Raw genomic sequence first — 59,363 nt, 5'->3', positions numbered from 1 at the left:
TCGGGATGCTCCACTCGGGATGCTCGGTTCGGGATGCTCGGTTCGGGATGCTCGGGATGCTCACTCGGGATGCTCGGTTCGGGATGCTCCGCTCAGGATGCTCCGCTCGGGATGCTCGGGATGCTCGGGATGCTCCACTCGGGATGCTCGGTTCGGGATGCTCCACTCGGGATGCTCGGGATGCTCCACTCGGGATGCTCCACTCGGGATGCTCGGCTGGAGCTGCCACATGTGTTCCAGCTGCTGAGATTCACCCGCTTCAACCCGGACGCAGCCTCACACCCTCACCAGTCCCAGGGCTCCCCAGAGCCTTTTGTTCAGTCAGGTTTGATTATTGGGCAGAAAACAAGGATTTTGTCCCACAGCTCTGACCAGCCCTGTCCAGCACCCCTGAAACCTTCTGTTCAGGGAGTTTAAGAAGCCTCCCCTGAGCTTCCATCACTGCCTGGTTTCTCACTGGTTTGAGAACTCACTGGGGTCACTGTGGATTCCATGGGAGTTTCTGGGGCCTCTTCTACCAAGGAACAGGCAACAGGACAAGAAGAAATGGCCCAAGTTGTGCCAGGGAAGGTCTAGGTTGGATATTAGGCAAAATTTCTTCTTGGAAAGGGCTGTCTGGCGCTGGCACAGCTGCCCAGGGCAGTGGTGGAGTCCTTATCTCTGAAAGGATTAAAAAGCCACGCGGATGTGGCACCTGGGGACAGGGGTTAGTGCTTGGCAGTGCTGCAGGCACTCATCCCACGGCTCCACAGGAGCTGCAGAGCCCCCAGCACTGCTCCATCCCTGCTTCAGCCCCAGCAGGGCTCACAGACCCTGCTCACTCTGCTCAGCCATGAAAACAAGCCAGACTCTCAGTGCCTCAACGACACAGCCAGGACTGAAGTGCTGCCCTTTGCATGCACACTTGAATTTTACAAGTGAAATGCAGCCTGCAGAAGAGCCAGCACAGGTTCTGCTCCAAACAATTTGGAGAAAAACATTACTTCATTTGCAATTTCATCCTGCAGCTGCAATTTAATCCTTCAATCCCCACAGCAACAGTTTCCTTGTAAATTACCAGCGTGAAATATATTAGGAAATTAAAGTAGCTTCTTTGGCACTCATGTTTTTGTTCTTTCTTATCTTCCTGGTCTATTTTTAGGATACAAGATGTTATTGATCAAAATCTCATAAAAATGATTTATAATAGTTAATAATTACTGTATTAATGCACCAGACTGCAGCAGAATTAATGCAGGCTGTGTGTGCTGGGCTGGGTTCGGCACTGCGCACTCAGCAGCAGCAAAGCAGGCCCCGGGGCTGTGGGGGATGTCCCAGAGAATATCCTCATGCTGGGACACGCCAGGGGTGGCACTGGGGAGCCGTGGCCATGGTGCTCCATTCCCAGCCCAGGGTGCCCAGGGGTGCTGCAGGCACGGGGCTGGGGGCAGCAGGGCAGGCTGGGCAGGTGTGGGTCACTGGGACCAGGGCAAAGCACCCCCAGCAATGGCAGGGTTAGACAAAAGTTCTGTGAACCCCTGAGTGGTGCTGCAGCACAAAGGGCCTGACCCATCTGGCACCGTGAGGACGGGGCAAGGGACCCTGGCGCGGTGGAGCAGCAGCAGCGCCCGTTCCTGCACCCCTGGAACGTTCCCGGGCAGGGGCATCCCTGGGGCAGGGCAGGGCTGGGCTGGGCTGTGCCTCTGGCCCTGCCCCTGTCCAATTCTGTGTCACACAAGGTCACATTAACATCGCTGCCAAGCCCTGCCTGACACAGCTCTACTCCCAGGCTCACAGCAGGAGCAGATCCCTGGATCTGCTCCATGGATCCCAGTCCCCCTGCAGTGCAGGACGATCTGTCCTGTCTGTGCTGCTCCCCCATCCCTTCCCTCTGCACTGGGACCAAACCATCACTGTGGAACAGCTCTTTAACAAGTCCTTGCACTCCCCTCGCTGCTGAGGCCAGGCTGGTGTGGGCCTGAAATGCTTTTTGTGAGGAGCCACAGCTCTCCAGACAGCCCATTCCTGAGCACAGGGAGAGTTCCAGCCCACCAGCCTCTCCCAGGCTGGTTCTGGTGAACCACTGGAGCAGCAACCCAGACATTATGCGGTGCAACCCAGATCCAGCAGGAGGGACTTGCCAAGGAATCAAAGCTGGGATCGCAGAGACCACTGAAGGCTCGCTGTGAGATCCACAATGCATTGGTGGCAGCTTTGCACCTCTCCTCACTGGGCCTGGGGAGAGCAGGGCCAGGCAGGCTGTGCACAGCTGGCAGGGCTGTGCTGGCACCCAGAGCACTCTGGTTTGTGCCCTCAGCCCACACCAAAGCAAACATGAAGCTGAGCAGCCTCCTGTCGCTCCGGCATCAAGGAAGAGCCCAGCACGAACCCAGCACATCCCACCCAGCTCCCAGACAGGCTGGAAACCCTCCAGTGATCCAGCTGGAAGGAAAAACAGGATGTTTTCCTGCACCAGAAACCTCTGACTGACCCAAACGAGCTCTGGGAAGTGGTGACAGTGACAGAGCAGATGACAGGAGTGAAGGGGTTTGCCGTGTATCCCATGAGAAAGAGCCTTTCAGTATATTTAGCATTTCACTGCACCAGATTGGAGAGAGAGCACAATTTGATCCAGGCTTTAATCCCAAGGGCTGGCCTTCCTCCCCAGCCAAAGAGCACCATGAATTTAATGAGACAAGTTCTCCCTCTACAGATCTTTTTGGTAGTGATAAAAACCTGTAATAACCAGCCATGTGTCTTTGTCACAGTCCCTTGATTTCAGGCATCTGCAAAAGCTGAATACCCACAGAAAACGCAAGGAAGAGGCAGGTTCCTCATGATGCCATAAAAACGGGGTGCTTTCCTTGCACCCTTTGCAGAATCCACCAGTTAAAATACCAGCACTAAGCTACCAACAGCTGCTCTGAGATTTTGGGGTGTTTTGGTTTCTTTGTTTGTTTTCCTCCCTCCAGTGTGTCTCCATCCCATCCTGAGAGCTAAAACACCCCAAAAAGCAGCCCTATTCAGCGTCAGAACAGTGTCAGGTGCCTAAAACACTAATCTCTGCTTCAGGAAGGTGCCCCTGCAGTCCAGGGGATATTTTATCCATCAGTGGCCACTGTCAGCGTTTCACAGTGCAGCAGTCACCCCCGCTGAGGGGACAGAGGGCTCGGTGCTCAGAGGCAGGAGCTGAGAGGGGACACTGGCTGCCTCGGGTCACACACAGCTCCTGCTGGGACACGGCCAGGGCTCCGGATCCAGCACTTTCCAGCTCGTCAGCACATTCGGAATGTTCTCCGGCAGGAAGGAAATGCAGACAGCAGCACTGCAGGCACAGCGCTGCTGCAGCACGAGCCGTGTGCTGGGCAGGGAGTGCCGGCATGGCAGGGGCGTGGAGGAGCTGTCCCTGCCCCATGGCACAGCTCCATGGCACAGCTCCGTGGCACAGCCCCATCCCACTGCTCCATCCCACTGTTCCATCCCACCGCTGCATCCCACCCCATCCCATCCCATCCCATCCCATCCCATCCCACCCCATCCCATCCCCTCCCATCCCATCCCATCCCATCCCATCCCCTCCCATCCCATCCCATCCCATCCCATCCCATCCCAATCCATCCCATCCCATCCCATCCCATCCCAATCTATCCCATCCCATCCCATCCCATCCCATCCCATCCCATCCCATCCCATCCCATCCCATCCCATCCCATCCCCTCCCATCCCATCCCCTCCCATCCCATCCCATCCCATCCCATCCCATCCCATCCCATCCCATCCCATCCCATCCCACCCCATCCCATCCCATCCCATCCCATCCCATCCCATCCCATCCCAATCCATCCCATCCCATCCCATCCCATCCCACCCCATCCCATCCCATCCCATCCCATCCCATCCCATCCCATCCCATCCCATCCCATCCCACCCCATCCCATCCCATCCCACCCCATCCCATCCCATCCCATCCCATCCCATCCCATCCCATCCCCTCCCATCCCATCCCATCCCATCCCATCCCACCCCATCCCATCCCATCCCATCCCATCCCATCCCATCCCATCCCATCCCATCCCATCCCATCCCCGGGTACGTCCAGCCTGGGGACGGTCAGGGCGGTGCACGGGCAGTGACACGAGGGTGGCACCGTGCCCTGGCAGCTCTGTGCATCGCTGCCCTCTCCCTTGCCTTTGGCAGGGCAGCTCTGGGGCACCCAGGGCCCCCCAGCTGACGTGGGCTGGGGATGGGAGAGGGCTGGGGGGGCTGCACCTGGGGGGGTTTGGGGGCACTGGGGGATGGATGGAGGCTGCTGCTGCTGGCCTGCACGGCGCTCAGGGCCCTGCTCCTGCCTCGGTTTGCTCTGCAGCTGCGTTGCTGGAAGGATTGCTGTCATTTTCTCCATTGGCATGTGGTGACCGGCCTTCAGCAGCGTGGCAAGGAATTAACCCAGCCAGAGGGGAATCTCCCGTGGGAAACGCTGCCATTCTGACACTCAGCTTTATCCAAAATGAGGGTGGCAAGAGGAGACACGGAGCAGTTTCACAAGAATTCAGCTCAAAAACAGCTAAAAGAGCTGTCCCAGCAGTCGGAAATCTCAACATGAAAATGTGATTTAAAATCTTTCATTTCAAATTACCGTTTTAGAAGAACAATTTAGCCAAAGATTTACACTCCCACTGAAACTATTCCAGGGAGAAATGTTCCACTGACTTTAATGTGGAACATGAAGGAGCTTAATATGTAACAACCAATGTGACTGTGCTCGTGTGTGCTGTTCTGCACTGGGAGAGCAGCTATTTCTGATCTCTTTTCCATGAAGTCCTATGTGGAATAAAGTAAATGTAAAGGATATATGGATAGATGTTATCAGAGAAACCCAGTCTGAAACTCAGATGGACACTGACTTTGTTCCTTTAATCAACTCCCATTCCAACCTAATTTGCATTGATCGTGAATGTGGAGATGGATTTCAGACCCACTGCAAACAGTGCTGCTCCTGTTTGCAAACATCCACTTTGCACTTACAAACTGCTGGATTTTCAGGTCCTCAAGGGTAAAAAAAAAGTACCTGGGAATAAATTCTGATATATGGATGCTCCAGAGTACTCTGGAATAGAATACTGGAGCAAACAGGCTCCCTGCATCCCTCTTGGCTCGGTTTCTTAGTGAGCACCAAACCCACGTTTGCTAGTGATTTAAATTGCTGTTCTTTTAAAGCTGATCCAGCCTGGAGCCAATAATTCCTCACATCAGCTTCTCGACCATTTTGTAAAAGTTCTGGTGACAAAACTGTGCCTTGGGATCTCCTCCACGTCAGCCAGAGGGAGCCCAGCAGGTGACAGAACCTGGAGAGTGTTGGAAATGTCCGGAGAGTGTTGGCAATGTCCAGAGAGTGTTGGAAATTTCCAGAGAGCGTTGGAAATGTCCGGAGAGCGTTGGAAATGTCCGGAGAGTGTTGGCAATGTCCAGAGAGTGTTGGAAATTTCCAGAGAGCGTTGGAAATGTCCGGAGAGCGTTGGAAATGTCCGGAGAGTGTTGGCAATGCCTGGAGAGTGTTGGCAATGTCCGGAGAGTTTTGGAAATATCCGGAGAGTGTTGGAATTGTCCGGAGAGTGTTGGAATTGTCCGGAGAGTGTTGGAATTGTCCGGAGAGTGTTGGCAATGTCCGGAGAGTGTTGGCAATGTCCGGAGCATGCCGGGGTGAGCAGGGCAGTGTCACAGGCTGGGGCAGTGCACGGGCTGAGGGGCTGGGGGGCTGACCCAGACCCAGGCCATGGGGACAGACCCTGCCTTGGGGAGGCTGTCCCCAGGGCACTGTGCCCCCCTTGGGCAAGCTGGGGCCCGGCTCTCCCACCCAACCGGTTTGCAGCCAGCAGGGCAAGTGCTGGGAGCTCCTCTGGCATCCCCTGAACAAAGCACTGCCAGGGTTTGATGTTTGCTCCGCACATTCACACTCCTCTGACAGGGAGGGCGTCTCTGTGAGGAAAAGTGGGGCTGCCTGGGGATGCAGGGACACAATTGGGTCCCCAAAATGGGCCCACTCTTCTGGTGCGCCACCAAATCACTGTCCTTAAGGCACTTCTCTGGTAAGAGATGTTTCAATAATTCATTACCTGCCATAATTTAAAAACCTCACTCTGAATATGGGGCTGTCTTCCTCTTGTTCAGCTTTTCCACCAAAAGAGAAAAAAAAATCACTGTTCTTTTAATTTCAAACACAATCAATATCAGTCTATACAGTCCAAGGTTCATTGCTTTCAGGCAACCACTCATAAATATTCATTAGAGAATTAAAGAGCTATTAACAAGGGTAACTGTTGAGGAGCATTTTTTAACTGTCTCCCACAAGAAATGAAATTTGCATTTCTCGATGCAGAAACCCACAATGAGCAATGGCTCCTTGCATGACAATGACCTGCCAGGTAAAAGCCGGTGGGAAGGCAGGAGCCCCCCTGCTCCCCACACAAAGGATGGAGCAGATGAAGGAACCCTTGTGGTGACCCTGGCTCACTCCATCCTGCCCAGCCCTGACCCCAGCAGCCTGTGCCTCCGCTCCCTGCGCTGCAGCAGCACAAAACTCCTCTCTCCTGCTCTGATTCATCCTCATTTGCGCACCACGGTCACTGCCTCCACATTCCCTCTGACCCATTCCCCAGAGGACCCTTCACCCTGCCAGCTGCTGGGGATGAGTTCTGCTGGTATTTATCCCAGCCCAAGGCTGATGAGGGGACCAGCATCTCTCACCCCCGCACGGCTCTGCTCTGGGGCTCTGTGCTGCTCCCCCTTGCACACAGGGACCTTTACTGGCCACTCACACTCACCTGGCAGCTCCATCACCCTGGGTCCCTGGAGTATTTTAGCTAAGAACCCAGGCAGGGCTTTCTTAGCTCAAACCAGGGGTCTGGGTGGGAGCAGGAGGAGAATGATCATTGTGGGGGCAGTGAAGGTGGGTCAGCCGGTGGGCTGTGCTGGGGGGCTGCCACCAGCCCCACGAGTGAGGATTCCCCACGTGCTGACTCTGGGCTGTGCAGCACCACCGAGCCCGTGGAGCTGCTGGGTTTTTCTGCAGCTGCAGCAAATGGAAATGCATCAGTGAATCCCAGGGGAGGATCTGTTATGTGAAGCAATTACTTCTCAACCTGAAGGACAAGGCAGGAGTCACCTCCTTTTGCATCTCTTATAAAGCACAATTCCATAATTAATATCAGTTCTTGGCATTTGTAAAGTCAGGGTGTCTGGGAACAGGGAGCCCAGCTCAGCCTGAGGTTCCCTCAGCTGGGGTCACCGTGACACATGAGATTTTCCCCAACGGATGGGCAGTCTTGGGTTTTGCCCTGGGAGTCCCAGATCTGTGGGTCCAAGGCTCCCACAAAATGCAGGAGAGTCCTCAGCAGCCTGAATTCATTTGGCTCCAATGGAGAATTTCCAGGGCTCTGCAAGAGGAAAGAAATACTGACAAGCACCAACAGAAGAGGTGCCTTTGCTCCAGGGGTTGTTTGCTGCTGCAGCCCGTGGCCTTGGGAAGGACAGAGACACTGGGCTGGTGCCCAAGTTCCCACTGGTGATTTCTCCTTCCAGGTCTGAACCACCTCAGTGTGGATTGCAGGGGGAGGAACAGACCCACTGAGCCAATCCTGACTCCCAGAACTCCTGCAGGACACTGAATTCCCATTCTGCTCCCACCAAATTAGCCATAAGTTATTTCCTCCATCCCTGAACATGTTTTGAAATTGCAAAGTTACTGTGGCCAGGAGCTCTCCCATTTTTCTGTAAAACCACAGTGAGCTATATATACATGTAGATATGCATACACACGCACACAAACACAGCTGTGCCTATGTGTGTATATATATATATATGTACACACACAAAAATACATGTACAAGTAAGCTAAGCCCACGTCGGGCAGTGGGGACCATGCTGAGGTGTGGCAGTGCCCAGTGAGTACCTGCTGCTCCACACTGGTGCTGTGCCAGCCCCAGCACCACGTGCCAGGGCCCTGGGAAACAGGGGATGGAAATTCCTCCCTCTGCCAGACCAGTGACGGGCAAGCAGCAGCACACATGTACGCTCTGGAAAAAACCCTGTGTCCCTTAGAGAGCTTTTCAAAGCCAAGCTCTGTGCCTCCATTCTCATGGGGTGACTCTCCCCGTGGATCCTGAGTCACAGCCTGGAACAAAGGCCAGTGGCACACAGGATGCTGAGGGCTCTCTGAAGTCATACGAGTTAGGAAACATTTTCTGACTTTCAGGAATGATTCATGACTTCTACATTTCTGGGTTGGACGTTTTCCTTAGTCACCGGCAGGGTTTCAGTGACAGATGAGCCTCTCAGAGCCTTCAGCTCTCATTTTCACATCCAGACTTTGGAACTTCATCTCTGCATTATATGTTATGCAGCTCCTTTTTTCCCCCTCTCTCTGAAGATGTTGTTAATCTGTCTGTTTCTAGCTTGCAGAAAAATCTGAGACTTGCTGTGACTTTCTGCTCTGTCCCAGGAGGTGGCCAGTGGCAGGGGTGCAGTGTCAGGGCAGAGAGGTGGCTCCTGTGTTTTGCGGAGAAAAGAAGAAACCTCACAACTTTATGAAAGTTGTAAAGCTAGGTATGTTTATTACGGCGCCGGACACATGCGGAGAAAACTCTCCTCAAAAAGGGCATGCGTACCTCTGAGAACTTCACATCTCCTTTTATCCCCCTCTCCAATACATATGCATACAGTTTCACAATAGGTTCATACATATTCATTTTTATGGGTTTCGTGTGACTTTTACCACCAGTTCCTTTTTATCAGAAAGAATTCCGAGGTCAGGCTGACTTGCCCTTACAGCAATCCCTGTCTCTCTCTATCATCTTCTGTCTCCTCCCCTTTATCTCTGTCCTTCGCTGAAGTAACTTCACTGAGCTTAGGCCTTGCAGTCTGGCTAAATAACTACGATTTCTAACCACAGAGTCAACTCAAAAATGTACATTTCACCTAAATTAAAATGGATTTCTATCCTGGAAAATTTTCACTTTGCTTCAGCTGCTGCTGGATGCTGGGTGTTTCCTCCAGGCATTGTCCTCCTGCAGCCTTTCTCCTGCAAGTGAGGTAACTGCAAAACACAAAGCTAAAAGCAGGAATTAAACCCAAGGAAAGGTACCGCCCAGAGTTAGCTTGATGGAATTTAGATTTAAAGATACACGCATCCAAGAGGGTGAAACTAAAGACTAAGTATTTGCAAATACTTAGTCTTTAGTTTGAGGGAGTTTAATTTGAGGGAGTCACAACTCCCTCAGTCAGTGCAGGGACACCGGGAATTGGAATGGGATCAGGATGGGATTGGGATGGAATTGGAATGGGATTGGGATGGGATTGGGATGGGATTGGGATGGGATTGGGACGGGATTGGGATGGAATCAGTATGGGATTGGGACGGGATTGGGATGGGATTGGGATGGAATCAGTATGGAATTGGGATGGAATTGGAATGGAATCAGGATGGGATTGGGACGGGATTGGGATGGGATTGAGATGGGATTGGGATGGGATTGGGATGGGATTGGGATGGAATCAGTATTCAATTGGGATGGAATTGGAATGGAATCAGGATGGGATTGAGATGGGATTGGGATGGGATTGGGATGGAATCAGTATGGAATTGGGATGGAATTGGAATGGGATCAGGATGGGATTGGGACGGGATTGGGATGGGATTGAGATGGGATTGGGATGGGATCAGGATGGGATCAGGATGGAATTGGAATGGAATTGGGATAGGATCAGGATGGGATTGGGATGGGATTGGGATGGGATTGGGATGGGATTGGAATGGAATTGGGATGGGATCAGGACAGCCTGGTGCTCGCCAGCCCCCAGCAGCATTCGAGCAGGTGGCCCCAGGGCTCAGGAACTCTGGCTGCTGCCCCCTGCCCAGCAGTGCCTGCTGTGCTCGGAGGGTAAATTTCACATCATCACAAGTCACTAAAAACAACCATGGGCTAAAAACGTGGATTTTGCCACTGTGCTGTGTAGAAATGTGACAGAGCTGTGAGGAGTCAGTGCTATCAGGGTGCTCAGTGTGAGCTCCTCTGCTCTGTGGCTGCACAGGGAGCGGTGGCAGGGATAACTCACACTCTCAAGGGCAGGGCACCTGAGAAACCTGGGTTGGCTGGGCAAATCTGAAGGCAAATCAAATTAAATTATTAAAGAAAAACTCAAGGCGTCACCAGACGATGCAGGCACCAGACAGCCTGAGAGAGCTGTGGCTATTCAGCCCGGAGAGGAGAAGGCTCCAGGGAGACCTTAGAGCTCCTTGTAGTGCTTAAAAGGGCTCCAAGAGACCAGGAGAACAACTTAAAAATTCCCCCGGGAAGCACTTCCTCAGTTTTCCTAAGACTCACCACATTTAAAGTTTCCATTTCCCCAAGTGTCATATAGTGTCCCTCAAGGAACTCCTGGATGTTAGTAAATGCCAAAGCCTTTATTTGTGAAACATTTGTGCCAAGCTGTAGCCGAACTGATCACCTCTCTTCCTGTGAATAAATGTGAATGGAAAACTTTCCAGGGTGACTCACGGCAGGTGTGTTTGACACTGCATGCTCAGTGACAGCTGTAGGAATGAATACTGGGCCCCTTGCGGGGTTTTGTCCTCCCTCGTGCTGCTGGGATTTGCAGAAATGGTTTGTGAGTCACAGAGGCAGGGAGGTGGCAGGGCAATGGCAGGGGGTGGCAGGGCAATGGCAGGAGGTGGCAGGAGGTGGCAGGAGGTGGCAGGAGGTGGCAGGGGGTGGCAGGAGGTGGCAGGGCAATGGCAGGGCAATGGCAGGGGGTGGCAGGAGGTGGCAGGAGGTGGCAGGGCAATGGCAGGGGGTGGCAGGGGGTGGCAGGGGGTGGCAGGAGGTGGCAGGGCAATGGCAGGGAGGTGGCAGAAGGTGGCAGGAGGTGGCAGGAGGTGGCAGGAGGTGGCAGGGGGTGGCAGGAGGTGGCAGGGCAATGGCAGGAGGTGGCAGGAGGTGGCAGGAGGTGGCAGGAGGTGGCAGGAGGTGGCAGGGGGTGGCAGGAGGTGGCAGGGCAATGGCAGGGGGTGGCAGGAGGTGGCAGGAGGTGGCAGGGGGTGGCAGCCAGGTGCAGGTGCAGGTGAGGCGCAGTGGGGAAGCACAGGGCTGGCAGTGCCAGCACACACGTGGGTCTGTTTCAAGGAGGGAGCAGGCAGTGCAAACACATCAGTGGTGCTTACACACACACCCAGGAGGGAGGGGAATATCTCCATTATCAGCAGTCATTTCTGCAGACAAAGGAGTCTGTTCACAGAGCCCTAATCCGCCTCTGCCCGCCGCCCCGTCCATAAATGACACTTCCCAAGGATCCACCTCCAGCAGCCCAAGGTTATTTCTCGCCAAGCAGGTTTTGGAGCCAGTGTGCCCGCTCTCCACATTTTCCATGCCTCCACCCTTAGGTGTTCTAATCCCCGACGGGGAATTACCCACACGCTAATTCCGTGCCGGGCCTGTCCCAGCGGCTCCCCCGCCCGGCAGCGCCATCAGCCCAAATTCCTCTGCCCTCCTCAGGCACGGCCCTGCTGCGGGAATCGGCCTCGGCCTCCTCGGCTCTGGGATTTTCCATTTCCTGCTGGCACCTCCTGCCCAGTGACCCCACAGCGTGCCCGCCCTGCACTGTCCGAGCCCTCCTGGGGCGGGGGCCAGCAGGAAAGCTGGAGATGCAGACCCGCCAGAGCCACAGCGCCTGCTCTCACCGGAGCTGCAGCCCTGCCCAGGGTGGGCTGGAGCACCCGGTGCCTCCTGCATGGGCCGGAGGTCAGAGCAGGTTTGATTTGGGGCTGCAGAGCTGCCAGTGAGGAGTGTGTGTGCCCGGAGGGGCCAGCAGTGCCCTGGAGGGGCTGCCAGGGGCAGGGACCGTGCAGGTCCCATCTGCCACCGTGGCAATCACGGGACTGTCACCGTCACGGCCCTGCTCTGCCCCGTGCATTACTGCTGCCCTACGCAGCCCTAGGGTTATTTTTAGACGCATTTCTACATCTCTCTGTTTAATCTCCACGTATTTAATCTGGTTTTGCACTCCCTTCTGACACCAGCAATAGGCAAAAACCCCATCAGGTTTAAAACCCCATCCCCAAACCCCAACTTCGCCTGTCAGTGACCGCAGCGAGAGCAAATGCAGACACGGGAAAACTATTTATAGCTCAGATAAACAAGGCAGAGGCTTTGCTTAATGAGAGGGAATGGAAGATCAGTGCTCATACACAGACCTTGAATGTGCTGCCCTTGCCTGGCTCGGGAGGGCCGATGGGCTCCTGCTGCCCCTGCCAGCCCACGGCGAGGGGCACAGGGGTCAGTCCCAGCAGCGTGGCTGGAAACGGGGATGTGCTGCAGCCACCCCATGGCACTCAGTGAGGGCTTGGCTGGCAAGGACAGTCCTGGTTTCACACCAATCTGAGTGGGAGTTCTGTTTCTGCCCCAAAACACGGCCAGGAGTGGAGAGCAGTGCCCTGTGCCAGCCCACAGAGCGTGCATGCTGTAGCTGGGACAGGGGGCTCGGGCTGCCCTCGGCAGGGTCTGCAGGGTCGGCAGGGTGTGCAGGGTGTGCAGGGGGATGTGCAGGGTGTGCAGGGTGTGCAGGGTGTGCAGGGTGTGCAGGGTGTGCAGGGGGATGTGCAGGGGATGTGCAGGGTGTGCAGGGTGTGCAGGGTGTGCAGGGTGTGCAGGGGAATGTGCAGGGTGTGCAGGGTGTGCAGGGTGTGCAGGGGGATGTGCAGGGGGATGTGCAGGGTGTGCAGGGTGTGCAGGGTCTGCAGGGGATGTGCAGGGTGTACAGGGGTATGTGCAGGGTGTGCAGGGTGTGCAGGGTGTGCAGGGTGTGCCGGGAGATGTGCAGGGTCTGCAGGGGGATGTGCAGGGTGTGCAGGGTCTGCAGGGGATGTGCAGGGTGTACAGGGGTATGTGCAGGGTGTGCAGGGTGTGCAGGGTGTGCAGGGTGTGCCGGGAGATGTGCAGGGTCTGCAGGGGGATGTGCAGGGTGTGCAGGGTCTGCAGGGGGATGTGCAGGGTGTACAGGGGTATGTGCAGGGTGTGCAGGGTGTGCAGGGGGATGTGCAGGGTCTGCAGGGGATGTGCAGGGTGTGCAGGGTGTGCAGGGTGTGCAGGGTGTGCTGGGAGATGTGCAGGGTCTGCAGGGGATGTGCAGGGTGTGCAGGGTCTGCAGGGGATGTGCAGGGTGTACAGGGGTATGTGCAGGGTGTGCAGGGTGTGCAGGGGGATGTGCAGGGTCTGCAGGGGATGTGCAGGGTGTGCAGGGTCTGCAGGGGATGTGCAGGGTGTACAGGGGTATGTGCAGGGTGTGCAGGGTGTGCAGGGTGTGCAGGGTGTGCCGGGAGATGTGCAGGGTCTGCAGGGGATGTGCAGGGTGTGCAGGGTCTGCAGGGGATGTGCAGGGTGTACAGGGGTATGTGCAGGGTCTGCAGGGTGTGCAGGGTGTGCAGGGGATGTGCAGGGTGTGCAGGGGGATTCTCGGGCTGCCCTCCACAGAGTGTGCAGGGGGATGCTCGGGGCATGGCTTGGAGCAGTGGCGCATTCCTGACGGTGTTCTGGCCTTGGGGAGCTCTAAGCCAACTGCGCTCCTGTTTCCTTGGCCTGCTCGAAGCCAGCAGGAATCAGTCAGAGGGTTAATCCCTCGTTCCAGGCCCAGGGAATGGGGCCATGCTAATTCTTTCCTGTACATTTGCTAATTTGATTGTTGTTTTCCTGAGACATCAAAGCCAACCTCCAGAGGAGAGCTTCCTAATCAGCAAGGAGAGAAGGAAGTCGCTTATTTAGTGGGAAGGATGTAGATATACCAAAGGGAAACATTTCCATTTTCTTTTTATAGCTAGCAAAAACAACTTTACACAGCAAGTCCCCCAAATTCTATTTTTATTGCAAGGAACTGGAGTTTTGGGACCCTTCCATGCATCCGTCTTGTCTCTGTACTTGTAAACAACAACTTCACTGAGATGAGGTGAACTGGATCACCTTTTCCTTCTTCAGAACATTTTATGTTATGGATGGGAAGAGGAGGCAGGAGGCCAGGAGGAAATAAAGTGCTCCTGAAGAGTGCCAAGCCAACCCCTCAATCTGATCTGGGCTCTGGGTCCATCCTGCCCTTTCCACGTGGCCCGTCAGCAGTTTTTGGACTCCCTGATTGCACAGAAATCCCGGTTTAGGCCTTCAGCTGGGTGCTTATTGCAAACCCAAAGCACAGCTGTATCAATCACACACCATTAATGACTCATGAGACAAGCTGAGCGGCGAGGGGTGGCTGGGACAATAAATCCAGCAGGCTGGAGCAGCACCAGGCTCTCGGTGGGAGCTGAGGGCCCAACACAACCCCAGCACCCCAGAGCTCCTGCAGGGCTGGGTGGCACTGGCTGTGGGTCTGAGAAGCCCGTGGAAGCTTCCCAAGCTTTTCTTTTTATTTATTGAAATTTCTCAAAACTTGACGTGAGCTGGAGTCTCCTGTGTGCCTCGTGGGTCTGTCCCCCTCAGAACGGGGCTAAAGGAACCTGAGGGGCCAAGGAGCTGAGAGGGCTGTGGGGAGCCCTCGGAACACCCCACCCATCCTTTCCCAAAGGGGGTCTGATGTGTCACACAGCTCTGAACATGTTAAGCCATATTCTCCTATACACCAGTTGGATATTTTTATGGGATGGACTGTGGACAAAAGCAGAACAGCGGATTTATTCCTTTTTGTTGTAACAAAACCAGTGACTTCACTGAAAGTACAATCCTCCTTGGGGAAGGAGCAGACAGGCTCCCTCCTGCTCCACAGCACCCGGTGTGCCTGGCAGGAGCAGCTCATGGTGAGGAGGAGAAGGAGGAGGAGCAGCAGCAGCAGCAGCAGCAGCAGCCTCAGCAGCAGGAGCAGGAGCAGAAGTAGCAGCAGCAGCAGCAGCAGCAGCAGCAGGAGCAGGAGGAGCAGGAGGAGCAGGAGGAGCAGGAGCAGGAGGAGGAGCAGGAGGAGGAGGATGATGAGGAGGATGATGAGGATGAGGATGAGGATGAGGATGAGGATGAGGATGAGGATGAGGATGAGGATGAGGATGAGGATGATACTCCCTTGGGTGGGGCAGAGGCTGCTCTGGGATGTTCTTGGCTGTGCAGCTGTTCCCAGGCTGTAAATGCCACAGAGGTGAGCGACCAGAAATAACGCAGTTGGGTTTTTTCCTTTTCCTCCTTTCACCCTTACCAAAAAGCCATGACCCAGTGATTTCCCTGCTCTTTAACCCACACCTTGCCTGAGGACGGGCTGTATTTCCAAGTGAGCCTGTGGCCTGAGCTGCCTGAGCCAGATTTGGCTCCCTGCCCACCCTGCTCCTCTGCCCTGCCCATCCTGTTCGTCCCGGTGTGCACTCTTTGGTTATGCAGATACAACTGCCCAGAACCTGCACAGCCACAGATGCTATAAATGGACACACAGTGATCCTGCCAAAGATTTTATTTTCATTCTAGCCAAGTTATGTGCTTAAATCTTCTCCGTATGTGAATTCCAAAGGGATACAATACTCTATGAGAAGAACATTTCTTCTACAAGGTCTAAACATACTGACCCTTCCATTTGTATGTGGCCTTTCAATAAAAATGGCTGGGTATTATTACTATTATTATTATTATTATTATTATTATTATTATTATTATTATTATTACCACCACCAGCACAGAGGTGCAGCATGGGGATGCTGTGATGCTGTGCTGGCACAGGCTGCTTCTGCCCCAGCTCTGGGTCTCCTGCACTGGCTCCCTGCCCAGGCAGGAGGGTCTGCGCACAACTCTGCAGCACAGCCAGTGTCACACGTGGGTGAGCAGCCCCAGGGCTCATAAATACCAGCCTCCCATGCCTTTTGGGTTATTCTATAACTCCATGCACACTGGTGGCTTGGCATGAAGCAGATGCCAAGCCGAGTGTGCAGAGCACACGTGTGCTCAGCAGTGGGACGGTCACACGTGGCCCAGGTGCCTGGTGTGTCTGTTTACACATCCTACCAGCATGGAAAACTAATCCCAAGGAAAGCAAACACTCCAGTCTCACATTCCTGGTACTGTGGAGAGGGATGGTTACTCTGGTTGTTATTGCTAGAAGAATCTCTCTTTTGATGTCCTTTGAAAGTGTGTCCTTGGAACCCCAGCAGCCAAGTGACATCAGGACCAGTTGCAGGCTGCTCAGGAATTGCTGTGGCAGATCTCTGAGCCTCAAAGAGGAGACATGGATACTCGCTAGTGAAAGGCAGAGCTGCAGCTTTCCCCCAAACCACAGTGTTTCCAATACCCTCACACATCTCCAGGCCCTGTGCTGTTTAGAAGCAGTACTTGCCATGGCTGCAAGCAGTAGCCACAGTGTATTTGCCATCACATACGAGTGGCTGAATATAACACCTGATGGCAAATGGCAACACACTGGGTGGTTATGGCCTGGGATAAACCCAGGAGACAAATAAACCTCATGCATGAATAAACAAACAACTCCATAAAAGAGTTTCTGAGTGCCCACAGCCTATTTTGAAATAGACATTTCTGCGGGTAACTGATGGATTTGCAGAGAGGATGACTCAGACTTCAGGGCCCCTGTGAGCCATGGCTGAGCACCCCAGCCATGCTCCCTGGGCTCACTGCAGGGACAGAGATGGGCAAAGAGCAGAGCAGGGCAGGGGCTTGGCCCGAACCCCAGGAGCTGTGCCAGGCACCAGGAGGATCCCGTGGATCCCTCCAGCAGCCATCTCTCCATGGGAAACAAAGCACAGCCTGTGCAGTGGGCTGTGCACTCGTGTGATAAGCACAACACTTATCCCCACCAGGCCAAACGAGAGATGTCACAGCCTGCTCCTGACCTCTGCACGCTGGAATACGAGTACTGGGAATGGTGGCCTGTTCCCCACCGTTCACAAGTGGAGAAGGAGCGAGCTCGAGTGTCAGTGTGTGGTTTCTCCCTGGGCTGCACCCCTGGAGCTGCACAGAATGCAGCTCCTCCTGGATGGCTTTACAGCACTGCAATACAGGCAGTGCTCACAAGCAGCCAAGGGTTTAACCATAAATCTCCTCTGATTTCACTTGCTCAGCTTTCAGACTCTGTCACAGCTATTTATAGTTTCCATACTAAGTTCCTGGACAGATGAAACCTCAAATCTCCTGAAAAAAACCAAGCAGGGGCAAAAGAAAAGGACACAGAATTATTAAAAAAATCCTTGAATTCTCGAGCTGCCTCATCCAGATGCAGAACAAGCACAGGCTCATTCCTATCACCCTGGCACTCACCCTGCCTGGTCAGCAAACTCTCCTTTCCTCTCCCCATTCACACATGGGTTGCCACCTCCTGTTTGTCCTTTTAATTCCCTTTGTCTGTTGCAGCGCAGCCATGAGTCACCCAAAGCACACAGGGTGCTGTGAGACAGCCCCAGATAAGAACACCACCAAATAAATAATGGGCTCCCTATTCCAGCAGCCCACGGGAGCGTGCTCCACGTGTGAGGGTCAATCCTGGGGACCCCAGCTGGAAGCAGCAGCGTGGCCACTGAGGGAGAGCTGCTGAGATGGCCCGAGACCCCCAGCCAGCCCAGCCAGAGCGCTGCCCTCAGGGTGGGAGTGGGAGCCTGGGATCCACTGCTTGAGGAGGGAAAGTGGGATCCGCTGCTTGGATTCTTTCAAAGGAAAATTTTGCATTATTGATGCATAGAAATGTCTCTTTTTTTCTTCTCCAATTCCTTTTCTTAAGCCTAAGACCTGTGCTTCCCACGGATGACAGGGAACATAACACAGCCAGCAATGCACTAGTGGCCAGGAACATATTGCCCATCAGATTCAGATCCAGCAGAGATCAGCTCTCAAATGTGCTCCTCACCTTCATGAAACTTCTCCTCTATTGACTCAAAGAGCTAAAGAGAGTAACACTTTCCCCCTTGGAAACTTCCTGGCCAAGATTCCCAGGGCTGAGTCCCAAGCAGGAGCAGGGACCCTGGCAGATAATGTGTTCTTGGCTAGAGCTTTATGGAGCATTTAGCTCAGGTGCCTCATCCCTGACCTTCCTGTCACACACACAGAGCTGATGCGTTTCTGTTTGCCATGAACACCCTGTTTGTGAACACCGTTTCCCTTTCCAGATGGGCTGTGTCTCTGCTGAGCTGCGTTTGCTCTGTGGTGCCATTGCCTGTTTGGACACAAACTCCCAGGGTTCCTCCCCATGCATGTTCAACAGCCCCATGGCATCCCCAGGCCACCTGCCCCACAGCTGGGGGCTCTGCTGCAGACCCTGGGGTGCAGCTCCCACCCAGCCTGAGGCACCCCAATCCCTGCTCCACGGGCACCACTCCGCTGCCTCCAGCCACCCAGCCCCTCCTCTGCCCTTCTCATTGCCAGTCAGGGCAGCAGGGCTTGTCTGTGCAATGCATGAAGAGGCTAAAACTGCCAGGAGAAGAACTCTGCTCCCTCTGGGTGAGGCTTGATTGCTCTGGGAGGGGTCAGGGCCCAGATCCCAGAGCTGCACCTGGTGTGACTCAGCGGCGACTCCGTGGCTGCGCAGACTGGCTGGCGTAGCCCCACATGCGGGGTTTAAAGCCTGGAGATGTCCTGAGGGGCCACCAACCAGTGCTCAGAGGGGCTCAGACTGACATGAATATGTGCAGGCTGGCATGAGTGCAGCCACTCCATCCTCCTGCGTAGCCCCACACGTCACCAGTGGGGTTTAAAGGCTGGAGATGTCCTGGGGTGCCACCAACCAGTGCTCAGAGGGGCTCAGACTGACAGAACACAAGAAGAGTCCCTGGGAACCAGCTACCCAGGTGTTGGTGGCCATGTGATGGATGGGCAGCCACAGCTGCTAAAACCCCACTCACTCCACTTCTCCAGGCTGAAAACCAAGGCCACTATCAGGAAACCCATCCCTGCTGGCAAAGCCAGATTACACTGGAGCAAGTGGATTTCCAGTCACGGCACATCAGGAAGGATGTGCTGCTAGCAGCTTATGCACCTCTCATCAGCCTGGCTGTCAGCACGTCCCACCTCATTACTGCTGGAGCAGTGCTCAGGTGGGCAGGACTGAGAGAGGAGATTTTCTTTTCCCTTTCTAAAGACTCCTGTGCCTGCAGCACCTGCCATCACTGACACCATCACAGACCGTGTTCATGTGGGGATTGTGGGGCATTCCTGCTGGAGCTGCCCAAGTTGGTCCAGGACAGCTGCACTGCATCCCTGCACTGCTGGGTGTGGCACAACCCTCCTGGCCAGAAAACTCCCTAGGAAACACGACCAGGTCACAAAACAGATCCTGTGTGTGCTTCAGCTCAAACACTGCTTGATTCACAGCCCCCAAACCCCAGCCAGCTGCAATCAGCCTGTCCAGCAAGTGGCAAACAGGGCAAAAGAAACAGAAGCACAAGAAAGGCAGGGAATCATTTGCTCAAGGTTAGGAGGTTTCCTGGTTAGGACCTCAGAAAGTTTTGGGCCCAAGGTCGAGCTCCCAGCTGGCCTGGAGCGCAGCCAGCTGGCAGCCTCGTTTGTTAATTGCTGATATACCCAGGTATGTACTGCCTGTGTTCCCGGCCAGCGAGTCACCAGCCCAGTCCCTGTGCTGGCCCTGGCTGGCTGCTGCCTGTGGAGCCCACGGGTCACCGAGAGAGAGCCTGGTACCGGCACGGGCACTGGCACAGGCATGGGCACCGGCATGGGCACGGGCACTGGCATGGGCACACCGGCACAGGCACTGGCACCAGGATGGGCACTGGCATGGGCACTGGCATGGGCACCGACACCGGCATGGACACAGGCACTGGCACCGGCATGGGCACAGGCATGGGCATGGGCATGGGCACAGGCACACTGGCACCAGCACAGGCATGGGCACCAACATTGGCACTGGCATGGGTACGGGCAGGGTCCAGCAGCTCCCTGCATGCCCAGAAGCCGCTGGCAGCTCCTTCCTGCTCGCCATTTACCGAAGGGCCTGCTCTCCGTAGGCCCCTGCTCGCCATTTACCGAAGGGCCTGCTCTCCGTAGGGCCCTGCTCGCCATTTACCGAAGGGCCTGCTCTCCGTAGGGCCCTGCTCGCCATTTACCGAAGGGCCTGCTCTCCCTAGGCCCCTGCTCGCCATTTACCGAAGGGCCTGCTCTCCGTAGGGCCCTGCTCGCCATTTACCGAAGGGCCTGCTCTCCGTAGGGCCCTGCTCGCCATTTACCGAAGGGCCTGCTCTCCCTAGGCCCCTGCTCGCCATTTACCGAAGGGCCTGCTCTCCGTAGGCCCGTGATTCATGGCGCTCCATCTGGCTGCTGCCCGTGATTTATGGTGCTCCATCCCGGCTGCTGCCCGTGTCTCCCCGCCGGTTCAGTGGGATTCCCGCTGGCTGCCCGCCGCAGAGCTGCCCCGGAGGAGCCCGGCACGGGCTGCACGTGGAGCAGCAGCTCGCTGCTGTCATTTACCGTGCTCCCCGAGCAACAGCATCTAAATTTAGTTCTGCGCCGCATTCCCTCTCTGAGGGAGTGTCAGGTTTCCATGGCCGGGCACTGGTTGCCGGTGGCTGCAGCTCGCTCGCAGCCTGCTCGCGGTGCCCTGACGCCCTGCAGCAGTGCCCTGTGCTCGGGCATGTCCCACCAGGACCATGTTCCCCAGGAAGGGGCTCCTGGCCACATCCGTCAGACCTCACTAAAAGGTTTGAGCATCGAGGGGAGCCCAGCTCAGCACCCCGCGGGACCCCTTGCCCTCCCTGCACTCAGAGGAGCTCCTGCAAATGCAGGCAAGGATTTCTGCTGCACAGCTCCTTTCTGGGCTGCCCGAGTCCCCTCTGAACGCGTCATGAGGGAACCAGCACTGCCACTGCTCAAAATTCCAATATCTCACTGCATTCTTCCCCTCAGCCCTGGCGCCCACAACTACCCAGCTAAAACCTGTGTCTCAAAGAGACATTCACTTCCCATCTCCATGTCTGAGAAGGGAGAGAGACCAGTTCATCAAAGGGAAACTCAAAGGGCATATAAAACCCATCATTTGGTCTCCTCCCTGGAGAAGCACACACTCTTTCCCCTGCTGCCCTCCAGCCTCTCCAGCTCCCTTTTTCTCTCCCTCCACCTATCAGGATCTTCTCTGGGGTGAGATCCAACCCAGTGCTGCTGGGCTTCACCAGGACAGGGGGCTGTGCTGCCTCTGCAGCTGGACCTGGCCAGAGCACTCTGATAGAGACAACTGCAAACATTGCAACAAATTATTGCCAGTACATGGATTTAGTTAACCAGGCCTAATAACTGAGATTGAAAGGCCAAAACAAAGTGTCTGAAATGCCCAATTTCTACAGCATAACTAGATTTCTAGTTAATTTATTGCCTTTCAGTCAGAGACCCAAGTCACTGGAACAACAGGCTCCCTGTGTTTGTCTGGCTTTTCAGTTCTGCTGCAAACAAATGTTTATTGACCTAAGTGGCACTTCCTCTCCAAGACATCAGGAATGTGATGGCTTGCTGTTGTATTTTGAAGCAGTTCAGAGCAAGGAGGGTATGTTACCAGCGTAGACATTAATATTTGCAATACTGCAGAGTTGCTTTCAATGTCTGAGGCACAAGGGAGTTTCTAAGAGATCCCGTCTGATCCCTCCTGGCAGTGTGTTTGTGCGGAAGATGTGATGTGACACGGCCCCTGTGAGATGTGACACGGCCCCTGTGAGATGTGACACGGCCCCGAATCAGCTGTGGGCTCTCGGAAAGAGCTGAGGCCCTGAGCTGAGCTCTCCCTGAATGCTGTGCCAGCACTGGCACAGGGGGATGGCTGGGACCTGTGCTGGCAGTGGGGACAGCAACGCTCCTGCCAGCCCCAGCAGCGGATGGGAGCAGTAAGAACACATTTTCTAGACAGGAAAACAGCACAATTGGTCAGGGATGTGTCACGCATGACCTCACTTCTCTTTGTGGCCGGATTCTGCAGCCCGGGCTGCACCTTCAGTTCCGTCAGCCCCAGCCCTTCCCCCTCTGCTGGCACCGGGGCTGCTGCAGCTCCCGGCCCTGTCCCTGTCCCTGTCCCTGATCCTGTCCCCTGTCCCTGTCCCTGTCCCTGTCCCTGTCCCTGCTCCTGTCCCTGCTCCTGTCCCTGCTCCTGTCCCTGATCCTCTCCCCTGTCCCTGTCCCTGTCCCTGTCCCTGCCCCTGTCCCTGTCCCTGCCCCTGTCCCTGTCCCTGATCCTGACCCTGATCCTGTCCCTGTCCCTGCCCCTGTCCTTGCCCCTGTCCCTGTCCCTGCCCCTGATCCTGACCCTGATCCTGTCCCTGTCCCTGCCCCTGTCCCTGTCCCTGCCCCTGCCCCTGTCCCTGCCCCTGCTCCTGTCCCTGCCCCTGTCCCTGTCCCTGTCCCCTGTCCCTGTCCCTGCCCCTGTCCCTGTCCCTGCTCCTGTCCCCTGTCCCTGTCCCTGCTCCTGTCCCTGTCCCTGCCCCTGTCCCTGTCCCCTGTCCCTGTCCCTGCCCCTGTCCCTGTCCCTGCCCCTGTCCCTGTCCCTGTCCCTGCCCTGCCCCTGTCCTGCCCCTGCCCCTGTCCCTGCCCCTGTCCTGTCCCTGTCCCTGCCCCTGTCCCTGTCCCTGTCCCTGCTCCTGTCCCTGTCCCTGTCCCCTGTCCCTGTCCCCTGCCCCTGCCCCTGCCCCTGCCCCTGTCCCTGTCCCTGTCCCTGTCCCTGTCCCTGCCCCTGTCCCTGCCCCTGTCCCTGTCCTGTCCCTGTCCCTCCCGCCTGGGCTGGCTGCAGCCACCAGCCCTGCCACTCCCTGGGCAGGGACAGGGACAGAGTCAGGGACAGGGACAGGGGACAGGGAGGGCCAGCTGAGCTGGGCACAGGGCTCGGGCTGTGTGTCCCCTGCCCAGCTGGGCTGTGTGTCCCCTGCCCAGAGCCCTACACATTCCACACTCAGCTTCACCAAACCCAGCAGGAACGGCAGTCTGTCCAACCTATTTTGGTGTGAAATGTGTCTGGGTTTTGTTCCGCAGCAGATGCAAAGTACTTCCAGAAGGAATGGTTACTGCACCCGTAAATTCCCAAAGGATGGAGGCCCTGACATCTGGCCACAGCCACTGAAACCCCCACGCAGAGGGCTGCAGGTCCTGTTGTGCAAGGGCAGCACTGGTAAACAGCAGTTCTGTTTGCTGACTTGTAGCAAAGGGAAAAGCCCAAAGCCCTGCACAAAAAATGCTTTTCAAACAGAATGCTGCTCCACACTTCCCAGAGAGACATTGGTGGTTCCTAATAAAGGAAACACTGGTGGGACCCCCAAGAAAGAGCATCCATCACCACCGTGCAGGAGCTGCTCTGAACTGCTGGTCATAATTCAGCAGTATCTGTAGTGGAGGGGGTTGGGAACCCATTAATTACAGCTGATAATTAACATCTGCACAGGAAGAATAGTTTAACCTTGGAACAAGGATGCATTAAATCGGGGTGCAAAGCTGCCGTGGTGAGAGCAGCAGCAGGCCCCTGGCACAGGCAGTGAGGCTGGGACCAGGCACAGCAGGGTACAAGGTTACAGAACATGTTTAATTCAGCAAGCACCAGCTTCCTCCAGGCCCTTCTGCAGCCTGCTCAAGGAGGGGACACCAGTTTGTGTCCAGGAGCTGCTGGTTTCTCCCCACATCGGGCTGAGGGGCAGGAGCAGCCCCTGCACTGGCACGGGGCTGGGGCAGGGGGGTCCCTGTGCCTCACTGCCCTCCCCACTGCACCACGCAGCCAAATCCGGCTCCTCTGTGCCAGCTCTGCCTGCCACGGGAGCCTGACCAGAGCCAGCCGTGCCCACTGCACCACGCAGCCAAATCCGGCTCCTCTGTGCCAGCTCTGCCTGCCACGGGAGCCTGACCAGAGCCAGCCGTGCCCACTGCACCACGCAGCCAAATCCGGCTCCTCTGTGCCGGCTCTGCCTGCCACGGGAGCCTGACCAGAGCCAGCCGTGCCCACTGCACCACGCAGCCAAATCTGGCTCCTCTGTGCCGGCTCTGCCTGCCACGGGAGCCTGACCAGAGCCAGCTGGGCCTGCAGAGCAGAGATGGAGCTGGGCCCTGTCCATGCAGCATGCCTTCCCTTGGGAATGCCATGGATTTCAGGTCTCAAACACAACAAACCTGGGGCAGCTACAGCTCCATCAAACTCAGAACCTGGCGTTACCAGGATGCGAGCAGAGGGTGGCAGACACAGGCTGGGGAGTTCTCCTAGAATCCCAGGATCCCTGGGGCTGGAAAAGAGCTCCAACACACCTGTGACCAATGCCCTCGTTGGCACTCAGCCCAGAGCCCTGAGAGCCATGCCCAGTTACTCCTTGGACACCTCCAGGGATGGGGGCTCCTGCCAAAGCCTGATCCTCTTCCCACCATTTGCACAGGACAAGTTGCACTCGTGTAGCTCTCACAGCCATTTCTGAGTCACTCCAAGAATGGGTTATACTGAACAAGCTTTTTTTTTAAATTGAAAAGATGCTTTCAGAAAGAGGTCATAGACAGAAAGGTGAAACAGATGTTCCCAAAGGCAATTCCTGCCCAGACCCCTACTCCTGTTTCTTGAAATTGCTGCAATTATCATACCAGGAGCTGTTTCGTGTGTCAGGGACCATCCCCTGAGGCCGAGCTGGCAGCACAAATCAGCAGCTGACAGCGTCTGGCACCAGGGAGAAAAATTACCTGTAATAAACTTTGTTAGTTCAAGCCATGGTGGGAACAACCACTTGGGAAAATGTTGATGAAATTTTTGGTGCACACACACATAAGCCATAATAAAAAGAAAGATAAAAATCATTACAGTAGCAGGAAGAATTCCCTGCTGCTCCCCCAGGAAATGCCTCCCACCACCCCAAAGGGTCCTGAAAGGTCCTGCAGTTTGACAGCTGCCCACGGGCATTGCCCTGTGGCTGTGCCAGAGCCTGGCAGGTGCTGCCCACAGGGACATGTGCCTGGCCAGGGAGCACTCCGGGATTTCAGGTTCATGATCCCATCGTGTTTTCCAGGGGGAACATTTCACAGAGAGCATATGTGGTCTTGCTTCCTCAGACACACACCTTTTGGGGAGACTTTGAAAGAAAACATCAACTCCAGAGAAAATGTGAAAACTACAGAATTCATAGAATCATAGAATCTCCTGCAGTGGATGGGAGCCACAAGGATCATCGAGTCCATCTCCAGGCCCTGCATGGGACACCCCCAAGAATCCCACCCCAAACTCACTTTTGTGCTCCCCCATTACCAACTTCAACATTTAATGTTCCCAGAATAAACCCTGTCCTCCCCAGACCTCTCTCACTAGGGCCATTTCCCCAACTACCTGACACCATAGACTCACAGTGAGTTATTTCCAAATTTAAAACATCCTCACACACTGAAATTCACCCATGGATCTGACTAGAGAAAGCAGCCCAGGCTCTGAGTTTTTGGTGTGTTAGGATCCCCTTGGGAGACCAGCATGCACCCACATAATGGCTTTGAACCCCCTCACACTCACACCCTCTCCTGCCAGGAAAGAGACCCAAATTCCAAAATTATCCACTCCAAAGGAGCATTTCTCAGCCTACTCCGTATCAGCATCCAGTGAGTAATTCACAGTGCCTCTAAATTAGCTAACGAAGCGCTGTGACTCATCAGCCAAGCCTCCGCGCCGCTGGGAAAATTCAATTTTTCTTTCGCAACAGAGGTTCAACTGTGGAAATTATAAATAATTAGGGTTTGGAGAGGCTGCAGTAACATGAGGATTCCTATTTAAACCCCGCCAATACAGATGTTGGTGCCTGCATGCCCTTCGTGCCCCCTCACTGCGCCCATGGGTCGCTGCCCCAGCAGGGCTCGGTGGCACAGCCGGGCGCTGCCCCGCGGTGCCAGCGCTGGGACCGGCAGAGCCTGATCCCCAGCTGCTCATTAGCTCACACCCAGCAGCAAACCCACACCACGCAGAGCCAGTGCAGCTCCTGCAGCCACGCCGCGCACAAAACGATGGCGTGGGGGAAGAGTCACCAGCAGAATCAAAGCAGGGAGGGTCCCACGCAGCCAGCCGGGAGCCCAGGGGCAGAGCGAGCTCCCCTCTGCAGGGAACCCGTGCTCTGGGGCCTGGTGCCCTGTGCCATGTGTGGGGCTGCAGGGCTGGCACCCCTCACTGTGCCCTGTGGGGCTGCAGGGCTGGCACCTCTCATGGGACCCTGATCCCTGTGTCTGTGTGGGGCTGCTGGGCTGGCACCCCTCACTGTGCCCTGTGCCATGTGGGGTGCAAGGCTGGCACCCCTCATTCCAGGTCCCACCGGCCCAGGGCTGCCCTGCCCGTCCCCTCTGCTCTCCTCCCCACCAGCCCTGGTGCCCAGCCCAAGCCTGTCCAGCAGGAGACAGGCTGTCCACCTCCACCTTCAGCAGCCACCACACGTGGCCCGAGTGACCTGGTGTCACCACGGCCATGCCGGCTCTGCCAGCAGCAGCAGCACAGCCCCATTCCAGCCCAGGGTGTGCCAGTGTCTCCCCTGCCTCGCCTGGCAAACGAGGGACACTCCTTCACTGAACGGGGGCAAAGGCACACAGGAAGATGCTGCGTTTCAGGGGGTTTGGCCCCAAAGGTTTCCCTGCTCCAGGCTGGACGCTGGTCAATCCCACACAGAGGGATGGGCTCTGCTGGCTGAGCCCTGGCACGGCCGTGCCCCCTCCTCCCCAGCCCGGACCCCTCACCCCTCAGGACCGAGGCTTTGTCCCCGTGCCACCTCCACCCACTGCAGGTGGCACCGCAGCGGCACCAAGGACTCGCCAAGGAAAAGCAGCCCCTCCCTGCCCGGAGCCAGCTCAGCTGCCCTCAGCATTCCTGCTGCAGCCACCTTCTGCTTCCAGCCACGGCGGGCCTCGCTTATCAAAGCCAAATGCTCCACGTTTTGGTGTCTAATGCAAACCAGTTCGCAGTTTGTGTGCTTTCCCTCAGAAATCTGCTTTAAAAACAACTTGCCCAACTTTGTGTTTTATGAGATGCACTTTAGAAAGGAAGGGTTTAGGAGAAAGGAAATATTTTCCATACACGACAGACGTTTGAGTGGATTAAAGCAAGCTGCCCTTTAATGGTGCCTGCCTGAGCCGCCCTGGAGAGGGGGACAGCCATGCCCAATTCCCTGCGATGCTCAGGGACGCATTCCCTGTGTGCAGGCTGTCCCTGCTGTGCAGCCAGAGCCCAGGTTCAGCTCAGAGCCATGGACCAGCTGCAGGCAGAGCAGGGCTCCCTGGCAGCACCGGGCAGGGACGGACAGGCTGGCATGAGGGAGCCAGGGCAGCCACAGGCACGGTCAAGCCATGGCCAGCACCTGGCTCAGAGAAAGGTGTGGGGCAGGGCTCCCACCTGGCTGCTGCTGCTTGAGGTCGATCCCTGGCCTGACAGCAGAGCCATAAATCCTGAGACACAGAGAAAAACACACCGAGGCTGCTTGGAAGTCCTCTGCTACAGGCAGGAATAAAAAACCAGACAGTATATAATTTGAAGACCTAGTAAAATAAGAAAATTCCCACATTCCAGAAGAGCAGGTTTCTCGTTTGCCAGGAAAACGCTATTTTCACATTTAAAGCACCATTTCCTCATGAAGTTACACTTCAGCCTCAGGAAGGATTACTGCAGTGAGGCTTCAGCCAGGTGAGCAGGACAGATCAATGCAAAACTGCTTCCCAGGATCCCTGGGAAGTGCCCAAAGAGGGAACAGAGAACAGAAATCCTGAAGCTGGAAGAGAGGCAAGAGAAGATTTAGGGAAACATCACAGGTTAAGACAAGCAGGTGCTACGATGGTTTGCCCACCACAACTCCAAAATTTAATCTATGGATTTAGAATCTTAGCAAAAAGCCTCATTATGAAAAATCTTGCTAGGTTTGAATAATGGCGAGGGACTTTGGACAAGGGCCTGGAGGGACAGACAAGGGGGAATGGCTTCATACTGACAGAGGGCAGGGCCAGGGGGACACTGGAAATTCTGCCCTGGCAGGGAGGTGAGGCCCTGGCACAGGCTGCCCAGGGAAACTGTGGCTGCTCCATCCCTGGACGTGTTCCAGGCCAAGCTGGATGGGACTTGCAGCAGCCTGCTCTAGACAAGTGTCCCTGCCCGTGGCAGAGCGTGGCACTGGATGGGAAGCACAGAGAATGCTACAGACCACTCACTATTCCTCAATGTTACACTCAGGTTTTTAACCCAATCCAGCTTTTACTCTGACACAGTCAAAGACTGAATGAAGCCATTCCAACCTCACATTATTGAAAGTGATATTTAGAATCTTCCACACTAGGTTTTTTAAACCAGTTAAGAAATGAACCATCACTGTACTCTTGGCTTATGTATTTGCACTTGCTGAGAAATTATTTTCATTTATCTGCACAATGGCCAAGGCAAAGAAGCAATTTGCTACGAGATTCATCCTTTCAGCCTTGCTAAAACCTGAGTCATGTTTCCACCGAGGAGCAGTGGGGCAGCTCTGGCAGCCCCCACACAGCCCCACAGCTGGGCTGTGGTTTGGTGCTGTGTAAGGCTGGGGTTTAACCACCTGTGGCACTGAGCTGCCGAGTCCCAGCAGGATCAGTGTCCCTGCACTCTCCTGCCTCCCAAGCACCATTTTCTGTTACCATGTTTGTACTGGAACTGTCTGCGGCAGATCTTAGTAAAGCGTCAAAAATCCAGTGACTCACCTGCAGCACTGAAATGTCACTCCTCTTTTTTATTCTTTAAGCTGGTGTTAGGACAGACAGACAGACAGCTGTCAGACCAATGGGCATCACAAGGGACACAGAAAACAAGGAGACCTGGCACACACATTTTCAGGGCTCTCTGGAGAAGGGTCCCTGCCCAGCCCTGGCACAAAGGGCAGCAAAGCAGCTCTGGAAGCCCCTGCCTGCTGGCACTGGCATTGCCCTCAGCTCTCAGCAGCAGGGCCCAGGGCAGGAACAGCCCATTGTTTGCTCTCCACAGGGCACAGCAATGTCAGGAATGTCACACACCCAGGTGCAGGGACAGCAGGAGCCCTGCCTGGCCACAGCAGCCTGCAGGGGAGGGCAGGGGAGGTTTCTGGCAGGGACACAGGCACTCAGTCCCCCTCAGCCCGCAGGAGCAGAGCCCTGCCGGAGGGCATGAGCTGGCAGTGCCAATCTGTGCCCACGCACGGGGCGGGGGGCAAGGCCAGCAGCTCCCAGCAGTGCCAATCTGTGCCCATCCACAGGGCATGGGGCAAGGCCAGCAGCTCCCAGCAGTGCCAATCTGTGCCCATCCACAGGGCATGGGGCAAGGCCAGCAGCTCCCAGCAGTGCCAATCTGTGCCCACGCACGGGGCAGGGGGCAAGGCCAGCAGCTCTCACCGTGCTGTGACACAGCTGGCAGGGCTGATCTGCACCAGGGGCTTTACTGCAGACACAGTGGGGAAAAGCTGGACATCCCCTAGACAACTCCACCCTGGGGACCACTCCAGATTACAGGACGGACACTGGCCCTGAGCAAACCCTCCCAAGCCATCCCATGAGCCAAGCCCAGAGAAAATCCGTGGCCCCACGTGTGAGGTATCACCCAGCTCCCGCACACCCAGCACAGACTGAACAGCTGCTCTGAAGAATGCTCCTGCCTGCTCATGGCACCCAAGAGCCATGGGCTGCCTGCTCAGGAACGTGGCCAGCACTCACCTACTGTCCTTGGCATCTCCTTCAGCTTTGGAGCAGCCTTTCCACACATGTGATGGAGCAGCCCTTCCACACATGTGATGGAGCAGCCCTTCAATGGAGATGGGAGCAGACAAGTGCTTTTCCTGGGAGCAGTGAGGAGTAGGGTCCTGGTTATTCTTGTTTGCCTTTTAAAATTATTTTTTAAGTGAACAGAAGGCTGCTTGTACCTCCCTGCAGCTCAGTGCTGTAATGCTACAGCCAAACGCTTGGCAGCACTTTGGGGCAGGGATTTTGTACAGTGCACAACTGTGTGAGCAGAAAACACAAAAACCACCTCACAGCCATCAGGCCAGCCCCAGCTCAAGAAGATGCTAGAAAAAACCTCACAAAGAGCCCCTGAGGCCAGACAGGCAGGAGCTAAGAAAGGCAAGGCTGTTCCTCCTGGAGCAGGAGCACTCCCAGCACAGGAGCACCTCTGCCAGCCTGGGTAAACACCACTGCACAAAGGCTTCACACAAGGTGCAGGAACACACCTCCTGATACATACTGCTGTCCTTCTTGCACTTATTTTTGGAAGCCAGGAAGGCTCATTGATTTGTTTGCAGAGGTGACTGAAATGGGCCTTGGGAAAGAGCTGTCCTGGTTCAACATCTCCTGTTGTACACCACAGCCTCCCTGCTGCTCTGATGCAGATTTCTGAGGCTCAGCAGAAGGGGTTTGGTGCTGAGCTCTCCTTGTGACACTGCTGCTGAAACGGGAAGCTCTGAGCTCTCTTGCTGACATTCAGAGACCACAGTGTGAAGCAGCACAAACCAGGAAAACACGAGCCTGTGTGATTTCCGACCTGCTCGCCCCAACTCAGCGAGAGCTCATCCCGTGTTTGCTGCAGCAGGTCCAGCTGACAGGAACAGGAGCAGTGCAGGGATCCTGCAGCTCCCACAGCCAGACAGCACTGTCCTGAGCAGGGACACTCTCAACTGCTTTCTCCAGCACCAGAAGCAACAGACCTCCTCAAATTAATGTCTCTGGACTGAGGGAATCCAAGGAAAGGGCAGACTAACACAAACCCAAAAAATTAACTGTTACAGTTCCAAAATCCTGTCCATGTCATTTCAGTTTGTAAAACATTTGAATTTGGCAAAAAAAGCTGTTTGGTTGCTGGTTCAGAATCATGCATCACCTCTTGGTTGTGGGTAAGGAGAGGACCCTTCTGTTCAACATGTTCAGAGGGCCTTCGATTCCACTCGCAGAGTGTGATCATACAACTTCATGCTCATATGCACGTTCATGTTCAGCTCAGAACATGGATTCCCTCCCTGGCCAGAGCACAAACCCTGTGCATGCAGCAAGGGCAGGCCCAGGCTGTGCTGTGCTGCTCCTCCAGGGGAGTTGGGAAAGCACAGGGGTAGGACCCAAGGACATCCAAGTCCCCAGCACTGCTTGTTTGTGTACCTGGAACCACTGATTCCCCTGCTCTGCAGTAAACGACACGAGAAAGCTTTAACATGCAATGATAGCCACACTGTTGTGCGTTGCACATCTTCCAAGGTTTAATAGACACAAAGTGAGTCCATTGTACTTAAGACACTACAATGATTTCATTCTATTGCATGTCCTGACCCAATTACATTTCTCAGGGTACAGTATTGAATAAAAGTTCGGAAGCTTTAAAATTAACGAGTGTGTGAAATCTGTAAGTAAAATAAGCAGCAGCAATAATCTGGGGAATTTTATCAAGAATAGCTAACTTTTAAGTAATAAATACATTCCGAGTTGTGGTTTTTGCTGTTCTCCTAGTTCATTGCCGTCCGACTGGTCCAATTCTCATTCTAGGGTAAGATATGCTTAGGCCTTCCCTGCCTCACGCCAGAAGAGGCTCCCAGCTCCGCGTCCCTGTCACCTGTGCCGTGGCACGCGGAGCGCCGTGCCCGGAGCTCATCCCGCTGCCGTCCCGGGAGCGCGTCCGGGCGCACGGCCCCGGTGACCCGCTAGGAGAACAGCTGTGCTCGTCTTCTGTTACCTTGGAGAGAGCAGAGAGGGAGAGGTTACTGTGGCAGAGCGGCAAGGCACACGCTGCGGCTTCCCTCTAAATATAGCCAGGAATTCCGCTGCTCCCAGCTGGCCCGGCAGGCACAGCCAGCAGCGGCTGCAGCCTGGGAGAAAGCTGTCAGGCTAACAAACCCAGAGTAAGAGTGGCGTTTTCCCCAAGACCCACACGATATGAATTTCAGTGATGATAATAAATCTCTGGTCTGGCTAAAGACTCTGGAGTCCCTGTTCGGGTGGGTTACTGTAGGTTAATCCGCCACAAGTCCCCACGGAGCGTGCCACGTGAAGAACATCTGCCTCCACTTTGCGAACACAATCTACCAAATAGGATTATTCTCCCCTTGAGAGCAGCCGTACAGAAGCTTTTCTAAGTACCTGCAAGTGCTCAAGCTGCTGACTGTGGCTGCAGTGACTGGCTGCAGTAACCCAGCTGCAGTGCCCGGCTGCAGTGCCCGGCTGCAGTGCACCAGCTGCAGTGCCCGGCTGCAGTGCCCGGCTGCAGTGCACCAGCTGCAGTGCCAGGCTGCAGTGCCCAGCTGCAGTGCCCGGCTGCAGTGCACCAGCTGCAGTGCCAGGCTGCAGTGCCCAGCTGCAGTGCCCGGCTGCAGTGCACCAGCTGCAGTGCCAGGCTGCAGTGTCTGGCTGTGGCGCCCGTTGCAGTGCCAGGCTGCAGTGCCCGTTGCAGTGCCAGGCTACAGTGCCAGGCTGTGGTGCCCAGCTGCAGTGCCCAGTTGCAGTGCCAGGCTGTGGTGCCTGTTGCAGTGCCAGGCTGCAGTGCCCAGCTGCAGTGCCAGGCTGTGGTGCCCAGTTGCAGTGCCAGGCTGCGGTGCTCGTTGCAGTGCTCCAGCCAGGCTGCAGTGTGGAAGCGTTGCAAGAGTTCAAGGGGAAAATCCACTTGCCTTCACAGAAGACACATGGAACAACTTGGTGATGCAGAACCAAGGGACAGAATGGCACGGACACCTCCACGCACTCTGACCAGCTGCAGAAGCATCACTGCACCTTGTTCCCAGTGCAATGCAGTTCCAGCAGCACAAGAATATGACCAGCCCTAAGTCTGTGCCATGCCAGCTGAGTTGGAAGTGCAGGAGACACCAGCTTGGATCTGTGCTCCTGACGTACAACATTAACACCACAGAAGAGCAGATCAGAAACCTTCAAACCACCCCCAGCTGAGGTTTGTGACTTACAGAGCACAACGAACCAAGAACACCAAACACAGGAAGAGGATCACATCTCCAAAGCTGCTGACATGGCAGCAGCACTGCTTCTGCAGGCAGGGGACCCAAAGTGACACTGATTCACTCAGACTCAGCATCCAGAATGATCCTCAGCATTGCCCACACAATGCAGAATGCAAAGAGCTGATTCAATACCCAGGAACATCTGTCCCAAAAGCTGTATTCCAGAGAAGGGCTGCAATCAGGTTTCACACACTCTTTCAGTATTTGGCAGAAACTGGGAGGTCTCACCCCAGGGTTCTATTACCTGCAGCCAACAGAGTATAAGTTCATACCTAATCTTGCAGGAGAAACTATTTGTCTTCTGATGAACAGACAGACTTTCAAGAACACACAACAATCTCACTTGCAGGTTTATCACCTTACACCTAGGGAAACCTTCCTGAGGCCCAGGGACCTGGAACAATATCCCTCAAGTGGCTTTGAAAGCACTGACACTTTAGAGACATTACAGAGTGAAAAGATCTTGTCTAAACAGGAAAAAATGGATTTCCTGGCTGAGGAGGTAACAGCAGGCCCTCGGGTGGCTGGATTCTTTGGGATTCCTCACTGGGAGGAAGAAAGAATCACATCACAACTATGATGCCAAACAGGTCCCAGGGAAGGGTCCTGGCACTGCCAGGGCAGATGGGGCTCCTCCATGGGGACAGGGGCCAAACAGCTGCTCCTGAGGGCAAGTATCAGGGATTCTGTCCTGTGGGAGCAGAAAGCTGGGGCTACCAGCAACAGAGCAAGCAGCTTTAAAACAGCTGGATGCTCCTTGGCTTGGAGTGCTGGAACCTCGGCATGCAGCTCGGTCCCTGTGCCTGGCTGGGCACCTGTGCCCGCACAGCCCTGCAGCCTGGCTGGGCACCTGTACAGCCCTGCAGCCTGGCTGGGCACCCGCACAGCTCTGCAGCCTGGATGGGCACCTGCACAGCCCTGCAGCCTGGCTGGGCACCTGTGCCTGCACAGCCCTGCAGCCTGGCTGGGCACCTGTGCCTGCACAGCTCTGAAACCAGGATGGGCACCTGTACCCGCACAGCCCTGCAGCCTGGATGGGCACCTGTGCCCGCACAGCCCTGCAGCCTGGATGGGCACCTGTGCCTGCACAGCCCTGCAGCCTGGCTGGGCACCTGTGCCTGCACAGCCCTGCAGCCTGGCTGGGCACCTGCGCCTGCACAGCTCTGAAACCAGGATGGGCACCTGTACCCGCACAGCCCTGCAGCCTGGATGGGCACCTGTGCCTGCACAGCCCTGCAGCCAGGCTCGAGGGGCATGGCCAGCCCATGACAGAGCCCTGGTGCCTGTGCACACACAGGAGTTCTCATGTGTCCAAGAGGAGCCACAGTGACTGCCCTTTGTATGCTCTCACTTCATCCCTGGAAAGCTTCAGGCATTTATGTTTAAAAACCCACTTCCAGCATGGAGCAGCAGGTGATGCTGCTGCCTTGGCCCATGTGTAACTAACACAACACCTGTGGGCTGACTCAGGACAGCCTGGGTGCTAAGCTGGGTGTCCAAAGGAGAGCCAAGGCAGCTCCCCTGAAGCCAAGTGCTTGTTCATAATTAAAAAAATGAAGTTTTGGATCAAATAAAGCCATTCATAAATCCAGATTGAGCAGCAGCAGTAGAGTGCAGAAGACAATTTATCTTTGGAGGCTGCAGCACCCCAAGTGAGCCCAAGCAGCTGATTCTGAGGATTATTTTCTAATCATAAAGCAATTAACAGCAGGCTGTAATCGAGCATCACCAAATCAGTGTTTCTCCAGCCATCTCTCCTTGGGGGAAATGCAGAGAGGCTGCTGCTAGCAGCCAGCTGGTGAAGTCCTTCCTTCCCACGCCTTCCTCTGCAGGAGGAAGGAAAGGGTGGCTGCTGGGATCCCCATCTCTGGCCCACTGCATGAGGTTTTGGAACTGTCTCCAGCTCTCAAGGCAGCACAATCCAGCTGACTTGAGCAGGCTGGCAGCTGTGTTCTCCAACACTGGAGCTCTCAGATTCTATAATCCAAGCATCCCTATGACAAATCCTGCACTGAGGGTTTCTGCCTTTGGAAAGGACTGTTTTCCACGTGAGTAAATGGCTCAGGTTATTGGCGTGCATCATAACAGAGCACGTCATCGCTCACAAGGGAAGTCAAACTAGTAATTTGCTATTCATTTCTTCGGGTGCAGAAAGCACACAGGAAATGTACTTCATAAAGAAACTCAGGCTGGCTGATCCTGTACTAGCAGAGACTATTGCAGGTGAAACAGGAACTGGTACATCAGTGAAGGCATCCACCCACTCCTTTAGAAATCCATCAGCTTAGTGGGAAGAGCTTCATTACCACCTGCCCAGCTCCTCCCTGCCAGAGCACCCGGGCAGCGACAGGCCAGGAGGACACGGCTAACGAAGGGCACAACAGGTTCCTGCGGAACAGCTCTGGCACCAGGGAGCCTCCCGCTCGGCTGAGGGCACCTTCACCTGCAGGGGCACCCATCTGCTGCCCACGGGCACCCTGGGCCGGGCAGGAGCCACAGCCCTCACACACCGAGGGACACTGTCACCCGTGCCCGTGGCAGGGTCCTGCTGCTCCTGCTCAGGCAGAGACAGCCCCGGGAGAAGCAAGAGAGCACTCATGGCTGACTGCAGAGCTGCAGCCCTGGGGCACAGGCTGTAGATATGACGAGCATGAGCTCTCCAGGAGCTGAGGTATTAAGCCCCATCTGTGCCCTTGCTGCCGGACACCAGAAGCCTATTTCAGCTGCACGTAATCTCAGGATGTGCAGAGTTCATTATCTGGCTAATGCAGAGCCCATGTGTTCTGTACAGGTAGAGAGAGCACACAGAACAGCTGCAGCAAGCAGATTTAAATAAAATAAAGCAGGCCCCACTGGTGGTACAGCCCCACCCAGCAGCCAAGACCCCCGCAGCCGCCTGCTCCCTCCCCAGCAGCGGGATCGGGGACAGAACCAGAAGCACAAACGCTGGAGAACTCATGAGCTGAGACAGACAACTTCACAGGGAAGGCAAAAGCTGCACACACAAACAAAGCAAAACAAGAAATGAAATCCCTGCTTCCATGGGCAGGCAGGTGTTCAGCCACCTCCAGGAGAACAGGGCCCTACCACATTTAACTGTGACTTGGGAAAACAAATGTCATCACCCCAAATGTCCCCCCTTCCTCCTTCTTCCCCCCACTTTATATACTAAGTATGATATCATACGGACTGGAATAGCCCTGGGCCAGCTGGGGTCACCTGTCCTGGCCGTGTCCCTTCCCAACCTCCCAGACACCCTCAGCCCCCTCCCCAGCATGGCTGTACGAGGGGCAGGAACAGCCTCGGCTCTGTGCAAGTCCTGTTCACCAGTAACAAAAACATCTCTATTTTATCAACCCTGTGTTAGCACAAATCCAAAACGCAGCCCCAAATCCATCACTGTGAAAAAAGCTAACTATAGCCTGGCCAAAACCAGCACATCCCAGCTCGTGCTCACCTCATCTCGCAGGTGAGCAGCTCTGTAAGCCTTTCACAGCAGGAGCAGAGCTTGTCACTCAGCCCACACACTCCTGCTCACCTTGGTGCCAGCACCACTGATGGCAACTCATGGATAAAACTGAACACATCAAGGCTGAAAAACAACAGCCTTCGCATCAATTTTTGGGATCAAAGTCCCACTTTTCATACCTGAACGTGAAAATGAGAAATATTCAATTGTTCAACAGCAGGCTGGATGTGGCTTGCAGCAACCTGGGATAGTGGAAGGTGTCCCTGGCCATGGCAGGGGTGGAACAAAATGATCTTTAAGGTATCTCCAGCCCAAACCCATCTGTGGTTGTACAGTTTGTGTCACCCACTGTGTCAGGCAGCCCCACGAGCCAAGCAGCTGCATGTGCCATTAGCAGGGCACGGCTGCTCTGTGAGGATTCTGTTCGTTCCTCACCTGCAGAGCACAGGCACCCTTCCCTACACAGAGCTACCACCAAGTTTCCCAAAATCCCCTATTCCTTTCTGGCCAAAGCACCTTAGAGGCGCTCAATACTGTACAGACACCTGTTTAAGCACCACAGGGGCAGGATGAGCTCCGAGTCTGCCTGGGAGACCAGAGAACTCCCCTGGGTGCCCCTTGGCTCCCACCCTGCTGCTCCCCAAGCTTGCTGGGACAAGGGGAATTGTAGCTGCAATTCCAACACCTCCACTTGAGTTCAAACACCAAACAAGTAAATAAACATAATTCAGGAAAACATACAGAAATTCTGGTTTTACTTTATTTGCAAGCTTTCAGAGAAACCGGTTTCCAGGTTCTTTGCCCACGCATCTCTCCCATTCCCTGCCCTGAGCCCCTGGCACAGCCCTTGATCCTGTGTGAATCTAGAGGCACTGGGAGCTGGGGACACTGCTGGGGACACCCAGCTGCCCTGCCCTGCCCACTGCAGGGCCTGAAGCTCCAGCTGGAGCTGCGAGCCCCATCCTCAGCCCCGGGAGCAGCCCCGTGTGCTCCCCAGGGAGCTGCTAAGCCCTTGGGGACAGAGTCTCCTGCAGCAGCTGAAGCTGCAGCTCTGAAAGCCGATCCCATTCTGGGCACTGGCGCAGGTGCAGGTAGAAATAGCACAATGTATGGCCCGGTGGCATTTCCAAAGGAAGTGCCTGGAGCAGAGGGGATGGAGAGGGGCCACGCTGCCAGGTCAGGGCAGCACAGACCGGGCTGTCTCCAAGGGCAGCCCCTGGGCACAATGGGCAAGTGCTTTTGGAACGGGCAGATCAGCAGGACAGCACCCAACGTGCAGCTCCAACCACCAGCGCTGGGCACACAAAAATGCAGCACAGCCTATCCTGACCTTGCTCTCCCACCTTGTATTAGCATGCAGAGACGCTGACTTCCAAGCAGGAAGACTGTGAAACAGCAATTAAGTTGGATGCCTGGTTTGAGTGGACTGAAGCATCTGGAAAGCAGGGCAAGAAAAATCTCAAGCATTCATCTTCAGCACCGAAATATTCCATGTGACCAGGAAGGTGTGTTAGAAAATACAGCTGTGGAGCGATTTATGCTGTTTCACAAGCTGCTGGCTGGACACACAGAGCCCTGAACACCTCTGAAGGTGAAGTCACAATGTGATATTCCAGGTTTTACTTTAGTGGTTTCTACAGACAGTGAGCATGCAGCCAGCTCTGAGTTTGCTGCACACAGGAGCAGTGTGATGGGTGGCTTGATGTACTGACACTGAGGGTCTATTAAGCTCATAGCAGTTAAAATGAAAGCCTTCAGCATCTGCAAGTTTAATGGTGCCACAGTCACAGCCTGGGGACAGGGGAGAGAAGGGAAGAATAAAGGATTCTCCAGACTGAAAAAGCAAAGGAATATACATCTTGTAAACTTGTTTCATGCAGAGATGTGGGTGAAAACCTACCAGAAGTTTTTACTAGAGGTTTACTGCCTGTCTGCGTGCAGGGAGGGGGCATCTGCCACGAGGAGCTGCTCAGGAGGATCCCAGAGCAGCAGAGCCAGCCCTGCCAAGGGCCTGTCCCTGCAGGGACACCCTTCCCACGCAGCAGGGCTGGAGCAACACGTGCTCCTTGTAAAGCCCCTGATCCCCCACGGGAGGGATTCCTGCTGCAGGGAAGGGGGGCCTTTGGGAACATGGGTCTCCCTCCCTCCCTGCCCCAGCCCAAGGCACGGCTGGAGCAGCAGCCACAGCCACGGCTCATTCCCAATAAACGTGTGTGACACCAGCCCAAGGGTCCTGGCTGCCCCTTCCCTCCCTCAGGTGGGCTCTCCTCAAGGGAGAGGCAAGCATCTGTCACTCCAAGGCAGGAGCACTGCCTTCCTTGTGCCCTGAGCTGGCTCCTTGGTGCCACACACCAGGGAAGCTACAGAGCAGCTGAGAAGATGCTGAGCTGACATGACTCGCCTGGCACTGCTCTAAACCAAGTCGTACGAGTTTGAGTTCTACAGGCTGCTATTCTGCCTGTTGTTTTTCCAGAAACTCGTTTTACTTAATTAAAACCCTGTCATTACCTGACTAGTACTTTCCTTGCAAAGAAACCCCAAGAACAAAGCAGTAACAGAAGTGATCCTACCAGCTTTTCCAACTCAAACCAAGTTAAAAGAAAAAAAAAAACAATCAAAATTTTCCAGTTTTGTGCATCCACAAATGACCTGCAGTGCTTGTACATTTTTCCTACAGTAGCTACCTTCTGCAGAACACATCACATGCCAGAAGACAGAAAGTTTCACCCTAGAAAGTGTCACCAGTGAAAAACTTGTGCTGTGGCCAGGATTAGCAGGAGTGGTGTCAGGGTTGAAGCCACTTCACGGACTCCTGACGACAAAAACCTTTGTGCCACTGCTGGTGAAGGGCCAGCATGATGGATTTTACAGTGTTCCCATGCAATGTTACCAGGTTACCCAGAGCAGCTGTGGCTGCCCCTGCATCCCTGGCAGTGCCCAAGGCCAGGCTGGAGGGGGCTTGGAGCCACCTGGGACAGTGGGAGGTGTCCCTGCCCATGGCAGGGGGTGGAATGGGATGGACTTTAAGGTCCCTTCCAGCCCAAACCCTTTCATGCCATCCTTCAGGAAAGGGCAGTGGATGAGCAGCTGAAGGAAACATTTCAGTTCTACCTTGTGCAAAATCAAGGAAAGGAACAAAATTCAATGCTCCTGCAAGGAGAGAACTAGGTACAGACAATTCTCTGAAATAATAAGCAATTTTATAAGTGATGCACCAAAACTCCAGACAGGCTGGTCTAATAGGGAAGCTAGGTAAATGTGACATGTGGAACACAGGCAGTTGTGCAGTTCTGCTTTTTTAGTTTTGCAGTTCTTGATCCAACAGTCATGTTCTCTTCAGCCTGGCAGCCTGTGCTGGCAGCTCAGCTCAGACATGTAAGGCAGGAAATCCCCTGTGGAAAGCCAGCTGAAGGAGGCCAACAAAACAGTGGTATCTGCTAAATGTATATAGCCACACACACATGCAGAGGTTTGGCTGAAGAGCACAGAGGGAAGGAAAGTTTTGGTCTAATCCAGGCCATCCCATTATTTTGTTATCCACGTGTTCTCCAGATGTTCTTCTTTCCCCCGTTTACAGACCTGCTGTGTACCTGTAGCTCAGATCCCACGGTGTCTGGAGCAAGGGCTGTTCTCCTCCTGGAGGCCCTGCCCTGCAGCCTGTGCCCCGTCCTGGCCAGGTCCTGCTGGGGCCACAGCCGTGTTCCCTGCGGGCTGACACGTGGGGGCAAGCACGCTCCCACTCTGACTTCCAGCTCTGGGCTCGGGACTCCTCTTGGCCACAGCTTTCCCACGCCCCATGGACTGACAGGCACAGCCAGTCTGTCTGATCTGAGCATCAGGTGCTTCTCAAGTTGTCCCTTCTCCTGCAGCTGGGCCAGGCCAGCCCGCCCGGACCACAAGGGCAAGGACAGATGTCAGGGACGATGGTGACACTCGTCACCTTTGTCCCAGACTGCTCACACACACAGTGAAGACAGCTCAGAGGATGAAGTTTGCTGCTCCTTTAACCAGAGCACTGTCCAGACAGGAGCCATGGATTGGCCAGGACTCTTCCACTGGCAAGGACAGTACATTCTGGGCAGCAGGTTTATTTATACCCCTGATCTAGCTAATAGGAATTTGGGTCCAATCCAAACACTCCTGATATAATAAAGTCCTTAGCCAGAGTTAAGCAGCAGTTCTATGGGCAAGATCAAGAAGGAAGCTGAAATGTTGCTGCTGCAGTTGTCCAGACACCCTGAGCACACAGCATGAATATGTCATGCTCTGGTTATTTACTCCAGCCAGGCTTGCTGAGATGGAGTCATTACCCAAGCAAAGCAAGTCCTTCATCACACTCAAGCAAGGGGTCAAGTCCCATGACAGAGGGTATGAAAAACTCCCCTTTTCCCATCAGGATTACACGAGCACTGACCGTCCCAGTCCCACTGCATTATGACAGTTCAGATAATGAAGAGTACAGAGGAGCAGCCCTGGCTTGCTCACAGAGTCCTTCAAGCATGAAACAGAGCAGAGCATTCAGGGGACAACATCACGATCCACACTGCATAAAGCATGGCCTTTGACTCGAGGCTCTTCCCAGTGATACCTCTGGTTTTCAACAAAAGTTAATCCCCCCTTGTCTAATACCATCACAGCTGAGCTCTTGTTGGGACACTGATGACAGAAAGGTTGCGAAATGATTCCAGGTTTCATCCAAGTCACTGGATTTTCCCATGAACTTGTATTTCCCAGTCATGCCACAGCCTGCATTTTTAGGCAACAAATTTTCATGCCAGGCAGGCTGTTTGATGAGAAAGGGAAACCCATCCATTACAAAGAATCAGCTCTCACATTTCCACTCCCACCTAATGTCCTCACACAGATGTGAAGCCCAAAGGAATTTCATTTGATCCAGGCCGTTCCCAGAGAAACACTGAAAATTTAGGTACAAACCAAACCCCAAGTACTGTGAGAGATACTGAAATACAAAAACAGTTTTTGGTACAATCATTCTGAGGAGCCATAAAGGGCTTTCATAAGAAATCCAAACCAGAGGGATCAGAAGGACGGGAGCAAAGGGGTCCTAAACTGTTACAGGTAACTGCTGGGCACCAGCACATACATATGAAAAATGTCAAATTAATTCCAGTGGAAGTTTTAGTTCTTTGACCCAAGGAAACTGAAAGCCCGTTAGTCTTCCAGGCACACAGCTACAGATTTATTAATTCTTTGAACAGGCTGTTTCCTCACAGTGTCCTGCCTCGCCAGCATTTCCCTCTGGGAAGAGGGGCTCCAATTCCCATGGCCCCAAAAAGAGTTTGGAATTAAGCTTCTCACCACCTCTGAAATTACCCCCACCAACTAACAACCAAGCATGTAAATTGCTAATCTCAGATTTAATGGAAAAACAAATGCAAACAAATAGTGGAATACAGATTAAAAAAGCACTAGGAGGCTTTTCATGGCAAGCGTTAGTGTAGCAATCACTCACCTGATACTGGAGGCAAAGTTATGTCTCAAACTGCGTTAAGAGATCTCGTATTTCTGGAGTCAGGTGCTTGACTGCCTTTGCAGCCTCTGTGATGGCTTTCCGGTACATGCCCTTCTTCTTGCGATTAAACCTCAGTTTGAAAAATTCTGAGAAAGGAGAGAGTTTTGAGACAGACAAGAACGAGGTGGTCGGAGAACCAAACCATGACACTTTAGCTTCTCGCCACGAAGGTTCCCCGTTTTCCTTCTGGCTGAGGTTTATGTCAAGGACACGTGCTGGCCACCACGGAAACCCGTGAATTTTACCCCAGACAATATCCCCCACTGAAACAGTCCTTCCATCTTCTGTAACACATTTAGACACACTCTGGGTGTGCAGTCTGACTGTCAGTGGGGGCACAATTTTACGCTCATCTTTTGAAGATGAAGAGACAGAGGCATCATCACCAGGCAAAAAGTCACACAGTTCTGGTGATGTCACTTCCGAACTAGAAGACTTGGATTCATCTAGACTGTCATTGCTACACACCGATAAACTAGAAGAATCTGCTTTTCTTTTACGGTAATTCATGAGGAAAGCCAAGTTATCATGTCCATCTTTACCCTGGGGAAACCTTTTGAAGTCATCATCTTCACCTGAACTGCCTGAAGACATCTCAGCTAAACTTCTGTCGGCGGACTCATCATTGTAAAACGCTCCGGGATCGGACTCCCCGCTGTTCTGGAGGACATTGATTTCATCAATCAGTTCTGCCTTATAGATTGAAACACTCTCACCATCGTTGATGCGATGGGGCTTCAGCCGTATCTTTGGGGGTGGGACATCCACGCTGGAATGCACTGGCCGTGTGAGCTTCAGTTTTGGAATGGAAGCAAGCTGGCTGCCTGCTGACTTGTCCATTAAACATTTGGTTTGTCGACACCGTTCAGAGTCCCCGCTCTCCTCTTGGTCCCCGGCTCCGTTCTGCAGCACTGGCTCCGGACAGAACGGTTTGACTGAGCCATGAACCCGGGAAGGGATTTTTACCACTTCACCTTTCCCTTGCGGAGTACTGTAGGATATTTTTATAACTGGCGTTCGATGCACCAGTTCCCCAGAAAACTTGTCATCCTCCCTCTTCTCTCTTTTGTTTCTTTTCTCCATGTAGTCAGAGTCGCCGTGCTTCTTCTGCTCCTTGTCCTGGATGCTCAGCTTCCTCCTGGTCTTGGCGTTCTGCCGCGGCGCGCTGGCATCCTCGGGGTTCAGCGTGTTCTTGCACTTCTCGCAGAGCACCTGCCGGGGCCGCAGCCTGATGGTGCTCATGATGAGCCTGCCCGGGTCCCTGTTGCGCGACAAGCGCCTCCTCGTCCTCTTTATAGTCCGTGGCGGCGGCTGCGGGACCCACTGGTTGTAGGTGTGCCGCAGCCACAGGGGCCGGGGGAACGGGGCTCCCTCGAAGTAGGGCGGGAAGGGCGGCAGGCTGCCCGGGGCGGGCAGCAGCGGCGGCAGCGGCTCCTCGGCGGGCAGGGGGCCGGCGGGCGGTGGCTCTGGATCGCCCTCGGTGGCACCTCTACCCTCAGTGGCACCTCTGCCCTCGGTGGCACCCCTGCCCTCGGCGGCTCCCCTGCCCTCGGCGGCTCCGGTAGCGCAGGCACCGGCGGGAGGCTCCTCGTGCTTCGGGAAGGACGATGGCAGGCAGAACAATCCAGACCTAAATTGGGGTGAGAAGGACGGGGAGGGAAAGAAACACAGTCAGGAGCTTTGAAAGGTGCTTCTCTGGGAACCCAAAAGATCCCGCCATCCCACAGCTTCAGTACTGAGAACCCAACACTTTCTCTTGACTTTTACAATCAAGCAGCCAATTCTGCCACTGAAAAAAATAACTGCAGTGCAGAAATCTGGCAAGGTGTCCTACTCTTCTCGCAGAAAAGGCACAGGGATCAAAACCTCTATTTCTATGAATTCTTTGCACAAAGTTTTGCTCTAAGAAGTTGTAAGTTTTATCCCACAAAGCAGTTTACTGCATCAGCAGGCTGGCAAGGCCAGAGGAAGGATGTGATCTGGATTAGCCTAGGGAGCTATGAAACTGCCCTTCTTCTCAGTGCAGATGCATGGCTGATTTTCCAGTTTTTTCATTCTGAACCTGAATACCCTGCCCTGGGTGGATAACTTGCACAGGTTCACCAAGACACAGCTCTGCTCCTCTTCCTCTCCACATTCAGCTGTATTTGGTAACACAAGGCACCCACAGCTCCTCCAGAACAGCAGGCTTGTTCACAATGGTGATACTCTGTCCTTCAATGCCAAGTCTCATTACAGGCCACCAAGGCCCGGACACAATATCCTGCCTGGATATTGGCAAAAGCAAATCCTCTGAAATGCTGAAACTCATAACTGCAATTCATGTCTCCAAAATGTATGAATTTATGCCCTTGGCCTGGCATTAGAAATATTACGCTAACACAGCACTGGGACAGATTCTGCCCTGAAACACTGACTCTGACTGGGCAAGCTCCCTGCCTTGGCTTTCCAGAGACACTTCTGCAGAGACCACAGCATCAGTGAAGCACGTGTTAATAATAACAAAATGTTGTATAGGAGAGTCACAAAGAAGAGACAAAGGAATGGAGAACAGGTACAGACCAAATACCAGTGGGTTTTGGATACTACATTCCCATTCCCCTCCTTGCCAGCCACTGCTTTCTTTCCAACCACCAGAAGGAAGGACCCTTCCTGAGGCAAGGGAGGAGTGTCTTGGGGGTGTCACAGAGGGGGACACTTTGGTAAGCGTTACAGAGAGCACTGAAGAGGAGCTGAAGGCATCCACTCTGCCACACCTCTCATCAAGAGCAGCACAGAGCCACTGCCATGGGTTTCCTGATGGAGAGGAGCCTCCAAAGTCCTTCCCCATTACTGAAAAAGTGCAACAACCTGCTAAATGACACTTTAACTGGGAAAGGATTAAGCTGTTGAAATCACGTAATTTGGAACAAAATATTTTTGTTCCAAGAGGCTTTTTTTAAACAGAGACAACCAAGAATGTAGGTGTCTTTAAATGACAACCCAGAAAGCCAGTACAGTCTGTACAGCCAGACAGACATGTCAGCACCATTCATACCCCAAAGTGAGGCCATTTCTGAATGAAATGATGGCTGTAAGTTATGGTTATTTTATGCAGTGAGATTGCATGACTTGGTCACAACAGAAAACTGCTCCTTGTGTAGACACAAGCCCACTCCCCCTGTTCAGGTGACTGCACCCTCCAGAGCAGCATGGAGCTCCTTGCCTGGCAGCAGTGGAGCACCCAAAGGTTCACTCACAGGATGGTTTGTGCCTGTAGTGTTGATGTACGAGCAGCCTGTAACTCCAGTGGGCTGGACACAGCCTCTGTGCCACAGAACGTGCCCACAGACCCAGGCCACTGTCCTCCCCAGCTGTCAGCCTGTGCCAGGCACCGCTTCAGCGGGGAGGCCTGTCAGAAAGATGGGGACAAACTTCTCAGCAGGGGCTGTCGGGATAGGACAAGGGGGAAAGGCTTCCCAGGGCCAGAGGGCAGGGATGGATGGGACACTGGGCAGGAACTGTTCCCTGGGAGGATGGGCAGGCCCTGGCACAGGCTGCCCCTGGATCCCTGGCAGGGCCCAAGGCCAGGCTGGACACTGGGGCTGGAGCACCTGGGACAGTGGGAGGTGTCCCTGCCATGGCTGGGGTGGAACAGGATGAGCTTTAATGTCCCTTGCAATCCAAGCCATTCTGGGATTCTGTGATTAAAGCAGCAGGAAATACTGCTGATGGGATTTCACCCTGCTTGTAATCCCTCTTTCTGGGGCAGCTGCAGCCAACTGGACTTGGTCATCTCAATCCAGTCTCTGCTTGATACAGGAGATGCCATCCTCCTTTATTTATATCCCTGCATAACTAAAACCAAACTTTTAAAGTAAGTTCAATTGCAGCAAAGCTATCAAATCTTGTTATCAGAAACACGGTGGCAGCATTTAAATCTCCACATGAGCATACACACTATGGAGCTTGCTCTGAGCAGAGCCAGTTTATTGGAAGCAAATAACTGCCAGTCACTGGGCAGGCCCTGGTGCTGCTGCATCATCCAGGCTGGGGCAGGAAGGGACACGAGCACTTTTTCTGCAAATAATTCCCCAGCAGCTGGAAGGTCAGGCATGACTGCTCCCTACATCCCCCCATTCCTAAGGGCACAGGGGGCAGAAAGGGCACGGGCAGGGCACAGGCAGGGCACAGGCAGGCAGTTCTGCTGCCCATGGGCTGAGCCCCTGCACACCCAGGCAGGCAGTTTGGGGTTCAAACCTGCACCTGCCTTTGTGGCAAAACACCAGAGGTGTCCAGCCAGGACCTGGATGGCCAGGGGTGCCCTGGGTGCTGAGGGTGGCAGGCCTTCCTCCTGCTCCGCTCCCCACAGCATGCACGACAGCTCAGGAGAATTAAACAAGGCATTAGAGATTGTCTGTGTTAGAAGGGACCTTAAAAAACATCCAAGAGTTCCAATTCTCCTGCCCTGAGCTGGGATGTCATTCATTAGACAAGCTGCTCCAAGCCCTGTCCAAGCTGACCTTGAACACTTTCAGAGATGGAGCAGCCACAACTAAGTAAAACAGATTCATCTACTGTGTGATGCTGAAAGCACTTTAAACCACAAAAGAAAGCTGAACAATCACCATGCAGGCCTTCCTTCCTTTTTGGGGTAATCTCCTCTTTCTATGCAGGTCCAACAACCTGCCTGGGGGCTCCTCTCCTGCCAGTCCCATCTCCCAGGGGGTGCAGGCAGAGCATGGCTGACCCGTGCACAGGGACAGGCTGGTGGGACACAGCTCCACCAGCCAGGCAGCAGCAGCAGGAGAAACAGCTCTGCCACACACCCACTGCAGGCACTCCAAGCTCAGCACCAAGTGGATAAATTCCTGCTGCCTTTGGGACACATCCTGACCTTCACCTTCCAGCCACTGCCAGGCCGACTCCTGCGCTGTGCTGTAGGATGAACGAGATCTCTCCTCCCCTCCACAGCCCAAGCCTGGCATGACTGCAGTGCTGGCACCAAGTCCCTAGGGTCTGCCTCACTCACAGAGTCCCCAGAGAGAGCCACGAGCAGAGGAGCAGAGGCTGCGGCTGTCCCCTTGTGCTGGCCACCACCCCTCCCTGCCCGCCATGCTCAGCACCGGCCAGCCAGCGCTCAGCACCAGGAGATGGGCACAGAACGGGCACTGACCCTCGGGGACAGCCACAGAACCAGCACTGACCCTCGGGACAGCCCCCGGGCTCAGAGGGCATCCACTGCCTCCCACCCAGTGTCACCACCCACAGGGCTGCGGCAGCACTGGGCTGCAGAGCTGCCTCAAAGCCTGGGAAAAACACCCGTCTGGTTGTTTCCTGGACCCACTCGGAGCAAAGGGAAGAAACAAGATGAAGAAAAATAATGAAGAAAGGTTAGGGTGAAAAAAAACAGGTGAAAGAAGTGTCACTGCAGAGGAAAACATCTGAAATGTGAGAAGGCAGAAAGGGATGGTTTAGGGTGCTCGAGGGACACCAACTGCTCAGGCTGGGACCAGACTCCAGGGTGGGTTTACGGACTCTGCACAGCAGTAGGTGCCTGAAAGCGTTTGAAAATCTGATTTAAATTTTCTGGGATAGCCACGTGAAACTAAATAAATGACAAAAATGAAGCTCAGAACTCCTGCTCTCCTGCTCTGCTCATCTCGTAGGCTGGATCACAGAGGTGAGGCTGCCGTGCTCCCACGCAGCACGGATCTGTCCCTTCCCCAGCACACAGCACCAAATCGGCTCCTCACAGGAGCGCGGCCCGGCACCGCGCACAGCCCCGGAGAGCCGGCCGCGCCCGGGACAGCCCCCCGGCCCCGCCGCGGGCACAAACCCCGCCAGAGCCGGGCAGGTGCGGGTGAGCACGAGGCGCCCGCGGGGCAGAGCCCAGCCGCGGCCCCGCTCCGAGACGCCCCGCTCGGCTCCGCAGAACTCGGGCAGCGCCGGAACCGCCGCGGGACCCCCCGGAACCGCCGCCCGGCCCCGGGGGGCTCGGCAGGGGGAGCTCGGGGAGCTCCGCGCGGGGAGAGAGGCCGGCGAGGGCAGCGACCGGCGCGGGGGCTGCGGCCGCAAGGGCCGGGGGTCCGGCCCCGGGGCCACGTGCGGGGCGGCGGCCGGTCCGGCCGGTCCGGGGGCCCCGCTCCGCCCCCGCCGCGTGCCCCGGGCCGGTCCCGACCCCGCCGCTTTGTCCCGCCCGGCCGAACAAAGAGCGCGGAAGCGGCGCGGCCCCGCCGCCCCGGCCCCGCTCCCCGCCGCGGTCCCGGCGCCCCATCCCCGGCCGCACCTCTTGGAGCAGTCCAGCAGCACGCCGGTGAAGCGCCGCTCCCCGCAGCTCAGCGTCACCACCAGCGTGTCGTTCACCATCTGCTCCACCAGCACCGGCACCCACGCGCCCACCCGCGGCGGCGGCGCCCCCGCCGCGTCCCCCGCCGCCGCCCCGGGCTCGGCCATGCTCCCGCCGCTCCCCGCCGGCGGGGCCGCTGGGCCGGGCCGCTGGGCCGTGACCTCACGGAGCGCCCGCCGCCGCCGCGCCTGACGTCACGGCCCCGCCCCGCCGCCGGCCGTGGCGTCACGGCCCCGCCCCGCTACCGGGCACGTGCGTGGGACGGGGCGGGGGCGAGCCCAAACGGGGCGGGGCGGGGCCGGGAGGGGAGGGGCCTGCCTGGGAAGGGCGGGGCCGGGCTGGGGGCGGGGCCGGCACCTGGCGCCACCTGGCGGCCGAAGCGCGCTCCGGCACCCGCGGGGCGGGGCCGTGCAGGGGGCGGGGCCGTAAGGTGAGCCCCGCCCCGGCCATGGCTGCGGCTGCCGGCGCTGGGTCCCTCAGGAATGGCTCAGGACAGCAGAGCTGGGCGCTGGGATCCCCATCACCAAAGGGCTCTGGGTCTCTCAGCAATGGCTCAGGACAGCAGAGCTGGGCGCTGGGATCCCCATCACCAAAGGGCTCTGGGTCCCTCAGCAATGGCTCAGGACAGCAGAGCTGGGCGCTGGGATCCCCATCACCAAAGGGCTCTGGGTCTCTCAGCAATGGCTCAGGACAGCAGAGCTGGGCGCTGGGATCCCCATCACCAAAGGGCTCTGGGTCCCTCAGGAATGGCTCAGGACAGAAGAGCTGGGCGCTGGGATCCCCATCACCAAAGGGCTCTGGGTCCCTCAGGAATGGCTCAGGACAGAAGAGCTGGGCGCTGGGATCCCCATCACCAAAGGGCTCTGGGTCCCTCAGGAATGGCTCAGGACAGAAGAGCTGGGCGCTGGGATCCCCATCACCAAAGGGCTCTGGGTCCCTCAGGAATGGCTCAGGACAGCAGAGCTGGGCGCTGGGATCCCCATCACCAAAGGGCTCTGGGTCCCTCAGGAATGGCTCAGGACAGAAGAGCTGGGCGCTGGGATCCCCATCACCAAAGGGCTCTGGGTCCCTCAGCAATGGCTCAGGACAGCAGAGCTGGGCTGGGGGCACCTCTGGGATCACCCAGCCCAGCCCCTGCCCAGGCAGGGCCACCTGCAGCAGGGACACAGCAACGTGGCCAGCAGGGTTTGCAATGGCTCTGCAGAGGGAGACCCCGGCCCCTCCCTGGGCAGCTGCTCCAGGGCTCTGCCCTTCCAGGGGAAGAAGTTCTTCCCCATGTTGGGTGGAACTCGCTGTGGTTCAGCTCCTGGCCAGTGCTCCTTGTCCTGGCACCGGCTTCTAGCAGCCCCTGGGCAGATCTGGAGGGGTTGGTGGGGTCCCCTCTCAGCCTTCCCTTCTCCAGCCTGGCCAGGCCCAGCTCCCACAGTCTCTCCTCACCTCAGGGATGCTCCATCCCAAAATGACCTCTGTGGCCTCTGCTGGACCCTCTCCAGGAGCTCCTTGACTTTCCTGTCCTGAGGAGCCCAAACTGGGCACAGCCCTCCAGATGTGCCTCACTAGGGCAGCATAGAAGGGGCAGGATCACTGCCTGACCTCTGGCTACGCCCTTCCCCATGCAAATACTGATCCAAATGCATCCCAATGCAAATTTGTACAAATAACACGTTTATTTTTACCAATGCTTTCTGGAAAGAGGCTGTGGTTTCCCAAATTGCTGACAGACTGAAGCATGCCTGATCCAGTGGAATGCATACAGCTTTTCTGCTGCGACTGAAGCTGAATTCTCAGTGTACTCAAAGGGCTGGGACCCAACTGTGTCAAGCAGAGACTTGCCAGAAAGGCTGATAAACGATTGCTCCCATGAGCAGCACTGTGCTTCCTTGCTGCTGTTCATCCAAGCAGCAAAATAGCAACAAAACACCTCAGCTTAGCTGGTGTTTGGTATCATTTTTATGGAACTCTGTTAGTGTTGCAGTCTGGGACTGGGTGCACCTGGGACCATCCTGGGATACACAGAGTGAATCAGTGCCCAGCCCCAGCACAGGGACAGACACACTCACCCCTTACAGACATCCAGAGGAGACCTTTCCAGAGCAAACCCAGCTGCCTTTGGTGGGATGTCCCTTTTCATTTCCCCCTCTTGCTTTCTCCCTTCCCATGTGCTGTTTGACATGCTGTTCTGGTTTATTTTCTCTGAGAGATCTAAGTAAACACGGTAAAATTATCATTTCAGTTCCTTTGCTTAATACACTAACTTTCAGTGAACCTCAGATTTGTCTGGCCACAGCCATGGGGTCTGGAACCACCTCTCATTATGAGATAGATTAATACAATCTATAGTATTATATAAACGATAAAAATATATTATATATACACTAAATCACAGTGTATTTTCCCCGAAAGCTGATGAAAATTCCCCTCCTTTTGCAGGCACTTGTTCAGTAGTTGTGTCCTGAGCGGATCAGCTGGAACACACCTGTGCAGTTAGCCAGGACAGAGCCTGAAATGCAGATACACTAATTTTTACGAGCGCAAAGCGGAGCAAACCACTGCCCGTTGTGTTCGGGAGCGGCGGCAGCGCGTGCCCAGCTTTCCCCTGCCCGTGCCGGTCGCAGAGGGGCCGGAGCTGTGTTCTCTGTTCTCTGCGCCCGGGGAGGCAGCAGGGCCCGCGGCCGGGGCCTCCTGCCAGATGTGCTGACCTCTGGCTGCCGGAGCCGTTCCCGGAGTCAGCTCTGCCGGAACCACCGGGGTGCTGACTCAGGAGCCAAGGCAGGGCCTGCCTCCACACTGCTCACATGCCCACGCTTCTGCTCCTTGGCACTCTGCTGCCCTTCCCTCAGCACTTTCCAAATTAGGCAGCAAAAAAAAAATTGCCTTTGTCCTGCCCGGTTGAATGCCTTTAAACCTCAAAAATATTTTGTGACGCAAATGATTTCCTAGACAAATCACCTTACCCGTGCTTCAGGTTAATAAACCCCAAGGTTTTTCACCAAGAGGAATTACTGTTGTAGGTTTGAATCATTTTGTAGCACTTCGTTTGGCTGTGCCAAGCTCCCCTCTGTGCTGCTCACAGGACTCTTGCCAGGTCTATTTTAGCTGCAGTGCCTGTGCTGCTGCAGGCACTCAGCTCCAGAGCGAGAATCCCATGGAACAAGCCCATTCCAGAACTCTCCCTGTGGCCCTGTCCCCGGGCTGGGGACACTGCACGGTGCCTGGGCTCACATCCCTCTGACACCCTGGGAAGGCCGAGGTGTGCCGTGGCCCCATGGGTGCTCACCTGCCTGCCTTCAGCACAGAAACAGGGTTCTAAACCCCCGACAATCCCTTCATTTCTCTGAAATATGTTCTAAGGTGCATTAATTAAAAGCGGCTGCCTTGTGTTTTTTTAAGCTGTTCCAACAACTATTTGAAAACTGAAATTTTTGGGGTCAAATAAAGGAATATTTTCTGTCATGCCCGAGGAACATGAAAACTCCTTCTAACACATGATAAAAGAGCAAAAAAATACACTTAGTGTGAGAGCAAAAATGAAACATAATCAGAGTATGAGAATTCGCTGCAAAGTTCTCATTAATGTCATGGTCAGGCACTAAAGAGCCCTACCCCAGGTGTGAGAGGGGACAGCACCTGTTGGGCTGTGTGCCCAGGACAGCAGCCTCAGCCTGTCCCAGTGCTCCCAGTGCTCCCAGTGCTCCCAGTGCTGCCAGTGCTCCCGGGACAGCAGCCCCAGCCTTTCCCAGTGCCCCCAGTGCTCCCAGTGCTCCCAGTGCTCCCAGTGCTGCCAGTGCTGCCAGGACAGCAGCCTCAGCCTCTCCCAGTGCCCCCAGTGCTCCCAGTGCTCCCGGGACAGCAGCCCCAGCCTGTCCCAGTGCTCCCAGTGCTCCCAGTGCTCCCAGTGCTCCCAGTGCTGCCAGTGCTGCCAGGACAGCAGCCTCAGCCTCTCCCAGTGCCCCCAGTGCTCCCAGTGCTCCCGGGACAGCAGCCCCAGCCTGTCCCAGTGCTCCCAGTGCTCCCAGTGCTCCCAGTGCTCCCAGTGCTCCCAGTGCTCCCAGTGCTCCCAGTGCTGCCAGTGCTGCCAGGACAGCAGCCTCAGCCTCTCCCAGTGCTCCCAGTGCTCCCAGTGCTCCCCGTGCTCCCAGGACAGCAGCCTCAGCCTCTCCCAGTGCCCCCAGTGCTCCCAGTGCTCCCGGGACAGCAGCCCCAGCCTGTCCCAGTGCTCCCAGTGCTCCCAGTGCTCCCAGTGCTCCCAGTGCTGCCGGGACAGCAGCCTCAGCCGCTCCCAGTGCCGCCGGCGATCCTGCCGGGGAACGCCAGAGGACAGCATTGCCCTGTGCTGGAAACGCACCGGGAGCGCGGAGCTGGGCTGGGAGCGCCCCGAGAGCACACCGGGAGAACACCGGGAGAGCACCGAGAGCGCCCCGAGAGCACGGCACTGCTGAGCCGAGAGCGCACCGAGAGAACACCGGGAGAACACCGGGAGAACAGCGAGAGCGCACCGAGAGCGCACCGAGAGCCCGGCACTGCTCCGAGCTCAGAGCCCAGCGAGAGCCCGGCACTGCTCTGGGCTCAGAGCCCACCGAGAGCCCGGCACTGCTCCGGGCTCAGAGAGCACCGAGAGCCCGGCACTGCTCCGAGCTCAGAGAGCACCGAGAGCCCGGCACTGCTCCGGGCTCAGAGAGCACCGAGAGCCCGGCACTGCTCCGAGCTCAGAGAGCACCGAGAGCCCGGCACTGCTCCGGGCTCAGAGCGCACCGAGTGCCCGGCACTGCTCCGGGCTCAGAGCGCACCGAGTGCCCGGCACTGCTCCGAGCTCAGAGCCCAGCGAGAGTCCGGCACTGCTCCGGGCTCAGAGCGCACCGAGAGCCCGGCACTGCTCCGAGCTCAGAGCCCAGCGAGAGTCCGGCACTGCTCCGGGCTCAGAGCGCACCGAGAGCCCGGCACTGCTCCGGGCTCAGAGCGCACCGAGAGCCCGGCACTGCTCCGGGCTCAGAGCGCACCGAGAGCCCGGCACTGCTCCGAGCTCAGAGAGCACCGAGAGCCCGGCACTGCTCCGGGCTCAGAGCGCACCGAGTGCCCGGCACTGCTCCGGGCTCAGAGCGCACCGAGAGCCCGGCACTGCTCCGGGCTCAGAGCGCACCGAGTGCCCGGCACTGCTCCGGGCTCAGAGCGCACCGAGTGCCCGGCACTGCTCCGAGCTCAGAGCCCAGCGAGAGTCCGGCACTGCTCCGGGCTCAGAGCGCACCGAGTGCCCGGCACTGCTCCGGGCTCAGAGCGCACCGAGAGCCCGGCACTGCTCTGGGCTCAGAGCGCACCGAGAGCCCGGCACTGCTCTAAATTCAGAGCGCACCGAGTGCCCGGCACTGCTCTGGGCTCAGAGAGCACCGAGAGCCCGGCACTGCTCCGGGCTCAGAGAGCACCGAGAGCACAGAAGTGCTCTAAATTCAGAGCGCACCGAGAGCACAGAAGTGCTCTAAATTCAGAGCGCACCGAGAGCCCGGCACTGCTCCGTGCCGAGAGCACACCCGGCTGATCCCGCAGGCACCGCGGAGGCTTTGGGAGCGCAGGGAAGGGCAGAGCGTCCTGCACCTCACAGAAAGGAGCCACTACTGAGGCCACTCAACCAGGGATGGAAGAGCAGCACGGCAATCCAGACACAAAACTTTTAGAAGTGAAAGTACGGAACATGATTCGCAAGATGCAGAACTCCAGGCATTACTCAATTCCCCCAAAATGCTAGTGAGTACTGGGGGCGGGGGACCCCTATTGCTGGTGTGGCAATTATTGACCAAAAAACAAAATCAAGAACAGCTCCACTGGGTTTATTCTCTCCATCACTCAACCAGGTACTTCCCTGTTTCAGAAAGGATTCACCAACACATTCTCTCCAATAGGGTTTGTATTATATGCACATTGCTAAATGTGATGCATAAAACATTCGTAAAGTGCTTTCTATGCCAATATAAAGGAACATAACTTCTTGTCTTATATTTATATATAGTAATTTATCTTATTGCACATACTAGAAATGAAAAAATAAGTTACCTGTAGGATTTTATAGTCCACCATATTCGGTATTATAAAATCCTGATGGTTTTCAGTAGAAGGAATCTGGATATTCAAGGGTACAATTACCAAAATAGGAATACAAAAAGTAACAACTGAGAAAATAAAAAAGCCTAATAGTGCTTTCAATTCTGGAGAAAAAATAGTATTTTCAATAATAGAAAATAGAAAAGTTGGTTTGTGTCCTATAGGCACACAGTTTGGGGTGATTGGGAGTGGGGCTGTGGCCCAGCCCATCCCCAGTGGTGCAGCTGTGAGCAGCAGGTGAGCAGCACTGACAGCAGTGAGCCACGGAGTGCCCAGGTGAGCAGCACTGACAGCACTGAGCCAGGGAATGCCCAGGTGAGCAGCACTGACAGCACTGAGCCAGGGAATGCCCAGGTGAGCAGCACTGACAGCCATGGGGTGCCCAGGTGAGCAGCACTGACCCACGGAGTGTCCAGGTGAGCAGCACTGACAGCCATGGGGTGCCCAGGTGAGCACCACTGAGCCAGGGAATGCCCAGGTGAGCAGCACTGACAGCCATGGCGTGCCCAGGTAAGCAGCACTGACAGCAGTGAGCCATGGGGTGCCCAGGGGTGCTGAGCAACCACCCAGGGAGCAGAGGGCACACAGGTGCAGTGTGTGAACATCAGGGGATAAAAGGGTGAGCTGAAGGATGAGGGTGGCTGCTTGTTGCCTTCTGATGTGGTATGGTGTGACTGTGTATTGGTTGAAGCTTTCTCAAAGTGTGTGATGATGCTCTGTGTATTGTGGCCATCTCAACTGTGACATGGCTGTGACAGTATTCTATGCACTTATGTCAAAGTGCCATTCATTCATCCAATACAGATTTGATAATGCGCATAAAACTGCTTTTATTTTTTTTCAGTGGAAAAGGGGAGTTTTCCAGCACGATCCTGGTTACACAGCGCAGAGGCTGCTCGCCTGCCCAGGGAGCTGCCTTGGCAGAGCTGTCCTTCCCTGTTCCAGTAAAACCCTGGGCTGCACCAGGCTGCACCTACACGTTCATCAGCAAGAAATTCTTCTGTTACATCTTTCATTGTTTCTTCCTTCAGCTGCCAAACTCTTGGCTTGTCCCCTTCCTTAGGTCCTGCAGGCCCACACAGGACTGTGGCAGCTCACCCAAGGCCAGCTCCCCACCACGAGGGATTGGTGTGCAGGGAGAGGAGGTGGCTGCAGGGCTGTGCACCGGCCAGACTGCTCGGGCTTTGGGCAAAACAGAGCGTGTGGTGTCAGTCAGCCCTCCCAGTGGAAACGGCTCATTGGTCTGCTTTATTTCATGCATGTTTTATTCCCAAGGATTTTTCACAAAGCCACCTGTGTTCTGGAAGAAACCAGCAAGCTATTGATGTACATGAGCACAGCAGTGGCTTCATTCTGACAGATATTAAAGGATCTCATCTTTAATGGATTCACACGGTTAACAGATCTCATCATTTGGCACGCCCTCCACCTGGAGTTTATCCATCCCACCGCGCAGAAGCTAATCCAACTTACAATCACTTTGGTTAAGTGCTCAGTGTTTCTGGCTCATGCCAGGTCTGAGAGGCCCTGTCCCCAGCACCCTGCAGAAATGAAGTTCTCAGAGCTGTGTCCACAGCCCTGCTGAGGGTCCCTGGCCATGGGCACGTAGGGCTGAGCGTGACCCCACATTGCTGCCTGAGCCTGTGCTCTGGCAGGGTCACCCAGCCCCGTGCACAGTCCCCAGCAAGGCTTAAATGTGTCCAACCTACTAATCCTGTTAAACAGCAGGGAATTCTGAAACAGAGCAGGGAGTGCCAGTGGAAAATCCCAGCTCTGTGCTGGGATCTCTACTATGGAGAAAAAACAGAGTGGAAGCCAAGAGTGACGTAATTAATGTGCATATAAGGACTGAGTTAGAGCCACATACAACCCCAGCTTCTCTCACTTGCCTGCAGCATTTACAGCCTGCCAGTGCTGACTGGGGTATAAATAAGTATTACATGAGCTGTGTATGACTGAGTTAGACAGAGCTCTCTGCATGATGAATAGGAGTTAAAAATATGTTCCATGTATCAGAGGAAGCAAAAAGGCAAAGCAAAGAGCTACAATAATCATTAACATACTACGAGGGCCCAGATGCAATCTGTGAGTCAAAACAAGAGAGATCTTCTGACATAATTGATTTAAATGTCAAGGCCAGGTTAGATGGGGCTTGGAGCAACCTGGGCTACTGGAAGGTGTCCCTGCCCATGGCTTTAGGGTCCCTTCCAACCCAAACCCTTCTGCCATCCTGTGATTCTAAATATGTGACATAGCGCCATGCAATGATGACAACTATGAAATGAAAGCTTTTGCACACCTTGCATTTCATCCCAGCTGGCATCTCAGGTTAAACAAACTTAGCCTTATCTCAAATTACACCTTTATAGGTGCAGAACTGAACTCATCCAGTGACCTTTCGTATTTCCCTGCTGCTGATTCACTTGAGGGTACGTTTCCAGTGTGCACCAAAGCCTGGCTTACTCACTGGGAGCCGTGTGAGGAGTTCTTTGGGTGCCCCTGGAGGTGCCCAGCTCATCAGCCCAGAGCTCAGCCACCCTCCCAGGCAGGGTGTGCCCAGAGCTGCTGCTGCACAGTCACTGTGCTGCCCAGAGATGGGCAGGTTTGGCCTGTCCCAGCACAGGTTTGGTCTGTGTAAGCACAGGTTTGGCCTGTCCAAGCACAGGTCTGGCCTGTCCAAGCACAGGTTTGGCCTGTCCAAGCACAGGTTTGGTCTGTCCAAGCACAGGTCTGTCCCAGCACAGGTTTGTCTCTCTCTGAGCACAGGTTTGGTGTGTCCAAGCACAGGTTTGGTCTGTCCCAGCACAGGTCTGTCCCAGCACAGGTTTGGTCTGTCCAAGCACAGGTTTGGTCTGTCCAAGCACAGGTTTGGTCTGTCCCAGCACAGGTCTGTCCCAGCACAGGTTTGGTCTGTCCAAGCACAAGTTTGGTCTGTCCAAGCACAGGTTTGGTCTGTCCAAGCACAGGTTTGGTCTGTCCAAGCACAAGTTTGGTCTGTCCAAGCACAGGTTTGTCTCTCTCCGAGCACAGGTTTGGTCTGTCCAAGCACAGGTTTGGCCTGTCCAAGCACAGGTTTGGTCTGTCCCAGCACAGGTCTGTCCCAGCACAGGTTTGGTCTGTCCAAGCACAGGTTTGGTCTGTCCAAGCACAGGTTTGGTCTGTCCAAGCACAGGTTTGTCTCTCTCCGAGCACAGGTTTGGTCTGTCCAAGCACAGGTTTGGTCTGTCCCAGCACAGGTTTGGTCTGTCCAAGCACAGGTTTGGCCTGTCCAAGCACAGGTTTGGTCTGTCCCAGCACAAGTTTGGTCTGTCCAAGCACAGGTTTGTCTCTCTCCGAGCACAGGTTTGGCCTGTCCCAGCACAGGTTTGGTCTGTCCCAGCACAGGTTTGTCTCTCTCCGAGCACAGGGGCTGCCCTGGATCCTGGAGCAGAGCCAGTGGGATGCTCAGCCCTGCAGCAGCAGCGTTCCCAGCACACTCTGCCATCCCTGCACGCCGTGTGTGGCTGCGGCAGCTCCACGCAGCACTCACAGATGGGCCCCGTGGGAGGGAGCACAAATCTCGCCTGTTACACAAGGTTCCCAAACCTCCTGTCCGTGCCCACAGATTCTAAATATTAAGACCATGGGAATATTTTTCTTTAAATACACACTGTGTAAACTACCATTAAACGTGATCACAGAACTAAGCTACAACGCTGTTCTAGACCTTCGCTTACGCTTGGTTTGTCGTTCCAACCTGTTTGAGTTAAACAGAACACAATGCAACTCCGTGTACTCATACAGACAAAAATCAGCAGGAACAACGCTTGATTTGCTGTTTTGAAGAACAGCGATCAAATACTGAAAACTTTCAAGATTGTGCCTCGCTGAAGGGGAGTTAAAACCCAAAATGACTAGTTAGAGTGATTCAGGTATGCTGTTTGTTGGAAAGGAAGGCTTTAACAAATGGTGAGGGAGCTTGGGAAAACAACAAGAATAATTCACTTTACCTCGCAAGTGACACACACTTGTCAGCTTTGCTCATTTCCAAACCAAACTCATTAAAATGCCAGTATTTACCAAAACCCATGAAACACTTAATGAAACTCACCCTCTGCAGCTGCCTCCTCAGGAGAGGAACCTCTGAGATATTTCCATGGTTAGCAATGGCCTGTTCTGATTCACAGAACCATGGCATGGTTTGGGTGGGAAGGGACCCCAAATCCCCCCAGTGCCACCCCAGCCATGGCAGGGACACCTCCCACTGTCCCAGGGTGCCCCAGTGTCCAGCCTGGCCTTGGGCACTGCCAGGGATCCAGGGGCAGCCACAGCTGCTCTGGGCACCTGTGCCAGGGCTGCCCACCCTGCCAGGGAACAATTCCCAATTCCCAATCTCCCACCCATCCCTGCCAGGGAACAATTCCCAACTCCCAATATCCCACCCAGCCCTGCCAGGGAACAATTCCCAGTTCCCAATATCCCATCCAGCCCTGCCAGGAACAATTCCCAATTCCCAATCTCCCACCCAGCCCTGCCCTCTGGCACTGGGAGCCATTCCCTGTGTCCTGTCCCTCCATCCCTGTCCCCAGTCCCTCTGCAGCTCTCCTGGAGCCCCTTCAGGCACTGACACAGTGACACAGACCTGGACAGTTCTGTGAAATAGGGAACTTTGGGGTTCAGCTCTATCATTAATCTTAGATTTAAAATCATACTAGGGCTGGACTTCTAAAACCACAAAATATCTTTAAAAGTAGAGAAGTTTTCTTTTAAAGGTCTATTTAATATATCAGTGGTCTCCTTCCTGGAAAACTCTGTGAGGGTTTCCAGAAGATGGATTTACACTAATTCCACTAATTCTGCTGTGGCTGGAGGTGGGTGCGAGGAACCTTCCTGCAGCCAGGTCTCCTGTCCAGCCCCCTGCAGTGAGAGCAGGTGCAGTGCCATCTCTGCCGAGCCCTGCTGAGGGAGGTGTGTGCAGCTCAGAGCCTGCGCTCTGAACCAGCCCCAGGCCAGGGCCCAGAGAGAGCTTAGCTCCAAAGCCTGAACCTCGCAGCTCCCCGTGCGTCCATCGCCCCAGGTCACAGGGCAGCTCTCTCCA

General features: G+C 55.2%; 1 protein-coding gene across 1 annotated transcript; it reads right to left on the bottom strand.

Moving 5' to 3' along the window:
• Positions 1-31,098: 31,098 nt before the first annotated feature.
• Positions 31,099-48,314, bottom strand: PWWP2B (PWWP domain containing 2B). Its single transcript, XM_058810623.1, has 3 exons — positions 48,137-48,314; positions 41,809-43,498; positions 31,099-31,593 (listed from the first exon to the last, which is right to left on the bottom strand). Exons 1-2 carry the CDS (start codon positions 48,301-48,303, stop codon positions 41,827-41,829), a joined length of 1,839 nt encoding a protein of 612 aa, XP_058666606.1. The 5' UTR covers positions 48,304-48,314; the 3' UTR covers positions 31,099-31,593; positions 41,809-41,826.
• Between the last annotated feature and the right edge of the window lie 11,049 nt (positions 48,315-59,363).

This window comes from Ammospiza caudacuta, chromosome 9 (genome assembly GCF_027887145.1).
Source record: "Ammospiza caudacuta isolate bAmmCau1 chromosome 9, bAmmCau1.pri, whole genome shotgun sequence".
NCBI lineage: Eukaryota > Metazoa > Chordata > Aves > Passeriformes > Passerellidae > Ammospiza > Ammospiza caudacuta.
This window is presented reverse-complemented; position numbering and strand designations above follow the sequence as displayed.

Coding starts and splice junctions, on each gene's coding strand:
- PWWP2B (XM_058810623.1), bottom strand. CDS start 48,303: ATGGCCGAGCCCGGGGCGGCGGCGGGGGACGCGGCGGGGGCGCCGCCG. Junction 43,499..48,136: donor CTGCTGGACTGCTCCAAGAG/GTGCGGCCGGGG, acceptor ACCCCAATTTAG/GTCTGGATTGTTCTGCCTGC.